The sequence below is a fragment of the Accipiter gentilis genome, chromosome 12, assembly GCF_929443795.1.
Source record: "Accipiter gentilis chromosome 12, bAccGen1.1, whole genome shotgun sequence".
In the NCBI taxonomy this organism is placed as follows: domain Eukaryota; kingdom Metazoa; phylum Chordata; class Aves; order Accipitriformes; family Accipitridae; genus Astur; species Astur gentilis.
Genome location: NC_064891.1, coordinates 31,561,866 through 31,633,954, shown reverse-complemented (window position 1 = coordinate 31,633,954; position 72,089 = coordinate 31,561,866). Strand labels below are relative to the sequence as shown.

Genomic DNA, 72,089 nt, shown 5'->3' with positions numbered 1-72,089 from the left:
TTTGATCTGATCTCACCATTCCCTCCGTATTTCTTAGTGTTGCAATAGTAGAGGCTATTCCTGAGCTGAACTTTCTGAACTTAGGTTAAAGTTTTTATGGCTGCCTTTAAGTTTTGTCAGACTAACCTGTATCAGCAATAATACCAATCTTTAATGCAAGGATATCCAAGAAGCAGGACTTACTCTGACTAAATTAAACATTATTGCATCCTTTAAACTAGACTACATCTCTTTAAAGTATGGAAGAAGTAAATGGAATTTTCTGATACAAATCTGTACTATATGAATATTACTTAGTTTAGACAGTACAGAAAAATTGATGCTCTGAGTATATATCTTACTTTGCAACATGTAGGAAATATGCTTCTGCATCTGTAAATATCTTTGTATTCATTGTGCTGTAAGAGCGTCTAAAGAATCTAACAATAAGCATCAGAGCTTTAGCGTGGCAACAATGGTACAATTTCAGGCTTCTGCCTCCAGAAGGTTTTCTTGTACCCTTGCATTTGGATTCAGAGTTAACATATCCCTCAGCTAGTTGACAGCATAGGAGAGAGGGCAGTATTCGAGAGGCACATAAAATACAGACACGGGTAATGGGGTGCCCTGATCTCTTGAGGGAGCCCCCTCTTTCACCTTTTACAAAGGAGCACATTCAATGCTAGTCCACAGCAGTAGTAATAAACAGCAATTCTCAGCTTTGTTAGCAGGAGGCAAACAGCCCCCGTACCTCTCTGGCGTTCACCTCTGCTCAGACATCTTTCTTACCTTTGGACAGTGACCTGCACCAGCAAGGACTCTGCCCCAGCCCCACATCAGCCACAACAAGCAAACAGTACCCAGTGCTCATCTTCTCCCCAAAATCAGATTGCCAGCTGCAGCACATGAAACCATATCATCCCACCATAAGTGGGATGTCCTCCAGTTAAGTCCTTCTCCAGCCAAAGGAGAGCTGACAGCTGAATGAAAAAGGACGATTTCTTGTGATTCTGCTGCATCACATTATGACACTTTGGAAATGAAAAGAGGAAGGCACTGCAGTTAAATGAGTAATTAAGACTTTAAATAATAGAGACCATCATATGAAAATAGATATTGTCAATACACAGATATCTACCTAAGAACTTACTATTCAAAATCCAAGAATTGAAAGGTGAGGGCTATGTAAAGCTAACATAATTTTTCCTTAGATATGGACCAGGAGGCACAGTCTTGCAATAATTTTCCCAATGACTAAGGCACTAGTGTCATATCCCAGCACAATTCCAAGGTAGCTGAGCAGTAATAACAGTGATCGAGTCTTTGCTGTCAAATGCATTGCAAAGAGAGGACCTGGTAATAAGTTAGCAGAGCAGTTTAAATGAAGAGACATGCTCTCATGCACACAGAAGCTTATGTGTGCAAACGTGGAATAAATAGCATTTTCTTTGTTCAAACAAGCTTGCATACACCATGCAATTAACTGCACTTATTTGCTACCAAAAAAAGTGTATAGAAAGAGCAATATCTTAACCAATTGTCTGTCGTATCAGCCTGATTACTGGCATCCAAGCCACAAATCTATAATATGACAAAACATCACATTACTTCAGTCACACTTGTAGGTCCCAGTCCAGTTTCTCCATGTATGTTTATCCATGGAAACTTTAGACATTGTTGAAGCCCTGAAAAGTTGAGGTGTTCTGCAATTTGTCCAAGCTCAAAGGAGATCTATGACTGAGCAGCTCATATAACCAAGACCTTTTGTGGGTTCATCTATCACTTTAGCCTTAAGAATGGACAATGCTCTCCATAACCATCGGATTTTCCCAGTCACTGGGACTTTCTGTAAGTTCAGCAATAGAGGGTATCAATTATGTGTTAAGGTGCATAAGGTTGATATCTAAATCTTGAGGCCGTAGAGATATTGCCATTTATTAGATTTTGAACATAGGCATGCCTAATATAGTGGTGCTGTAACACATTTGTCACTGCAGTATCTAAGAGACTAAGATGGCAGTCATTAAGTTTGCATGGTTATATATTGTAACTTTCACATAGAAGTCAGAAACCTATAAGCATGCTTTCAGGCAAAGTGGAGCAAACTTGAGGTATACTGGCATGTAAGAGCTGCTGCTTCCAGAGGGTAGATGGTAAATAGAACATTCTGTTGGAGGCAGATGAGGATCCCATTAAATCAGTTTCAGTGAAGAACGTACACCTCTTCTTTTGAAATCAAGTATCTGTGTTAGCTTCTGTTCTCATTGACAGTTCTGCAATTCAACAGGAACTTCAGGCTTAGTGTTTACATCATTATTCTACTTCCTTGGTATCTCAAGTGGTGTAACAGTGACAGAATCTGACCCGTCTTTACTACAGTCATGAGTCTGAGAAAATGCTCACTTGTAAATGCCTGTGAAGTAATCATATGCACGCCATACAGGTGCCTTTTGATCAAAAATAATTGGCATTGGTAGATTTTATAGCATATAACACATTTATCTATTTTGCAGTGCTGCTGTGCTTTAGAAGAAAGGGAATTAGTCTCAGGAAAGATCATTAAAATCTTGCAATCAGATAACTAATTAAACGGAAGCTTCATTTTCTTTCCTGCAAACATCTTCAAGGTTAGAATGAGAGGAAGGCGCAGGTAGAAAATGACGGCTTCTGTCCACACTGTAAGAAAAGGACTTTGCCTCCAGGAACATATGGCAGGCATCTCTTGATACCAACACTTTCAGAATAACAAATCCTGCTCCCACTGATGTGACAGAACCCCACTGTTGTTAAAACTTTTTGCTCAGAAGCCCTGAAACCAAAGCAGAGCATCAGCTTTTGACTGCCAATACATCCCTGCCCTTTCAGTAGGAGAGGAACAGGTGCTGAAACAAAAGCATTCGTTGCAGACAATGAAACTGGGCTTGATTATTGCAGCTTATAAAATAGTTCTGATGAGGAAAAATAAAAAGCAGGAAAGAAGGGAGAACAAGCACTAAAGACTATAGAAGGGACTGTATAAACATCTGACTGCGTAGATTACGAATAATCCAAAAAACAATTTGGAAGTTTGGAGTCCAGTACTGGAACAAGGGAAATTTTAGTGACATGAATAATAAAATGGGACCAAAGAGTCTGAAGAATGCAAAAAGTGAAGGAAGTCTAGTGTCCTTGGAAACCAGCTATTGCACTTATTTAATTTCTAATAGTGGCAGCGATGTGAGCAGCCAGGCTCCTTTGGAAGAGCTATCTAACAATGGAAAACACGTCCCATTTTTTTATTAAGGTTAGAGTTGACCTAGCTTGTATTCATGCTCGCTGTAAGTACTGGTACTGTCTATTAAGGAGCAGCAGACAGATATCAAAGGCCAAGCTATTCCCAGCTGCCACGTGAGCAAGGAAGTGAGGATGCACAGGAAGACTCTTACCTCCCTTGCTGCTTCTGTTCCAATGTCCATTTAGCTAGTCCCATCACTGAACTCTTTGGAACACCCTTTGGAAGATGCAGGATCTGTTTTCTTCCTCTTCCTGCAGCTGCTGCATTTGAGTGTCAGAAACACATCCCCCACAGAGCTCCTTCGAAAGGAACGATCCATGCAGTCCTTACCTCCCTCCTCTCCAGGCCATGTTGCCAATACAGTGCATGCCATTCGGATTCCCCCAAAGGTGTGTCCCACATGTGGAATATAACAGGTATGCAGTCCAACAGCACCTGTGCATATTTTCTTCCTGTGGCCCTGAAGTCTTAACACACTCTAGAACTTGAGATTTTCTTCCCCAGAGCAGGTGTCTTAAGTCACTATTTATGTGGCGCACTCACAGAAGCTCTGTGGTGCCTGTGTCTTCCACATGCTTTCAACATCCTTGCAAATTCCAGGGCTCCGTGACGAGGCATACCCTGCGAGCAGCTATTCTTTTCAGCCAGCCCAGACACTTCTGCAGCCCAAAGAAATTGCAACGTGCATCCGCACACTCTTTCGGATCCACTGATAGTCTTGATTTCTCAGCTGTTGTACCCACCTTATAGCTGTTGTACCTACTTATCCTGCAGTACCAAAGCAAAAGCATACTTTGCGGTCATTTCTAGATATTCAAAGACCGAAAGGCTCCTAAGGAGGAATCCTGAATTCTTACACCCACTCTGACACACGTCTCTCAGCGGCCACACAGGATAATCAAGGTAGTTAATTTGAAACAGGAACAGGTGACTTGCCCACCAGGTCATTCAGAACTTGCTTGAGGATCCCTGTGCAGCTCTGTTCAGTGCTGTATAGTCCAACCCACCACAAATTATCACTAAAATGGGAATGCTAGGTTTCCAATTCACTGTGTCATTACAAAGTTGAATCCTTTTGTAATGCTGTTCCACATATACAGTAGCGATGCAGAAATTGCTACGACTATCATACATTTTTCAAATAGTTATCAAAGTCATTTGCGCATCATGCCTTTCACTAGCCTTGCTTTTTCTTAACTCTGGTGCGTGTCTCATCTGTAACTTAGATCCTGGCAGGTGCTGCCTGGCTAAAGGTACTATGAGTTTCTTAAGGGAGTCTCCTGCTAAGCACTTTCCTATTTGCTGCTAAACAAGCAATTTCATTTTTTCCTTCCTTATTTTGAAGTCATCGCTGCTGATCATGGTAATCAACATTTTGGCAAAGCTTCCCTTTTTATTCCTCATCAAAAAAAGTCCTCATCAAAGTCATTGTTCAAGATCTCTTGGCACTGTTAGAAACATTGAATCTCACCCCTACTCCCCTGCCCCAACACACACTAGCCATTTCAATACTTTACAAGAAACAAAAGCCATTTTTGCACCTCTGTGTCAGGCCTGAGTGCGCTAACAGGCCTTTATGGCCCTGACCAGCGTCACCTGGGACCCACACCCCTACCTATTGAGGCCCTATTTGGGATCAGATTGGGCTTTTACTCCCTTCTTCAAGCTCTGTCGCAGCCTGTGCCTGGCCAAGGACTCTCAGACTGTAGACTGACTTCCCAACTAGACCCCAGCCCTGCCTCATCACAGTAGTCACCCATGTGGTGACCTAGCACTCTGTCAGAAGTCTCACTTTTAAGGGTGGGCACTTTCCTCAAGGGATGCTGAGGTTTTGGTGCTATGATCAGGAAGCCTGTGGCTTTTGCTTGAGGAAAGACAGCTTCTTCCTTGACACCAAAAGCACCCTACTCTGAAGTCCAAAATTTGAGCCAAGGAAATAATTAGTGTTTGAGGAAAAACTGTCACTCCTGAAACATGCCAATTATCTGTTTTGTGGCCATACAAAGTTTTGCAAACCTTCTATTAGAGATGGAGTAGGGAGGGAGAAAGGATTTCAATCTTAAAATCTAAGATGCTTCCGGGTTGAAGAAATATTTTCAGCAATATTTACCTGTAGTCAAAATCCAAGGCTATGCTATTATGTTCCATTTTATTTATAATGTAACAATTTATTGTTTTGTCTTCAGTTAACACTACTTAACAATTTGGAGCTGTCATTGGTTTGCTTGTTTTTAAGTACCTTGCATAAAAATATCAAATCTCAGCAGAAGCCTTCATATGCTGAGCTATAAGCTACCAGTAATGGGGGTGACATCTCATGATGCTGCCACACATACGCTGTGGAAAGAAGTATTAATTCAAAAGTTACATCATTGTACCAATTTTACAAGTGGCTCCAAGGATGTTGGCTCCTCTGTTTATAATGTTAATGGGAGCTCTTGTACACTTCTTTCTGACAAAAAGTTAGGCAGTGAAGGGGCTGGGCAGAAGTTAAATACTAATCCAGAAACTTTCTGATCATGGAAACTGAAGTCTTGTAACAGCTGTCTTGTACCCAGACATAGTAATAACAGGAGAATATCTTATAGGACCACTGGGTTTGTTTTTTATTAAGAGGTTACTGTATTCAGGTCTCCTGAATTGTGAAAGTTTCTTTGATAACTGTCAACATACTTATGGTAAACTGATTTCTTCTTTTTGCACTGAAACTTCCAGAACATGAAAAGTAAGCACTGTACTCATCATCATTAGCATAACTTGAGAAAAAATGGTATGTCAGGTAACTTCATTATTCTTTAAAGCAGTGCAATACAAGAGGTCTCATGTTGCTCCTATGAAATGCACATTGCCTTTGTTCACGGCACTTTCCTTCTACTCATTGCTCAGATTATACTCTCAGTTTCATGTCAGTCGGTCAATGTGAACATGAATCTTTCTTAATTAGACATCCTTCTTCCCCCAGTAAAAATTTAATCTACTTATGATATTTCTGATTTGCTAATCCAGAGTACCAGCATGCTTTTCCAGCTTGGAGCCCCACATTTCATGGCAGGACAAGCTGTACTACCTGCTGTGCAGTCTGATACGAAAAGCCTGCAGGCTTTTGCTGATAACTCTTCCCTAAAGAATATGAGTTTTACCATTTTACTGTACAGCATGCAAGAACTGCCACTAGAGATAGTACTTCAGCCCTGTGCATGCAGAAAGGCTTCTAAGCATCTCCACTAAACACCTCTCTTCTGCAAGCGCTCCCTCCTGAAAGCTCTTTGAGAGAAATGTTAGCATTGCCTACTGGAAAATACCAAGACAGACAAAATTAAGACCTTGACAAGAAGTACTATACAGGTATATTGTTGACCAGGACTCAAAGATTGAACAAAGACAGTCATGGCATAACAGAGTTGAGGAGGACATCTTCAGAAGAGATGAGAAAGCAACTGAGGCGACTGTACCTCTCACTGCTTTGAAAAAATGACAACAGAAATAGTGTCAGCAAAGTATGAACTGGGACCTCACAGTCATATTCTAGAAAGTACAGCACTTCTCTTGGATCAGAATAAGCATGAAGGATCTGAACAGCTAAACTTTTGGGTGCCTACATATTGTCTTGCAGATGAATCCTGTGTATGTCAGTACTTTGGGCATTTTAATAGAGTAGGTTCTTTTTTCATTCCAGAGAAGTAACTTGGAGCTATCTAAGCTAAGCACAGCCAGTGGCACAGTTTAAGTTATGTAGCAATGAAATGTTGAAGTCTGGCTCTAAAAACAGCTAGGTTGTAAAAAGAAGTAGCACAGTTCACTTCAGAAAAAGTACATTTCAGAACCAGAATGACCAAGTACACCTTAAGTATTAGCAATATTAAAATTCTAACTTCAGAATGGAATGGCAGGGAAATGTTATCATTTTGCTGTTTACACGAATAGAGAGAGGTCATACAGATGCAGTTAAGAGCCTGTTGCTTCCTTTTTAACAAAAACAATCACTGAAAGATGCACCTAAAGCACAGAAGTTAGCAGTCATGTGCTGGGTAATCTCCCAAATAAAATAACATTTGAAAGTTAAGGCCTTGTTCATACAAGGTTATTATGCTGAAGGTCACTTTTTAAAAATCTTTCTGTGGTAATAAACATTCATATCAGTCTATTTTTTATACTTGTACCACTTCCCATACGCGAGAACACTAATGCTATTTCTGTGTAATTTGACAACCATTAAAGCCACTCCTGATGAAAGAATAAAGTCCAACTACATGTAATAAGATAGAACCATTTCTAGCATTTCAAAATATACTGGTGAATCCCGAGTAAACTATTAACCTGTTTTAACTAGAAGACTAATTGCAGTACTATAGTACAAGAATCCCTCTGAAAATGAATACCTGGTTTCCATTTAAGTAACATGCTGCTCTTAGAGTCAACAGCTGTGGCTACCTAGACTCAAAATACTGCAAATCTATCAGCACAAGTCTAAAACAGGACACTACCTTGACACCATTTGCATAACCAGGCATATTGATTCAGGTTCCCTCACTGCCACCTTCATACAGATGCAAAAAGTCAGCTGTTTCATACTTCTGGGCCTTGAAGAGAACAGGAGTGTTAAATCCAGATGTTCTCAGGGCAGCATGCATGGGAAGGAGCACAGCCCGGCTCTTCCACTCCAGCCTGAGTGGCTGGCCAACAGGGGAGTGGATTATCTTCACAGAGAAGCTAGTGTGAAAAAAGGGAAACAATACTAAATCAGGAGGAAATAATTTTATTCTCCACACCTGTTCTTCATTGGTATGTGAGTGAAACATCTGTTCCTATTTATCAATGAGCAATGAAGTTGCCCCAGAGTAAGACAATGGAAGCTTATCTATATGAGAACAGCCACCTTTTTAAAATAGGCAGCTCAGGAAAACAGCAAGGGTTTCCACTTGCTGGAACAGGAAAGTAAATCATAATCTGATACAAAAATCCCTCAGAGTCACATTTCTACCACTGCTGGGTCACTTGGCTCACAACTTTTGGAATTTGATCATCTAAAGTATTGGAGATAATCGCACAGCTTTGGGGACAGGCATAAACACAGGGCTGGTCCTGGCTGCTCTTATGTTGATGGGAGGTGGACATGAGAGGCTGTGTGTGTAAAGTTAGCACAAGGGAATTGAATGTGAAGTGTTATACATCTGTCATTGAATCACATAGGTGCCAAAAATAAACCAACCAAAACAAACCAGGTTGCCTCATTAACTGCCCATCCAGGGAAATATTTTTACATATATCCATTCTCCACAGCAGATACGCAGAAATTTCACTTGGCCATCAGGCCTCACCTTAAGAAGCAAGTTCCTTTAGCCACCACCTCCTTTGACCACTCTCTTCCCAGCCCTTTTATTCAGAGCAGTTGAGGCTGTTTCCTCTGCTTCCTGGTCATTGCCTGGCTTCACCTCTTGCTTTCTGGGTGAGGTCGTAAATCCCAGCAGATCAAGGGATTTGGAACTGTACTTAAGAGACTAGTTCATGCTGTTCCCAGAGAGGAGGCGGCTTTAGTGATTTGCTGCATAAAAGCACTTTCTTTCCCTTGTTTCAATGATTTCTGACACTCCTAAAGCTGCAAACGTGCTGGAAAACACCCGAGAAACTGAGTTTTAGAATTTTCCCCCAGCAGAAGGCATTGATGGGTGAGGGTCTTTACTGACCCCAAAAGAGAAATGCAAAGCATTTGAGGAGACACTGTATTTAGCATTGCAGAAATGAATCAGAGACAGTAGAAATGATGGTCTGTCTGAATTGAGCTAGTTCCCAAGGACTTGGCTAGCAGAGAGTATGAACAGACAGTATCCCTTGTTGGCACAGACAGTATCCCACTTAGCTACTCAGAGGGCCTGTGATACAGGGCTGAATGTGGGATCAGCACCGCTCAGGAGAATTGCTCTAATCCCTGCTATGCTGGGTGTTCTGCCCTGGGTGAGGCTGCGGGATTAGTGCTGAATTTTATTTCCTGGTGGAATGACAGAGCCAGATATCAGAGTTCTCCTCTGAGCCCTGCAGTTACAGTCATCAGATAAAAAGCACTAACAACCATAGAGAGAATTGGCTTGGATACCGCTGCTGGTCACATGCATGACCTGAAGCAACATAACAACTTTCCCCTCTGCAGGACTTTTTCAGTATATCACAGGAGACACAAGGTCCCGAGTCTTAACTGTACTGCAGGGAAGGGCTGGCACAACGTGAGCACAGACACCCAGCTCAGTGTGGCGATGGCAATAATCCAAATGATCAGACAAGCATAACCAGAACTCATCTTTCTGTTAAAATGAGGCTGTATTTCTGCCTGCAAGTCTAGATAGATATAGTCAGGGGTATAACACCATTTTTGATAGGATTGCAGGAGCACAAAGCATATAATACATGTAAGCTTTCAGGATAACCTTGGAAAGCAGGTGCTGACTTTTTTTATTTTTTAATACTTATCTTCTTTCTTGCTTTTTCTTCACAAAAACATTAAATTAAATTACAATTTTGGGTTTGGTTTTTTGGGTTTTGGTTTTTTGGGGTGGGGGGTGGGTTTTTTTTAAGATTTAGAATTAAATTAGATGCTTAAGTTCGCTAGGAAGCACTTGAAAAACTGGGCCTCTTGTTTAAATGCTTCATGTGAATCTGGGAGTCTCAGCTAAGTGTGTGCCAAAATATTGCCACAGGACAATAGGGAACAGCTTGTGCAGCATGTTAAACTGTAGTGAGTCTGTCTGAAGGCAAGGCTATGAACTCTGCTTTCTCTCCAGCACCAAATAGAGGAAGATAAGAGTTAAGAAAACCGAACCCCACTTTTGCAAAGAAGAAAAAGGCCTTTCTATTTCTCTATCTAGAACATTTAGGGGTTTTTTACCCGGTATTGTTAAGCCAGCGCTGTTAATATGTTCCACATAGTCAGAAGCATTCCTTTGCAATCTAGGCAAAATATACCCAGAATATCAACAATTCAGGTATCTGTCCTGGTCTGGGATAATGGACAATTAGAACAGTAAGCAGGAAGGACTGGGGGATGGAAATAGGTTTCAATGTCCTTTTAGATTAACAACTTTGTAGTTGACTACAAAGACATTATTGTTGTGAGCCTCTCCATAACCTGTGATTAGCTTCAGCTCCTTTTCCCACTTTTTCCCTCCTATGGACCATGTCTGAAGATTTGAACATCTCTGCCAATAACAGAGATATTACAGACCAAAGTAGGTGGAAAGAAGGTGGCATAGCTCTTGGAAAAAAACTGCTGACTCTCCAAGTGGAGTAGACAGACTCAGATCTTGTACAAAGATGCGCTTATGTCATAGTCAACTTGAGGCATAAATTTTTATATAAACTTAAGAAAATTATTGAAGTTCTGTCTCTGAGAGAGCTTTTTCTTGCTTTGTATCACTGTAGCAGTGTATCTTTCTCAAAAAAAATGTTATTTCCATTCTAAAAATCACATGGAACTTCGAGGTGTGAGGAGTGAAGCAGATTGCAACTTGCTTTCTTGTTACCCCAAGTATATGCTTCAGAAACAACTTTCTTTTCCTGGAAAAGTAAGATATGATTATTGTAAAACTGTGCTGAACAGTTTGTCCTTTGACTTTTTAATCTTTAGACTCATACATCAGAATTGAAAAACACTGTTGATTGCACCATAGATATGAGTTCTGATAATTCAGCTGGCGATTGCTTTGTCTGAGAGTCCAGTAAATGCTCTTCTCGGCTGAGCAGATATTTTAATGGAATTATTTAATTTAAAAGAACTTCATTTAAAGTCCTGTATCATTATAAGAAACAAACCAACAGAATGAGAGCCTATCATGTAATATGAATTACACATGTTGGATTACAAATAATCAAGATGAATAGCACATACCTACCTGCCTACATGGCTATGCCAATATAATTGTCCTATCACTTCATTTCATTCTCTGTTTCCAATTTTTAGTGCCCTACTTTTTTTCTTGTGTCTAATACCAGTAGATGCACTCTCTGGGCAAGGACCAAGACTCTACTCCATCTAAAACCATTGAGCTGCTCTTGAATGTAAGTATATAAATAGAAAAAAGTTCTGTGAGGAAGAAGCATTAAACATCCTATGTCTAAATATTCCCCTCACATATACTAATAAATGTAGGCCTGCACTTCTCTGCTCTACTTCCTGGTCTCTCTGCAGTGAATGGAAACATTATTACTGACTTCAGAAGGAACCAGAAATAGCCTGAAAACAGCATATGCAGGTAGTAGTATGTGTTTCTAAAAGACATTAGGACAGAGGCTGAAAAGTTGTCTTTTATACCCATTTTCATTTATTAGGTTTGTTGGTATTTTTTTGTGGCTTCTATTGCCAGAAGGTCTTGGAAAGAAGTTCTTAAGGTTTGAGGAAAAGGAAAAGAAAAACAAGTGAATTAAAGTAATAAGTGAAAGAAGGCCATGCAGGAAATACCTGGCTGTACAACAATATCCCATCCTGTAGGTTATTCTGTAAAACACCAGTGCTTAAACTTCTCCATGGACAGCAAAGGCAGTGATCCTAAAAACTTCAAAGTGAATTAGTGCATAACATCCAATCTCATTTGAGATCTGATTCTCGGTGCGGAAGGTTTTGGACAAGGGGTTAAAATCTTGAATTGGATCCAGATAACCCAAGACATTATTTGATTATTTCCCAACTCTAAGCTTCTTTGGCTCCATTTGGTATTGGATATAAAGGATGCTATTCCTTAGCTGGTTTTAAAAGGAAGAGGAAATATTGCTTTGATCACCGGTAAGATCTGAAATTCCTGGGTTTCTTTGATTTTGCTTGTGCTGCTTTTTCTTCAGTGCAATCTTTACCAAGTGCTAAATTTTTTTGCTGGTCTGTTTATTTATGCTCTTGGCAATGTGTAGTGCCGCATATGAGCTCAAAATAACAGGTTATATGCCTGAGTAATAAAGATGTCCTCATCCTTGTATAGAAACACCTACTATTTTGGTTGCTGCTGCTCATAATAAAAATTAATTTAGATGTGAGGACTTACTGTTGGCCAATAAAATTGGCCAACTCCCAGATCAGCTTAGGTTTGCTAAAATAGAACAAAATAATTTATAGCATTCTTTCTGTGTGAAAACATTTGACTAATTGTTGCTCTGAAGGCCATGAGTCCCAAATAACATCAAATAAACACTAGTTGTGTCAGAGCCCTCCTTCTAATGTGACACCTCCTTTCACACAAACTTGCTGACTGGTGTGCCAGTGCACATACCTCAGCACCCCTCACATACGTGCCTGTTTGTGAAAGAGTGTGCACGGTGAGTGATTTAGGAACTTGCCTGGGAATCAGTCAACTGATCCCTGTCTAGCTCCTGCTCTACCCAATCACTGCAGCAGCTGTTGGCAGTGGCTGTGGGGAGGTAAGGACTGATGAAAACAGAGCTAGTCTTTGAAAGAGAGAGATATTCCATGCAGGGCAAAATAGATGAAGTAAATGCAGTTGAAGTCCCAACGACATAGCTTGTTCTACTTCCATTTTGCAGGCAAATAGATTTAACTGGGGTGGAGGAAGGGAAGGAAGCCAGATCTATAATTGCCAACTTTCTCTCATCTCCCAATCTCTTGATTCATTTTCAAATGCCTTAATGTAACTACAATCCTGTTTACAAACGGGGAGGGGGAGAGGATTTTTTTATATATATAATAGTAAATGAAACAGTTTATGCTGCTGCAATTGTTTTCTCTTTTATCAGCCCCATCACCCTGGCCAAGAAAATGAAACAGGTAACAGACTTGGAAGTAACCTAAATGCATGTTGACAGACAATTCCGCTGAGATTACATCTCCAAATGAACAAAAATGTTTAACTGTTTTCTCCTCTTCCATTAACTTGGCTTCATTTATGAGACTTTTCTGGTACTAAAATCATGCAAGCAATTATTTCTCTGTGACTTGCACCTTCAGCAGCAAAAGACTGCATAAGTTTACATAGCAGAACAGATCAGAAATCTTCTCAGTCCACTGTTGTGCTTCTCAGTGGCTTGCATCAGATGCTTCATACACAGCACCTATGGCCCCTCACTACGAATGCCACTATGAATGAGATGTATGTGAGATTAACATGAAAGGTTTTCTTCTAGTCTGTGTAAAATTTACTGCCTTTGAAAGCTCTATGAATTTCCTTGCTATTATATTATGGCTTAGGTAAACTATCTTAATCTAAGCTACCCATTATTTTTACAGTGTTGTCATATCCTATTGCTCTTTTTTCAGATTCTCAAGCACTGTGCTATTGACTGTTAGGGAATTGCTCCCAGTGCACACAGTTGCAAGAGAGCAAGATTCAGTGTCTTAATCTCTTTTAGTGATTAAAAGGATGATTGATCCTTCCATTCTGTTTGTCTTGCCAGTTAGTTTGATGCCTTCTTTTATTTCCACTATATCTTTTCTGGTAAGATGAGAAACCCACAATTTACTGTAAGTGAAAACATGCCTTCAACTGAAAATACTGTTTTCCACCGTAATCTCCATTACCTGCAAAATGAAGTTAGTATCATACTTGGATTTAGTACTATCACTGCATGCTGAGCAGACATCATTACTGGGCTGACTAATGCTTCGTTTCCATTTATTTGGCCTCTGAACTCCCCCCTGCTTCTAAAGGAGAAAGCAGTACAAATAAGCCTGCCCTGAAGGTTAACAGTTTCAGGCTGGGGCCAGTCAAGGTAGGAAGGAAATTTTACACCTCTCCTCCATCAAAATGCTTTTCTTCTCATGCCCTGCTATCTAGACATAGAAACGGATCAATACAACTGCATATTGAATGACACAGCAGTGCTCAAGGGCAGAGGTGGCACCTCAGGGAACTGTAACTCATATCAGACAGATTAAAAGTAGTGCTCTGAATTGCAAGTGGAGAGAGGTGGTCTTCTAAGGTATCACCCTCACGCACAAAAAAAAGTGAAGAGTGAAAAGCAAGTTTTTCATTCTAAGAGGAGAAAATGCTTCCAGAAGTTCTCAGGGAATTTCCCACTGAATTTCTAAACTGCAGTATTTGGTTTTCCTGTGGGCCTGCTGGTGTCCCAATATGTAGAATGATAGAATCAGAGAATCATTTAGGTTGGAAAAGACCTTCAAGATCATCGAGTCCAACCATCATCCATGCCCACTAAACCATGTCCTGAAGTGGCTTGTCTACGCGCTTTTTGAGTACCTTCAGAGGCGGTGACGCCACCACTTCCCTGGGCAGCCTGTTCCAATGTCTGACAACCCTTTCAGTAAAGAATTTTTTCCTAATATCCATCCTAAACCTCCCTTGCCGTAACTTGAGACCATTTCCTCTCATCCTATCTCCAGCCACCTGACAGAAGAGACCAGCACCCACCTCACTACAACCTCCTTTCAGGCAGTTGTAGAGAGCGATAAGGTCTCCCCTCAGCCTCCTTTTCTCAGGACTAAACAATCCTGTTCCCTCAGCTGCTCCTCATAAGACCTGTGCTCCAGGTCCTTCACCAACTTGGTTGCCCTTCTCTGGACACGCTTCAGCACCTCAGTGTCTTTCCTGTAGTGAGGGACCCAATATTGAGCGAGTTTGACAAAATGTCCATGTAAGTTAAATTGTATTTTGTTGATACAGTAGAACTCTCCTCAGGCATGTTTTTAAAGACAAAAAGGAAATTTCATATTGGAAGCTAGACTTTGAAATGCAGATCCATAAACTGTAACTATTGTAATGACCAGCGTTGACAAGAAATAGGATACTAAAATGTAAAAATAATAAAACACATTAGAATTGGAAAGTTGGAACTGTATTCACCAGCATCAAGACTATTCTGGTTTTGTATCAAAGGTTAATAATTAGAATGATGGAACCCAAGCAAGCTCATCTTGGTAGCAATGCAGTGGCAGATCAAATGATAAGATAAGATGAGATAAGATAAGATATGACTTGATACAATATAGCAAAGCAAATGGACTTGCTTTGTTTACACAAATATGAGATTATATTCACATTTTGAGGCACAGAATCTACATCCAGGAATTTGAAACAGGAAAAAAAGAAAGGAAGGAAATAAAGTCTCTGCTAAAGGTAACTCACAGTACTTCCTTGTGAAGAAGCTTTGAGGTAACTACCTTCAGCCTTGACCCTAGTGATGAACAAAACATCCAGCACTGACCTCCTGGGGGAGCACAGCAGAACCCAGAATAAGTGGTGGGACTGCACTGCGCTTCAACCAGCGTGTTATATACAGAGCTCATCAGTCTGCTGCAGGAAATAACGCAGTCCTCCCAGGGCACAGCAGCCAACAGTGGCCCACAGCTGGGGCCAGATTTCAAAGATCCAAATGGGGAAGCAATTATGACTGAAGAAAACCTGACTGTCTTTCTCAAATCAGTCTAACACATTTGCATTTCCAAACAACACAAACCCAAAAGGACTTGGTTTGTAGTTAAAAACTGTCATAGAAAAGATTGTGAGTGGAACAAGGACCAGTGCAAGCCAGTAATTAGTGAGACTCGTGAACTCTAGGGGATTAAGGATTGCTAGAGGGTGTTCAAAGCCAAAGATAGAGACAAAATCAGTCATTACAGACATAGGAAAACACTGGACAAAGGAATTAGTTCTGACACAGTTAATTTGTGACCTGGTGGAACACCACAATCAGTTTCACATTTCTCAAATTAATGTCCTAAACTTTTTTTTGGTAGAGGGCCACAGGGGAGAAGTCTACAATTGCAGTTCTGCCAGAAAGCAGTCACTATAGCAGATTGCTTCATGCCTTCTTTTTTTTGCAACAACAAATCTAACAAGGAGTGTTAGTTAAGCATAAAAAGAGCCAAATTCCTCCTGATGGAGGCTGAGAGGCTCAATTTATTATCCCTAAATGTCATAGCAGGGGCAGCTCAGAGAACAGAAGGAAATCAGAGGTCCTTAGACCCTGCTGCCCTCATGTTGCCTTAATGTCCCTGGACACAGGGAGCCAAAGACCACGTTGGCATAGGCCCGGTAAGTGTTTCATGTTATTCCAAGGATGGACTTGGCTTGGAGGAATTTCATTTGTTGAATTGCATGGGGCGGGGGGGGTGTCCGTTTTTTGTTTTGTTTTTTTTAATAGACTTCGTTTATTTCCATGTCTTTGATGCTTTCTAGAGCAGCTCTTTATTCATTGTCAGCTTCAGTTAAGGATTTCCTGGGACTATGTGACTTCTCCCCGAATGCCTACAGCAGGTCTGTGCTAGCACTGATCCTGACTGTTACTTGCAGAAATTTTATTCCATTTTCTGATCTTAAAATTGGAAATTATATGGGAAATGAATGGCTGGCAGTTCAGGGATAAAAATTAGGATTCATTATATTCCTGGTAGTTGTCTGAAAAGATATCTGGATATTACTCCTACAGGCACACACATGTCCCCACCAGCAATGTCATAACAGAACAGGGTGACTTCATATGCCCCTCCATTTTAGGTAGCCAAAGGGGCAGGGTTAAGCTAGTGTGGTAATTCTGGTGCAGACAGAACTAAATCCTAACTTAAGGTGAAATTGCTTCAATTAAAAATCAACACCAAACAAATGATAGCAGGTGTTAGCATTGTCCAGGTGACTGATAAGATTGTTTTAATCTCTTTTCAGTTTTCTAGAAACTAAGCTAAAGCAATTTAAATCCCTCCACGCTTGGTCAGCACTTGCCTGCAGTCATGCTTGTGGTTTATGCTAGAGCAGGTTGGGGTGAGCTTTCTTCCACTTTCCGTATGGGGATTCATCATCTTATGCCCGTGGGGAGAGGGTAGACAAAGCATATATACCTTGTTGATGAAAGCCATAGTGCTTTCCTCTCTAGGGAGGCAGATCGTGTTCCCTGCCCCTTTCTACCTGCATACAGCCAAGCAGGGAGAGTACTGGCATTGCCTTTGGGAGCTCTGCCCTCCTTTATTGCTCCTGTGTAGAGGAATTAACAATTTGAGCCCTGTCTTATCCTTGGACATGTATATTGGGTCATTGGCAGTTAGGGATCTTCTTAGTGCTGCTAGCTGACCCCAGTGGTGTCAGCTAGGAACAACACATATTTCTGATACGGGAGGGATAAGTCTGCTCATAACTACCACTATCAGAAATATATTATAGCTATTTTTGGCAGCAACTAGGCTTGAAACTCAGTTTTTATAAAGAGAAGATCCATGCTAGAGCTTGCATATAACTGCACTACTGCTCTTGACTAGCAGAAGACACCAATAATCTCTGCTACTTGTTGAGTTGATTCATTTGTTGCTCCTCATTAGCTTGTAATGGCTTTTACTACTAGTGTTGTTTTTAAAGCTTAGGATAAGAAATATATATATTTTTGCTGTTTAGGACCACTTCATCCACATATGTTTTCTAGCTCTTCCTGAAGAACATAACTGTTACCAGTAAAGAAATCTGCAAGTCTCTTCATAATTAAATAATCTGCTCTGAAGTCTATAAACTCAAAGACCATTTTTCACCTTCAGATTAAAAATGTAACAGAAAACCTCATCGCTAAGGAGAATGAAAATGGGAGTGATGTAAAAAGCATGCCTGAAATCAAGATATATTTACTATCTCATCACTTATGGCCTGCTCTGGCTTCAGATGTCTTATTTAAAATCTACTCTCACTCTTTTTCCTTGTCCTGTTCAATAAAAACAAAAGAGCTGAAATGATTTTAAATATGATCTTCAATGCTGGCTCTGTTGCTAGAAGTTAAATTCTTATCCAATCCATTAAAAGGCACTGGTTTTCCACGTCATATCTAGTTTTGATCACAGCAGAGAAATGGGAAACAATAAAAAGAGACATAATGTGAAACAGATTTTTAGCTTTCTGCTTAATTTTTTTTCTCCATTGGTTTTTCACTTTGAAAATATCTGAGTAAGAGTTAACTTGACGCTCTGCAAAAAAGACCTTTTCTTTTCTCAATTCCTGTTGGAAAACCTTGCCTTTAAAACAAGTTGCTATATAAATAGTAGTGTGCTGTAAGGGTGCTGATGCAAACTGGGTGGCTAAAGTTCCCCGTGGTGGCTGGCGATATTTTAAAGGGAGGCGTACAAACCTTGTGAGCAGATCCATTTCTAAATAGACTGTCCTGGAAAAGGTCCCTTTTTGATTCAGTGCATCTCACTCAGAACATGTGTTAACTGATTCTAGGGCATAAGTCAACCCATCCAGGTGAAACTTCATCCACCACCAAAAAAAAAAAAAGGCTAAGTCATCAGAGAGTTGTAACTGATGTGAAGAGTGATGTTAATCTGTCACCTGATAAACTAAAACAGGAGGCATGAAGCCAAACTGATGTGCCTGATTAAAAACCCAATCCACTCAAGTGGGATCCATAAGTAGAGAAAAAGGGTTAAGAGATCCAGGGACTGAAGTTTCTGTTCTACAGTGTTCCTTTAGTTCAGCATCAAACGAGGTCAAGACTACCGCTGTACTCGGTTTCATACTGCATTAGCAACATCTCGCTTGCAGGCTAGCAAGGCCTTACTTACACCAAGTTCCCCCAAGCAGAATCAGACTCTATTAAATTAATTTGTTTTGATGAAGTGCCACATCGTGATGACATACAGTAAATGCTAAATTAGATCTTTAGTACATAAATCATATAACTGCATATTTAGAAGTGTCCCTCGCAGCAAGGGTTCACAGGCAGTGCTGTAATTGTGCTGACCAACACGGCAATGTTATCCCAGGCTACCAGCTTGCATGCATGGTTATGAGCAATCTCCTGGAAAACTGGCCTTATGAGGGGGAGAGGAATTGGACATGGTTTAAAGTTCGAAGTCAGTCATCAAAATTTATTGCTCCATTGTGCATTCTTCTGCCCGTGACTGCCTCAAATTACTCAGCAAAGGTAAATGAGCCTGGAAAAGAGGGGAAACAGTTGAAGAGGCCTTGAAAGATGTATATGATTTTTGCTGGATTTTTGAGACTTTGGAGATGTCATTTCACAAACTATAGGGTGGGAGTTCAAGGAAACCTTTGCTAGTAAGAGCAAAGAGTAAAAAAAACCCAAACCTCAAAAACCTAAACAAGACACAGCAGGGGAAGAAAAGGAAGAGGTAGTGGCAAAGGTTGAGGGTTTGGAGCAGTTACATCTCTATCTGCAAACTCTTTCTGACCACTGCTGACAGGGCTTTGGCATCTGATCATCTCCTAACTGCTGATTAACATAGCACTGTTTTATATTTAACTCAGGCTAGAGCAGGAGGGGCTGGGGGTGGGGCTGTGCTGCTTATAAGGGGAGCGCGGCAGGAACAATGTTCTTCTGTGTCAGTTCCCTCCGTCTCCCAGCCCAGCTGCACTCCTTTTGATCATTCACATTTCCTCCAAATGCATGTTGTCTTTAATTAATTGACTGTCTCGTGGAAAGCGAGGTGGGGGAGACGGGCAGAGAACAGCTATAGCTACACAATTAAAATACAAACCGTCTGCTGAGTTTACTGAATGCAAGTGCTGAAGTACTAACGAGCTTTTTTACAGTTAATGTTTTGCTCTGAGAACAGACCCGGGAGCAGAGATGGAGGGCATGGATTTTGAGGATGAGAAGTCCAAGAGGTACTGCATGAAGACAAAGCACGTGGCTGTCATCTGTGGTGTTGTGGTCATTGTAGGTCTTGCAGTGGGGCTTGGCGTGGGATTGAGCAGACCTAAATCTCAGCAACCTTCAGGGGGAACAGATCAGCCAACAAACCCTCCTCCCCCAGTGGATTTGGGTCCCTGTCCTCCTAAAAATGATGAGACTGGAGACTGGAGACATTTTAGGCTACCCACTTATGTCAAGCCTGTGCACTATGATCTGGAAATGAAGCCTGAAATGGAGACAGACATTTACACTGGGACAGTCAGTATTTCTATTGCTTTGGAAAAATCTACCAGCTACCTATGGCTCCACCTGCGAGAGACCAAGATTACAGAAATGCCTACACTCCGGAAATCCTCAGGACAGCAGATTGCTCTGAACGACTGCTTTGGGTACAAGCCTCAAGAGTACATAGTGATGAAGGCAGAAGCAGAGCTCTCTGTCACTGATGAAAGTGATCCCTATATACTCACTCTGAAGTTTCAAGGCTGGCTGAATGGTTCCCTGGTTGGGTTTTATAGGACCACCTACACTGAGAACGGACAGATCAAGTAAAGCAGGTTTTTTTTCATTTATTAAAACTTCTTCTCTATTTCTACTTGCTCAGGCCTGCTTTATTTCTGTTTCAGGTTCTCAGTCTTGTCTCTCACCAACTTGCTGACATTCTGGGCTGTTCTTTAATTTTCTCATTCCCCTAAGGAAGATGCTGTATTCAAAACCCTTTGGCTGTTGACAAGTGAATGTGGGCAGGAGAGATGAGGGGTTTGTTATTATTATTATTCTGAAAAACTTTTTCAAACTCTACTGATCCCAGGTTATCTTTGAGCTTTATGAATGGCTCCCTCAGAGAGCTGGAGGGATCGAGGCCTGTTTTTATCTCTGTAGCACAATAAATAGCATACAGCTCTCACCACTCTCTCCTGTCACTCCCCAAGCTAACAGTTTTGGTGTAAAATGCTCTTATGATAGTTTTCCTGACATCATGCCTCCTTGATGTTGTAAGCCTGAGGAATATCCAAACCAGCACTTCCCTGTCCCTCCTGCAGCTGGTTTAAATTATGGGTAGGAAGTCCAAACAATGAAGTTATCTTTGACTTGGGTTTTTTGTGCTACAGCTCTTCCTTTTTAATATATCACTAGTTATTGAAAGATTACAAAGCCTCTGCCAGTTCAGTTAACCCATTCCATTTCCCAGGTTTGCACTACTTCAAGGTGGAAGCTTGAAAAAGCCATTGCCCACTGCTCAGAAGCATTTCTTTGCAGTTAACCTATGGAGAGGACACTCATCCATTTTCCAATATTTACGTTTCTGAAGTGACTCATTCCAGCCTTTACAGCTGGAAGATAAACTTGGCTAGACTTTTCCAAGGCCCTGTAGCAGGAGCATGGAGACAAACACTAGTATGTTTTCACGGCACTTGTTTGCCCTCCTGGGACAATGGTGTCATGAGTGAGAGTCGTATCAGCTCCATTCAGCTGCTGACAGGCAATGCCAGGAGTAGCAGCAGCGACAGGCACCAGCAGCAGCAAATCCAAGAGGCAGAGAAAAAAGCAAGCATTGATTTTTCATACTTAAACATAGTTACCTGATCTGGGAAGAAGCCATGTAGAGAACAGCTTTAACCCCAGCCAGGTCTTTCCCTCTTGTTTTCCTCCATCTACAATCTCAGTATTGCTCTGACTTGGAAGGTGCTTTGGTTTGACACTTTGAGCATCTGACATCCCCACAGCAGTTTTAAAGTGTAACCTGTTAACATCTTTCTAAGTTGAGGTGTGTTACTTCCTTTTTATTGGTGAAGGCTACCTAGATATTAAATTAACAGATCTGTCATAACACCAGAACAGCAGGACCAGAATGCAGGTCTCCTGAGTCACAGAGCAGGAAAGGTGAGTGCCCATCCCTCGGATCCAGACAAGGACCAAGCATCTGACATCAGGAAGGAAAGAGAACTTCATAAGCTAAAGAAAGCATAAAATGTGAGCTCACTTTAAGAAGGTTCTTACTTCTTGATTTGGATGCTGGAAGGTATAATTGCAAGGATGGTCCCAGCCAGCAGTCTGAAGACACTCAATACAGAGAGGAACTTGAGTGTGTAAATTTGTTTGTTAGGCTTGAGAAAGGCTTTAATAAGAATGAGTGAATGGTGATTTCTGAAATGCTTTTCATGTGGTTAGGTTTGGGCAGATTGTTTGTGGGGGTGGAAGAGGCGATGTACATGATAGTGATACGTACAGCTTTGACATGAAAACCACCACCAGCCAAGTGGTGCTGCAACCGCCAGCCAAGTTGCTGCTATGTGGCATGAGGGTAGATGATAGGATGGGGTGAGGAAGGATGGCAAGGGAAGGGTTTTATTACTTATTAAAACTGCATTTTGCCCTGGCTTTCTACTCAAAAACAATGCTGACCAGAATTAGCTTTTTTATTTCACCTTTGTCTGAGGCAGACATCACCCTTGGAAAATTTCAACCCAAATAGTTCCTTTTTTTGTCATGTTGTAAGTAAATACAAATCGGATCAGCAAATAGCAAAAGTCAAGCAAGTCAATTAATAGCAGAAGAAGGGGGCTGAGGTGAAAATGAGAGCCAACATGTAATTAACCTACTCCCCCATCCCTTCTGGGCAGTGTTAGAAGCAGTGGGACCTTTTGAGAAAATTAGTAACGCTGGAAAGTCAGCTCCCAGGGCTGAGGTTCTCCCCAGCTGTCTATCTGTGAAGCCAAAGGTTTGCCAAAGCATTGCTATAATGCCTTTTGTTTACAAACTGGGCACATGTCCAGGCTCTGATGTTGCTTAGAATGAAATCTCCCACTACATTTTGTAGAAAACAGGTAAACACGTGCTGAACATGCCTGCAAGTCTGGGATACGTGGGAGGCTTAGGGAGAAGAACACCTCATTTGCAAATCCTGTTCAGACAGATCAAACAGTCCCCATCAGGACAAAGGTGCTGTTGGACATGCCCAGGAGCGGATCTTAAGATACTTTGGGAGCACAACTATTTAAATTGACGTGCATGTGAGGGTGGGGAGCGGGAAAGCAGGGACTTTGAGAACGCAGATTTTATACATAGACCTGCCTAGATCCTCCTGTGGGTGCCTGAATCCAGCTGTACGCACCGAGGTACTTAGGTAAAGCTATTCCTCTGTCTGCGCATTTCATTTCCCCATTTATGAAAGGGGAATAGCAGTCCTTCCCTACTTTGCATGATGCAGTGAGCATAAATATGTTACAACAGTGTTATTTTCAGGTATTAGGGAAAGGAGCACAACAAGAGTCCTTGCATGCTGTAATGGGTTCTTTTAACTCATTAGTGCCTCTCAAGGAGTGTGCTAAAATCCACTTTTATTTTCTCCTTAATATTACAGATGATAAAAACATGTCACAGCAGCTGGTTTTGATTTTGCATTACTGTTAGTGACAAGGTATAGCTTCCCTTTTATAGGAATTCTCTCTGTCCTCTGTAAGAGGAGAACAAGAAACTTATAAAAGATATTTGTCTGGGCACATCTCTAACAAGGAGACTGGCATTTAGGATTTTATTGATTTGGGAAAGGCAAAATATTCTTTAGTGTACAGAAGTAGCACTGTTGGATTTCTTCCTCAAGGAGAAAATTTTCTCAGAAGAAGCAATGAACCTGAATTTAGGGAAAGACTAGGAGAAAAATGCTTTAATTAGCTCAAGAGGAGGGGTTTTTCCACTAACCCCCTGTGCTTTGGGAAAAAATAAAAGGGAGGGCGGGAAATTCATCATGGTTCTAAATGCAGTGCTGTTTTATTTTGGGAACAACAGCTGGATGCAGCTCCAGCCAGATCTTCAATTCGATGATATTTACAATTGTCACCTCTAGTTCATATTTAAAGATCTGGACATCAACAGCAAAGAGAAGTGCAGGAGCCACCACGCAGTGAAGAAAATCTTATCTAAAAAACTACATTATACAGTTTGAAAGGAAGTTACAACCTTTCATGTTTCTAGTGGCACTTCTATGCATGCCATAGCCTGGAGCTCTCATCATCTACCCCATAGGAATGGTAGTACTAAGGTTTTGCACTGCTGATGTCTATATGCATCCACAAATATATGAGGATAGATGGATTATCACCTTATAAAACAACAGAAATATCACAGTGTTATCAGTCTGTAGGAACAAGATACAAATATGTCAAAATAGATAGCCAATTTTTTAAGCAATAGCTGTGAAGCATTGCCCTGGGGACTTGAAGTTAACTTAATTGTGCAATAGCTTTCAAATCCTACAAAAAGTAGAGAGCGACATCAAACAATTTACCAAGCAAAAGAAACTCTGTTGAGCCTGAAGTTATGTTAAGGTGAGTGTTCATTATGCTGTCTACCCATGAACTTTTGAGTTACTATTCCAATGAACATGAATGGTAAGAACCCAGACATATTACCTCCATCAGGCTTGTAAATGACCCTTGCTGCTACAAGTTCCTAATGACCAGTTTAGTATTTAACCGTCACAGGGAAATGCCAAGGGCAAGAGAAACATTGAAAAATTGGTTGTCAAGTGAGCTTGTAGGATTGCTGCAGATCTGTAATTTATGATGTACGCTCTTAATTACTTTTTGGAAAGAAAAGCTAGCTTAATATATAGTTGGAGCAGAGGCAAGCACGATATGAACGTTCACAACCTTCACCTTATTTTTTTACGTGACCCCTATTGTCTAGCTCCTCCAGCTGTTTTTGCGTAACTCAGATGACTTTCTAAACCCTCCAACACAGCTACCATAGCATCAGTTATGTACTAGGATATTCACCTGAACTTCCCATGCTTTCTCCAGCAGTTTCATTAATGGAATCAGGAGAGCATAACAGCACCAGCAGAAAACTGTACATGGTAACTGCAGAAAAAGAAACACACAAGCAGGATGAGATTTTACGGGCACTTACACAATTTCGAGGTGTCTTCTCAGGAGATGTTGAAGACTCCAATCCCAAGATACGCTCTAGTGGGTAAACAACACATGCAGTGACTTAAGTAAGCGTCTCCATATCAGGATCTTAATACTCCTTTCAGACGATACCATCAGTAGTTTATTTTAGGCACAAAAATCAATGGGAAAGCTCATCAGGAAAGTGAGCAAAATTTTTGCTATCCATGAGGGGTCATTCTTATCACATTGGCTGGCTTCTAAAAATGTTTGATGATAAGCAATTTGCTTTAGCTTTTTGCTCTGAAACCTAGAGGATGCTGATGGCAAACTTTGAGGTATATGTGTTACAAATACCTGTATGATGTCAGCCTGTGCATTTCTGATGGCATCTACTTTTGTAAATGGACAAGTACACACAAATATTTGTAGTTGACTTTAGTTTGTGAAACTGCTAAAAAATTATGCTTAGAAATTGCAGACAAGGTTTAAAAGGTATATAATGAAGGCTTGTCAATGTGTTGTTTGTTTAAGGAGCATTGCAGCTACTGATCATGAGCCAACAGATGCACGGAAATCATTTCCTTGCTTTGACGAGCCCAACAAAAAGGCGACTTACAACATATCGATTGTACATCAAGATGCGTACCAAGCACTTTCAAACATGCCAGTACAGGTATGTACTTCCCAACTCTGCTGCCTAAGTGGAATGGCTCTGTAAAGCCACTGGAAGGGTAGCATGGATCGCAAGTTCCCTGAGCGTTCACAGACTCTACCACACAGACACTGTAAAGCTAAAGGTTAATAAGATTCCGTAAAACAGGACTGGTTGGCTGGTTAGGACTCCCAGTGGTCCACCAGCACAAAACATGGCAATACAGAGCCAAATCCAAAGCAGAAATGAAACATCTCTTCTGTCTTTAGGTAGCTGGTCCTCTATTAAAATATTCTAGGTGAGCATCCCCTACTAACTATAAATAGGTATATGCAGGTTCTTCAGTGAAACCAGGTGGACTCTGAGAAGAAATTCTCTGGAATACAGCTGCTTCCCAGATGGGAAGTCTAAAATAATCATTGAAACTACATAATGGTCCAAAGCAAGGGTCTGCTGATCACAATCTAATGGCAAAGGTTCCTGCTAGCAAGAAAGCCTAGGATTATTATTTTTAATAATACAGGATCTGAAATCCCATCTGTCAGCTCATGGGTGTGGACACTTGTCAGTTCACCATGAGTGTAATTTCCTAAATAATCTATTTCTGGATCTGGTGGATCAAATTCCAAGTTTTGTACAAGATTCAATGGCATCAATTATCTACCTCTGGGCCCTCTGGAAGAAGATTGAATGGCTTTCAGCTGAGAGAGTTTCTAATGAATAGTTTAACTGAATATGTAGTCCAATGTATAATTTCTAATGAATATGTTCTGAATGGGAGATAAAATGCCAAGTTTAAAAAAAAAAAAAAAAAAAAAAAAAGGAAAGAAAAAAAGAGCTTCCAGCCTCCAGGCTGTTGATGTTTGCATCTTCCCAATCACTCCCCCACCCAGAAAACAAAGGTCTGCTTTACTGTGTACTGTTTTATTTAAAGAGTCCCCCAAACCTTAACTATCCCCTAGCAATGCAGCTGAGAGAACTATTACCAATCCAATACAGCTGCCTCCCAGACCCTTTGCAAATGTAAAGCTCTAACCCATTGTTATTAAAAATACTTCTATGATACCTAGAAAAGCACCAGGCAGTTTGATGAAAAACACGGGAAAGGAGAGTGTTTGCTGTACCTTTCTTCACAGACCTCAAATAAGCAAGGGTACTGGCAAGAAAGATGAGGGGATGAGACTAGATCTTATCAAGATTTAGTGGGTTTGGGGATTTACTTTACACCTTTACATGTGGACCTTGCCTCTAGTATGAACAGACAAAAATAAGCTTTCAAAGAGCTAGCTACTGCTTGTTAATTAATTTGCTAAAATCCAAGTGCAGGGAGGGAAATGTAGGTTATACTGGGTTCATACTCAGGTTTGACTAATGGATGATAGCAGGGCACTTTTTCATCTGGTGCACTCACAAGGTCAGTAGCTCTGTTCTTAGTAGTGAAAGATCTTTGGGAAATCTTTTCAACAGATGGAAATGTAATAGTTTGTAAATGCAAAGCACGTTGTGTGTTACATTTACATGTCCTGTAGTAGTTTTGGTGGTGTGGAACTTTATAATCTACATAGCAAAATCAGAAACTTGAACATTTCATTTGCATTTTTCACTGATTTTTTTTAAACTTTTTTCCCACTGAAGTCCTGAATTTGTTGAAAGAAAAAGATATCAAAATAGAGTCAAAATGAATCAAATAATGGAAAAGTAGATTGCAATTATCTCTATGAAAAAGGGTTTGTGAATATCCATGAAAAGTGGTTTTTTGCTCATGGAATCATATTACCCATAAGATTCATTTTCTGTGCTTTATTTATATGGTATTTATAACAAACAAATCTCATGAAGTATTATATCTCTAGAAGAAGGTTAATGTCTTTTATATGCTGTTTGCTTTTGTCCTATTTAAGTCAGTCATCCAGTCAGAAGCACAAAATAATTATCAGACAGGCAATAGCAGATAAAGAATAGCAGAAATAAGTATTTAGAGGATGAATCACATACAACAGGTTGCAGGTTTGGTCATATAGTTCAGCTGAGAGTTAAGGACATTTGGGAAAATCAGGAATGGTTTTTAACTGATTTACAAAATAAAAACTATAAGCAGTACTAAACCTTATGTAGGATTAAACAATCCACCAATTAGCAGTGCTAATTTGTATCTGAATGAGTTCAGGAGAGATTCATTAGACTGGCCTTTATTCTAAGTAGCATCCCAGCAATCGCTGGCTCCTACATGACACATGTACTTAAGAGAGGAGAGAATCCAGTCTCTTCTCTGATCTGTCCAAAGTGATGTTATTTAGTGCAACTATTTCAAGAACAAAACACACTAGCATACACTGGAAAACTCCCGTTGGCAAAATTCCTGTGCATGTGAATGATTTCAAATCCTTGATTAAAATTAGAACCAGGTAGACTTATTTAGTGCAGAAAAACAAAGTCCCATTTTGTGTATTGCAGAAAAAACGTGTTGTCTGTTCTCATGCCATTGGCAATGGGTTGCCAGAAGAGGTGATTTATCATTCCTATGTAGTTGCAGCCTTCATAGAAATATTGTATCCTCTTCTGCATATGTTTGCAATTCCAAAAATCAAATTAATTATTTTTCCATTTCTGCAGAAAACTGTACAGCTGGGCAGTGGCTGGACTCAGACAACTTTTGAGAAGTCAGTTCCCATGAGCACTTACTTGGTATGCTTTGCAGTGCACCAGTTCCAGTGGACAGAGAGAATATCCGCTAGTGGAAAACGTGTAAGTTCTGTTGCAGCCTGAACATGGTTCAGATGACAGATGTACTGTGAATTGCATTTAAAAAAAAAAAAAAAAAAGAAACATCTCCTTTTATAATGCAAACAGGAACATACTTTTCCCTTTCCTATAGCCTATTTGATGCAGCCTATTTTATCAGATTGGGTGTTCACAGTGGTCCCTCTGACCTTGACTACACACAGTGTTTTGCAGTCCTTCCCTGTCTCCCATCTTGGTGAGATCCCAGTCAGTACCTCCCATACAGGCACATGGGTGAGGAAGGAGCACTATTTCTCCAACCTCATCCCTGAGTTGAAGCCCAGAGTCTGAGGGAATGTACAAATCCAGGAGTACAAGAGATTCACAGGCCATGGATACAGCTACTTTACAGTTTTCTGTGGGTTAAAAGGTGTGAATCTATGCACTTGATGTCTTCCTATTTATAGTCATGGAGACATAGGACTACAATGCTATCTGCCATTATGTATTGCTCTAATATTATTTATTTTACAACAGTGGCTAAAGGCAACTGCCCAGTGTAAGTTCTTTACAAATAAGTATAGAAGTGATAGTGCCTGCCTAAACAGCTGAATATTTGGTAGATGCCCTAATGAAGTACATGTGTTTGAATCTGAATCCATAAAATTAAAATAGCTCCTTTATTTAGATGCAGCAGGCAGTCCAATCCAGTTCTCGCTTAGATTCAAATCTCCTGAAGGTGCAGCTGATCAGGCATAAAGACATCACAAGACATCATGCTGAATCACAACCTGAAAGCTTAAATACAATTTGCCCCTCAACATATACTCCCCATTTATCCTAAACCTAGTCTGGGGTGCTCAACCCACTGTTAATTATTTATTTCATGCAAGACGGAGGGTGATTCCAGGGCTGTATGCTCTTGCTGCTTCCCCTTCTTTTCCTCTTAGGGGTGTAACACATGGTCTTGAGGTTCAGCCGAGCCGGCAGCCCTTTCCTCCTCTTCTGGAGGCAGTGACGCCAATGGACAGGGAATCTAGAGCAAAGCCCCAGCCAGACCACTGTTCCCCTAGCAAGTAAGCTCTTCCTGAGTTTCTCTATCCGAAAAACCTCAGCAAATCCTTCCGTACTTAAGGCTGTCCACTGATGTGAAAATCTGCCTCGTATAAATATCCAAAGTGCTGATCCAGTTCTTAGCAAAGACTTCCTGGCACAGTGCTGTGCTAAGGCACCCCTCCTCTACACCCCTCTCTAGCACCATGCTGTACACATATATTATTTCTTGACAGGTAACTAAGGCTAAATTACACTTACCCAAGCAATTGGAGCCTGGTTTGAGATAGTGATGCAATATTCTTAGATCCCTATTGTTTGGCTAAGTAATTTGCAAAACAGGAGAATGTTTTAAGCCAGCCAGCCACACAATTTTGTCAACCAGATGCTCTTCAGCACAGCTGTCCCATTCACTACCAGAGAAAGGACTTTGGTTATTTGGCCTCGATAGATATTCTCTAGAGTTTAGTTCTTTTAAGAATCAGAATTTGTGCAGCTTTTGTAGAACATAGTGCGGTAGGAAAAAAAAAAAGTGCTGAAGACATATGTAAAACTCTTTATTTTCTAGATGCAAAAGTTAACATTCTCTGCTTATCCATGCCATGCTCCAGAATATGGCTCTGAGGTCAATATTTGGGTTATTTCCGCAAGCAAAACAGTAAAGCCCACAATGTTCCTGACTGGTTGTAGCTTTTCTAAATAGAAGGGAGTGTTCACTGAAACATGGTAATTAAAGTGTGTGTGTGTGTAGAAGCAGAGGTATTCATGTCAGTACAGAGGTTGCCTGAAGAAACATCTAATTCAGGCCTTGGTTACTACATATTTTATTAATGCTATTCACTAAACAATGTCTGAGGACTTGCCTGCACTAGAAAACTTGGGTTTTAAGTGAAGTTAAAATCATAACCGTTTCCTTTCTCTTAGCGTGGATATGTATGTAAAGTATATGTGTAAGATTGTTTTTTAATTAAGGGAGCCACATAAACTCCATCACTAAAAATTACCTTTTCTCCAGGAAAACCAGGCTATCTTTAGAGTTTTCAGTCAGATGTTTAGAAAGTCCTTCTCCTAACCAAACAGTTCATTTCCAAAAACTTTGAAGCCCAGCTGAGCAATGAGGTATTTAGATTCACTGACTGCTGAAAAGAACATTCCATAGTTTGCTGTATAAATTGCTAGCAATAAATCCCTCATCCAACCCAAAGTATACATGTGATCCATATATTGCTTTCACAAGCAGCAACAGCGTACAGCTCACATGACACAGAAAATTATTTAAAAACTCTGTTGTTTGCTCTGCAAGCTGCTGCCCTAACAAAGACATTAATGGAATCAATGGTGGGAAATGTGCCTACAGCTGGAAACGATGCTCCTGAGCTGATTACCTGTCAGGTGCCAAATGCCTGGTTTGGAAAATCACAGAGGAGATTATACAAATGAAACCCAAAGTCAGTTCTAGTGCATGCTGAAGGTTTTGGAAACCATTAATATGGATCAGCTAGGGGACCAAAGACTGCTAAATTGGGTAAAGAGCTTACTGAAGTGGAAATTGCAGATAGTAATTGCAAACTGATCCTGAGGGAAATCCCCTGGCTGGAATGGATTCCTGATTGAATTTCATAAGCTTTTTTTGGTTTTGTTTTTTCATTCCACAGCTTTATTTCTGACCACTTTCCCATCCTCCCCTCTTGTTGGAGGAAGTGTAATTTTATGGTATTGAAATCAATGTGTTGTCAGGCTCCAAGAGGGCTCCTAGAGTAGGCCAGCTTCATTGCTCAGTTTGGACCCTAAACTCCTGGCTGTAAGACAGCATTGAGGAGTAAACAAGCCACACCAACTCAGCCAGAAGAATGTGGCCCATTCATAAGAGATGCAGAGCCTGCAAAATGAGATGGATCGGTTTTCCTAAAGTCAGAAACTTTACTCCATATAAAGATCTCTTACTTTCCACACTGGAGATTTTGGGCGACAGTGAAAAGAATAGCCTACAGCTCCTGCCAGTGGACAGTCCAGTGCTATGGCTCTGCTCTGGGGCAGACATCTGTATGAACTTTGGGACAAAGAGAATAAGGGAAAGACCCCCAGAAGATCAGCACTCAACACACCATTAATTGTGTTCAGGAAAAAAAGCGTGCACAGATATTCCAGAGGAGCAGAGAAATGGTCACTCATCACACACAGGGCTACCAAACATGCCAGTTTTCTTGGACCTACCTGGTGGGAAGAGAGAGCTGATTTTTGTCTGGGATTTCCAGAGGCTCAACACCCCAGCAGGGTCCATAGCTGTGACTGGGTGGCTGTATGACCTGAGGTCCTGGGCAAACAGCCATTTGGACCTCCATGGGCCAGCATGTCTAGGAAAAGTTACAGACCTGGTAGACACACTGTCTTCAAAGGGTCTGAGATCTTCAAACATACAAGGACAAGAGGAAATTATGATGATAATAGGTAGGAAGAAATTGAAGAAAAGGTGTTATGGGCTTCAGACACATTTCAGGACAGACGTGCTCCTAAAGATTGGTCTGATGGGATTAGTCCAGATCAACGAACTGCTCAGAACAAGTGGATTCCCTTCGATTGTGCTCGTCCAGGCTTCCTTCTTGAGAAAACCAGGCCTTGGGGAAGGAGAGACTGGTATGCACCCAGGCCCTGCTCCAAGCTTGGCCACTGTTTGCTTCTAGACATGGGTATTGCCAGTTTTACAGTTTAGGCATACTGTGGAAAGCATGCACAGGTTATGTCGACCTGGTTTCTTTTATGTACAACATTTGAAAAACTTTATTGAATAAAAGTGTTAGGGAACAGAATTCAGTGTTCAGGCCAGTCTCTTAGAGAAAACCTGCAGTGTTACAGCTGTGTATGTTAAACAACTTTTCAATGCTTGCCACCTTCTAATTTATTTCAACTGAAGATTGCTCTAATTGTCTCTCTGTATTTTACAGCTGAGAGTTTACGCCCAGCCACTCCAAATACACACAGCAGAATATGCAGCAAATGTAACAAAAATTGTATTCGACTTCTTTGAAGAGTACTTTAATTTGAGCTATTCTCTTCCAAAACTAGGTGATTATTAATACTTTTATTTTTCATTCTGTTAATTCACTGTCATGGTCACGTTTCTCCTACAGGTCTCTGTGCTTTGGTGGAAAACATCATGAAAGCATTTGGTTGCTAACTGCTGATATGATGTCAGGATGTTTTAAAACTGTACCCATGTAGTTCAAGATGTTCTTAAATGTCATGATGGCAGGGTTGGTCTCAGTAACAGTTTAGTTACCAGTTCTCACAGTTCAGTTTGCTGAACTGAAGCACTGGTCCTGGCATGGTTATTTTAAAGTGTCCTGTGGAAAATCAGGGGAAGCATTCGTGTCATCAGCAAAGGAACATCATGAGCTAAAATAGAGCCAGAAGAAGTTTGAGAAAAATATGTACCACTTCCATGGGAACTTCTGGACAAAAGTCAGCAGTGAGATAAGTGAAGATGTAAACTGCCAAAGAGTATGTCATACTATTTATTAACCTTAGTGCAAAGTGGGTGTGCATCCACTTCTTAGAAAGATGAATGTGGTCCAGCATATAATTTGTAGTTTCTACTGCTGGGCTAAATAAAGACCCAGAGCTAAACAAGAGTGGGCACACTATCAAATTTTACCCATGGTTACAAAACAAGCAAAGAAAAAGTAATGCAGTTGGGCATCCTTTAACTTGGGCTATCTGGACTCTGGATCCGATTTGTGCAGTCTGAACTAACAAAGTTGGGAATGTAAACAGAGTTTTGGAAATGCCCCCTCCTATGACCTCCAAAGAGGTAATTCAGTTAGGTTCATGAACTTAAAAGGATGGAAAAATATTAACTACAAACAAGTTAAGGCAATGTAATGGGGAAAAAAAACCCCAAAACTTGGAAGAGGATTAACAATTCTATGCAGACCTTTTATTGGCTATTCATACATATACCTATTAGGCTAACCTGTATTACAGATTTTTACCTCCTCCTTTCAAAACATGATCTGAGTTTACTGTAAATATCTGTTTGCATTCAATGACAACTGAATTAGGGAAAACAGTACAATATGTTGTTCTTTTGCACGCTGGTCCCCAGTAATAACTAGGACTATATCTCAGCTATGCTTCATATTCAAACTTTCATTTCCATAAAAGCCTGATGACTTTGCCATGTCTGTGTATGGATAGGGGCCTGTCTGCACTACAGGGTGGACTGGTAACCCAAGGTCAGCAGTATCAGAGGATAGATGCTCTTGTAGATTTTACACTGTTTTTCTCAGAATGTCGATTTGGTGGATCACAAATCTTGACTTACTATGTTGTTTCTTCAGTATTAGAAGTCATCTAGATCAAACCTGATGAATCAAATACATGTCTGCATAATGTTTTATTTAAATATTGTATTTCACATTGATTTACGGCTTCTGGCATTGCCATTCTCCTTGAGATCCTCCTTTTGACTGTCAGTGAAGCCCTTGCCAGACTATCAGCTTTGATTCTGTAATCAAGTTGTTTAAATTAAAATAAGTAATTCCTATCTTCTCTTAGGGTGGAGTGAAGGTTGTTTGTTCTACTCAGTTTTAAATCCATCTGTACTTTTTCACTAACCCACATAGAACCGCTGTGGTCATTATTTGCAGAAGAAAATGCCAGTCCAATTGAGTCCGCAATTCTCATTTAAACCTGTATTGATTACTGACCATAAATGAGTGACCCCCACAAATTGCCAGGACTAGAAGCAGATGTTGTTCACTGCATGGAGGATTTACTTCAGTTAACGTGTCAATAAATATTTTTAATACAACAGTATGACAAACAATGACATGCCTCATTATGCTACAGATAGTTTCAGGAGGTTTACTGCCTACGGCACATCCCCAGACAATACTATTAATTTCTGGAGCCAAAATTAAGTAATGTGTGATACGCACGCTCCCAGGAGGTGGCATAGCATCACCTCGCAGGACAGATCCTCAGCTAGTGCAACTGATCCTAGCTCTATTAATCTCAGCAGAGCCAGTGTGCTTGCTATCAGCTGCTGCAGGCCAGTTCCCTGCCCCTTAAAGACAGGTTATAGACTGCAGTCCACAGCAATTGTGGTCCACAACCACAAATGGCAAGCAAAACAGGCTGTGAATACACAGAATGAGGACAAGCTAAGTGGCTTAAAGGATACAGTGGTAATTATATTCTCTTTCTTTCAATGTAGACAAAATAGCTATTCCAGATTTCGGGACAGGTGCTATGGAGAACTGGGGGCTGATCACATACAGAGAAACAAACCTACTGTATGATCCCAATGAGTCAGCCACTTCCAACAAACAGAGAGTAGCTGCTGTGATAGCCCATGAGCTCGTTCATCAGGTATGTTTTAGGACACAATTAATTTTTACAGTGCTTCAAATGTGTAGTCACAACATTTTAATCTTGAAAATACTGTCATTAACTCCGTCTCAGGATCTTCTCCATGTACTCACAATTTGATTGCAAAATACTATGCTAAACCAATTCCCCATTAGAGCTTTAAAGTACCGTAACTCCTGCCTTTGAATACTTCTCAGAAAGCTAGATGCTTGGGTCCAGACTGTGAGCCAGCTTACGAAAATCTGTCTGAAATGTCTTAAAGGAACTAATTTGCATGTGCAGATGTCTCTTTTGGGCAAGCAAATAAGGACAACTATATACCGTGGAGGCTGTCTGAAAACATATCCTTACAAGAGCAAATCATCAAATCAAGAGGAAGAAACTAAAAATATTTTCAGTGGCACATGAATCATTACCAATCTCCCCAGTAATATGTAATTTTATAATAAAACTGATGTTTTAACACCAGGCGAGGCCTAAATTCCTATTTAAACCCCAGAATTATGATAATTTTCATCTGGCAACAGGAAGAAAAGTGAACAAATGAATGTTCTATGTGGAGATGTGAGATACTGAAACATACATTTACCATTTAGCTAATACTGTATCTTTCAATGTTTATAATTGTAGTGGTTTGGAAATATTGTGACCATGGACTGGTGGGATGACTTGTGGTTAAATGAAGGATTTGCCAGTTATTTTGAGTTCCTGGGAGTAAATGCTGCAGAACCAGATTGGCAAATGGTAATTATTTCTGTCTTGGGGAGGGTTGGTGGGGCTGGGGGGAGCATTCTGAAAGGCAGTAAAAATTGGACAAGGACAATGAAGACTTAAAGTATGTTTATAGAAAAATAACATAGTGCAGTGCAACATAAAGAAAAAGTTGGTTTAAGCTTTTCCACCTACCTATGTTATGGTCTGAAACTAGTCAAAGTAAACTTTGCGAAGTTCTAGTCTGCAGGGAAGAGTCATTCTTTTTTAACAAGTCAGTCAAGTGTTTGGTTATTATTATGGCAAATAATACCTAGGTGGATTCTGGAAAGAGGCTGGAAGATGGAGATTCCCCTTTATTTATTTGGTTGGGCTGCAGTGTCTTATCAAGGGCTGTAGTGTCTTATCAACGACTTGTCAGGTTCGTTATCTGACCTGGTGAGGGTTGGGAACCTGGACTTGTCTTCTCCACGGTTTGGGCTATTCGTCAAGGAAAATATCAGATCCCTCATTCAGCTGCTGCCAGCATTTAAAGTGTCATTTCAAATGCTCCAACTCAGACAACCTCTACTCTGCACAGCACAAAAATAAGTAGTGATAGTGGATGGCCCACAGCACTAACTGTGCAGCAAAACCAACTCACAGCCACTTTAAGGGAGTTGCAGACAGAGTAGCCTTAAATATGCGTTATACTCTAAGGAATGATAACAGTGTGTGAATAAAGGGGGATTTCTTGCTCTCTTCTTCCTCTCCTCCCAAACAGATGTGATGGTGTATAGTATGCATATTTCCCCCAGCTGTCCAGGTGTAATGAGATTCTGGCTACTAGAAAATATATAACATATGCCAGTGGAAGGAAGCAGGGTAGGTTTTGCATAGGTTGAGCCCATTGTCAAAATCTACTAGCCCCTGAGCCTAGTGACTTTAGAAGCAGACAGTGCCTACTTGGTGCTTCCCCTGTCTCCCTCCCTGCTCCCTATAAATATCTCTTCTCATCCGTGTTATGTGAGGCTGAGAACAAAATCATTCCTGGGTCACTTGTTTTACCCTTTGAAGTAGAGGATCTGTTGTGCTAGCTATGTAAGAAAAATTTTAATTATTGAGCCTAAAATTTAAAAGACCTTTTGGTATCTAGACACCATGTTCATTTAAGATCTAGAACCATTTCCATGTTGCCATTCTAGTGAGTATTAGAAGAGGAAAACTAAACAGAAATTTAGTCTTTTTTGGTCAATATTGATTAGGAAGTAACGGGATTTTGACTGCAGGCCACTTAATCTTTTAAAAATATTATAATTACTTTAAAAAAATTATAAACCTTGGTGAACCTGCCTCCTTCCTCCCTCCTTCCCTTCCTCCCCAGCTCCTCTTTTTGCAAGAGGACCCCATAATGCTTTGCAGATATTGTCAACTGTTGAAATTGCTAATACAGGCCTCTTTTTTTGCCTACTGGGGGAGGTGGGTGTGTTATCATACACACAGGAAAACGGGATTTGTAAAAAGCTTTTTATCTTAGTTAAGGAAAAAATGTGTCCCTCCCCTCTTGGACATAAAGTCAGAGTTTGAAAGTCCTTCTTTAGAGGAGGTGAAATTTCATTCCATTTCCAACTCCCTCCCCCTAGAGAAGCTGCAGTTCAAGCTACTTATTTTGTGAAATTCGGCATATAGTCCTGCCTTTGATTCTATTCTAACATCTTCTCTTTTGCAGCTCGAACAGGTTTTAATTGATGATGTGCTTCCTGTCATGAAGGATGACTCTTTGCTCTCTTCCCACCCAATTGTGGTCAGTGTGTCATCTCCAGCTGAAATCACCTCTGTGTTTGACGGGATATCCTACAGTAAGGTAGGATATCCTCCTGTTGTGACTTTGGATGCAAAGAAAGTGGAGGCTTGGGAGAGGAGATAAAAGTCAGGGGAGCTCGTAATCATAACTCCTAACCCACTTGGGTTGTGTCTGTGCAGACCTTTTTTCTGGTACATTCCCGACTGTTGTCTGTTATGATTCAGGCAAAAGCAGCTGTGAGAGGAGCAGTGCAACCAGAGTCTCAATCTGCCACTGTGCACCACGCAAACCTGGTCATAGCATGCAGAGGTGCAGGGAAATCACAGTGTCAGCAGCTTCTGCCACTAAAGTTGTTGGTTTTAAAATTATCCTAAACCAAATACTAAGCACATCTCTCTCCCATCACCTCATGTGCTGATGCAGCCCAGTTATGTCAAGCCTCATAATCTAAATCAAGGCCAGATGATGCAAGGGCAGATGTCCAGGTGTCCTCTCTCACTTCCCCATCACACCTTCGGGGCAGTACAACTTCTATTTTGAGACAGCAAGGCAGGGAACCAATCAGTGAAAACAGGAAAGTAACTTTCTGTCTCAAGTTGCTCACAGTATCCCAGCCACCCAAGAAGCCATAGCAAAGATGGTCTACACCAGTCTCTAGGGCATTGGCCTTAAACTGGGAGATAAGTTAGCTCCACATTTCACTGAGAGTTGTGGAGCTCAGGACTGACTTGGAGTACAGTAGTCTGGAGCCCAGGAAGTGGTAGAGGACACACCATTAGGTATTTGACAAGATTTTGCCCATCCCGGGACTGTCCCTGTCAGTGGTGGTGGGGACCTGTGCCTATAAAGGCTCTCTCAGAAGCCAGCTGGAACTGACTGGAAGAATACCCTGGGTCTTTCTGAGCAGCAAGACACGAGGATGCTGGTGCCGTCCAACCGCTGTTGCCACCAGGGTGCACAGAGGCCTCCCTGAGCCCACAGCCTCTGGTAGCTGTGTGGGGCAGCAGCCAGGAGCTCAGCCCTTGTGGAAAAGCGCTTTGAGGTCCAGAGCACTGGAGAGGCCAGCAGCCATGCTGAGGGTCAACACTTTGATGTGGTCAGCAGGATCCAGGCTAGGAAGCTGAAGCTGGCTCGTCTCCCTCCATATCAGATATAGCCAAAGCCATTTTGTCCTTAGAGAACCCTTAGACACGGAACAAAGCAGGTCTCCCCCAGACTCCCTGGTATCTAACCAGGGAGTCCCTTGACTCAAGCGCTGCCCTGACAACACTGTTGCTTCTAGTTATTTTTTTCAGTGCATTAACAGACAAATCTGAAGAAGCACAGGAGGAAACACCCCTGTCCCTCTTCCCTCTCACCACCACATATGCCACCAAGGTGAGGAAGGAGCTGGGACTCTGCTCACTCTCTCCTCAACCAGCCATCTCCCGTGACCCTGTGTCGACAGCTTCTTGTATGACTCTGTCAGTGTTTCCTCTCTGATGCCATAACAAGTTTCCACTGAGCACACAAAATCCACCATTATTAAATCCTGCTTGTTGCTTTCCCTCCAAGCTCCCATTATCAGCTAAACATAAAGTATGTATTGCATTGACTTTAGCTTTAGCTGTGCAAGAGTCTGTAGCTGTAGATATTACTTTTATTAGCTAGACTTGATCCATCCATTTCCATCAGTTTTCTGTTTTCAATTGTTAAATCCTCTATCCAACAATACAACCAGTATTTATTGCATCATAAATGCCTCACAGTCAAATCATAAACCATGTGAAAACCTGCATTGTGTAACACCGTTCTTATATCAAACTAACAAAAGTCAAGAAACATACAGAGCTAAATGAAATACTCTGCACCAAAATGCATTTTAGTGGTGAGCTAAGCAAGAGACATACTTTTGCATGGTCTGAAAAAACAATGGAGAAAAAAAATCCTAGCTTTTAGTCATCTCTTTGTGCCTACATAATTGCTACATGGACTTATTTTTTTTTTAAGTGAAAACACTTGAGGACTCATGCATTGTTTGGGAACAGTCTGCTTGGGATATAATTTGGCTTGGGATATAATTTGGAATGAATGAGAAAGTCTTCACGTAGATTTAGCTCAAATTACTGTTGATATTTATATATAAATGCGTGACAAAATTAACTTGTTTCTTTTTGGCTTTATTTTGGCTTCTCTTTTGCATTTTTCTTATAAAAACAATCTCCTCATGATAATATTCATCACTAAACAAATAAAGCATAATTTGGAATGTTCTCTGTTAGTTCTACCAAAGCAATTACAGAGTTTCTGCAATCCTAAAACTCTAATGGTTAGGTCTAAAGCCTAAGGGTGTGTGGAGTCATCGCATTGTATTCTGTAAGGGAAACTCTAACTGCTGTATGATCAGCACGGCATTATGCACCTAGGAAAGCTGTATTAGAGTAGAGCTGGTGACTGCACAATTAATGTATATAATTCTTTTAATCTGCTCTTAAAAAGTAATTGCATCTCACCTCTTTTCCAGTTTAATCTTCTCTCTTAGTCTGAAAGATTCTATTAAAGTAACAATGAGATTTTTTTGTCTTTGGAGTTCAAACATTGATTACCTTTCCAGAAAACAGATACTTAAATAATTTCTGCTAGAAGTTTGGTCTTGGACCCCCACATTTTTGGAACCTCCCAGCTAAAGAAGTTTGGGATTAAACATTCCATATTTCTGCCACATACAATCTTGTCATATACTTGGCAATTACTACACCTCCCTAGGAGAAGTTATGTGGGTGTCGTTAAAAGGCTCCCCCTCACATCCCCATCAGACAAGGTCAGCTATTCAAATCAAGGTCACTTTCCTGAACCTCCCCAACAGCTGAAAGAAAGGAAAGTTATTAAAACACTGGAGTTCCTATAACCAGTTATAACCAGTTGTTAGGATGAGTTTTTCTCAAACACACTCCATCACAGACTATAGAGGAATGACAAGAGTAGGGGGAAGAGACTGAAAAGCAGTAGTAGAAGATGCAAGGGGCTAACTGTACATTGCAATTTAAAGCAAAAGAAATCTCTGCTGTTCCCAAATGCATGCACAAGTGCATATTTCTACTCTGGCTTTTAATATAAATGGGAGGGGATGGTCTATGAGAGGTGATATCAGATAAGAAGTGGCTGATAGACATAACTGAGGAGCTGAGGTACCCTAGTACATAAACATGGCCTTACAATTACCATTAATCATAAGCAGCCTTATGATTTCCACTAATGGAAATCTGTTCCAAATTTTACTGAATTGCTTTTGAACATATTTCATGGTAAACACCTTAAATTACTGTATCAGAAAAGAGTCATCTGCTGACTATCTCGACTCTGCAACAATAGTCTGGAAAGCAGTTTGAGGCATATCTGTTCAAACAGTCCCTCTGCTGTGACTCGTGCAGTCAAGTTGTTATTCCGAGACATGTAAATAGGGGAGACAGGATTTACTGAGAATTCAGATAACATTCTTGTTTTCACGGGACAACTGGATTTTTAAACCATTCATAGCATTAGGCTCTCAGCTGCCCTTTGATTTAGTTCAGAAAATGAAAACATGCTAATCCTAAAACTGTATTTTGCATTTTAGATTGGGTTTGCACTGCTTTTGTTTTTCATCATTTTGTGCCCACTCTGTTCTTTGTTCCACATGACTCTTCTACTCCTCTCTCCTGTCTTCCCTTTGTTTCTTTCTTCTTTCAAGATCCTAATTGTTTTTTTCTGTGACACCCAAGTAAGTAACTTCTCTGATCCCAGTTCTACCCTGCTTCAGAGGCCAAAGCTCTCACACCAGTCCTCAGCAAAGCTCATTCTGAACCTTGAGATGGCATCTCCAACACGTAATGCCCCAGACTTGCAGCATTTTTAGAGTTCCCTACCTGTTGAGTGTTCAACCAAAGTCACTTTCTCGATCAGGCTGTGCTGCTGGACAGGGCTAGTTCCCCAGCTGCCCTCACCCTTGTGCTGTTCAAAGTGAAACAGGGACCCCTGCTCACACAAATTGGTAGAGCAGCAGGACAGTAACCCCCAGCAGCAGGGCTTGGGCGCCCTTCCACTGGCACAGCTGACCTTGGAAATGGGCATCTGGTCACAGCTAAAGACCAACTCTCACATCTAGAATTAAGCTCTGGCAGGCAGGCATGCTGCGACATGAAGGAATTAGAAAAACCACTTCCTTAGTCAGATGGATGGTTTCTATTTTTGCCTAATAAAATATTCATTCTCATGTTGCTTTTTAGATGAATGGAAATCCAGTGTTAGAGCAGTGTAGAATGACATTCTCCCCTTTCCCTTTGTCCTCAGGGTGCATCGATCCTCAGAATGCTTCGAGACTGGATTACACCAGACCTCTTCCAGAAAGGCTGTCAGGTAAGCGTGGCACCAAACAGGCGAGAAATGCAGCCCATCCTTGTGTTACAGTAGCAAAGCCATTGTTCAAAAAGTGAATATCAGAGGTCCTGGTACTAGTACCAAAAGTATTCAGTGCATTTCAGTACTGAGTGGACAACATCAAGGGGAAGAAGTTCCACGCTCCCACAGAAGCAGGAATGTGAACTGCACTAAGATTTGATAGCCTGCCAGTGAGGACCTAAATTCATGACAGCTTTTAGCCGAGAAACCTCCTCTACCCCACTGTTATCCTATTGTCAGCTAGGTTCCCCTCATTCAGCTGTAAAGTATGTCTGCAGCTTCATACAGCCACGATCCTCCAACCCACCCAAGCCTGCTATGCAGGGACACTCTTGCAGGCATAAGCTCATCTGTACCCTGATGCAGGGGCACCCAGCCCTAGAGAGCTGAGGTAATAGGGAGCAGAAAAGGGAGATATTGCACACTTCATAGTCCTTTCTCATGGAGGAAAAAATATGATGCTACAAAATTATGGAAGAAAAAATGGGAGAAAGGACCCCTCCCAGAAAGAGGAAGGTTATCTGCCCTTTCCTCTGAACCAACATCTGTCATCTCTGAAGAGTTACAGCCCAGGTTTACCACATTTGTTCTCACCTCCCTCCCTCCTGGAGAGCACATTTATGGGCTGCTACAAGACAGTTGTGTTTTCCTTTCTTTTTCCTTTCATATATTCAATCAGGACAGTTCCACAAGATGGGAAAATACAGCCACCTTGTCCACAAGAGACTAATACTTCCCTTCTACTCAAAGCCTTCAAGAACATTAAAGTAGGTAGCGGTGGCTAACAGTGAAACAAACAGCACCATCTACTGACTAAATATCACGAGGATCCGGATAGCAGGGTAGGAAAACACTCGCTAAGCAGCCAGGTAAAATAAAGGATAGGAATAGTGTTTAGGGGGTGGAAACACTTAGCTGAATACCATTATTCCTTGTAATAGTCATTTTGATCACAACTTAGAGGTGACTAGGCTTCCCTACTTCCACTCCGAGTCCACAGCTAGTGAAATCTCTTGAAACAGCTTCCTCCTTCTAGGCAAGCTCCTAAATTAAACATGAATTTGCAACAGGGTATGCTGGTGTCCTTTCAAAAAAAATACAAAGAACTCTTCAAGTACAAATTTATTTCGTACTAACAAGTCACAGTGGAAAATGATGACTTTTAGTCTTACAGGATACATTGGAAAGCAAAGGAACTTCATCAGCTGAATATTGATCCTTTTAACCTCCTACTCACAATACTACCATCCACGCATAGATACTTTGTACAACTAATCTGTACTCTCTGCATCTCTGTACAACTGAATATGTGTATTGTTGTCATAGGCAAAGAAGAAAGACCTGGTAGTATTTTCACAGTCTTCTACCTCTCTCTAGGCATATTTGAAGAAACACCATTTCCAGAATGCCAAGACACAACAATTTTGGGAAGCTCTGGAAGCGGTATGTTTTGCAGCAACCCAAACCCTTGCTAATAAATGTTCCATATCTTACCCACTGATTTCAGTTTCCCAAACTTTTTATATTCTGTAGCTCTTCTGTCAATCAGAGATCACAAGCTAAGCAGCCTCCCAGCATAGTCCAACACATATTGTTTCTAGCAAATAAATATTATTTCCTCATTTTTTGGCATAAGACTGTGGAAGTGGAATCCGAAGCAAGAAAGGAGGCCTTGCTAACAAACAGCCTGCTACTGAAACATTCCCCCCGCAACTCAAACTCATTTCATGGGTGAAAACACCCCTCATCCACCACACACATACACCTCGTACTCTCCCTTATCTCGAACCAGATTTAGCTGTTTGAAAGTTCTCAACGGTATCCATTCCCAAGTAATTTTGGTGTTTATCTCTGTCTCTATCTTCTGAGTCCCAGTTGGGTCATTGTCTGTGCCACCGTTTTCTGATCTTTCCTTTTGCTTGAGACTGGGTTGTTTCTCTCCACCTATCTCATTACCCCCAAAAGCCCACCTGCATACTACCAGGTTCTTCGCCTGATGATATTTCCTTTCCTTCCACCACTGTGGACACCCACACAACCCAAGTTGCACTTTTGTCTCTCCTTCAAAGTTCCTATCTTCTCCTTGGTCCCAGACCTCTTCCTGCTCAACAGGACTTCTTCCTGCTTTGTCTCTCTGGTGCCCTGCATCTTCACATCATCTACCTCATCTGAAGAAGGGAACAATGACCCCAGCTCCCTTCACTCACAGGTGGCATCCTGGGGAGGCAGTGGCAGCTTTCTCCAGCTCCAGTCTCTAGGATAGAGGTTCACAGTCCACAGAATGGATCAAATTTTACATTAGTGCAGCTGCTGGTGGTTAATACTGGCTCCTCCTTTCCCTCTCAAAACAGGGCATACTGCAAAGAGACTTCTGGCTTTGAAAATTTTCTTTATGTCCCTTCTATCCTGTTCAGTTATTTCTTCAGAAAAAAATGGAGAGACCTTAGAGCATGCAAGGGGCCTCAAAGGTTCCCCAGTATTTCTTGTCCATGCTACTGGTCAGTCTCCTGCCCATATACTTCTCATTTCCTCTGTCCGTGCTCAAGTTTCCAGCTCATTCTTTCTTTCAATGACAGGCACCATAAAAGGATTTAACGGAGTACTTTTTGTACTGAACCTGCTCTTTCCTCTGCCACTTTCTGCTCTTGTTTCTCTCAATATCAGAGATACTTTTTTTTTTTTTTTTTTAACTCTTTGGACTGAATTTGCTGTTTCACTGCAACTTTCTCCCATCATCCATAGGCAAGTAATAAACCTGTGAAGGAAGTCATGGACACATGGACTAGGCAGATGGGCTACCCTGTTTTGGAGATGGGAAATAATTCAGTATTCACACAGAAACGTTTTCTCTTGGATCCCAGTGCAAATGCTTCTCATCCTCCTTCTGATCTTGGGTAAGTTCCTGCTGTGAATGTCTATCCAAAGTAGGTAGAAATACTGTACAGGTACTCTCTTCAGCTGACATACAGTAGGCAGTGTTATACCCATTCTTGCTACACTTAATCTCAGGATTTGTTTTTAAAAAGAAACCAGCAGGAAGTTGGATACAAATATTTCAAATTTAGGCCAGCATCAGCCCTTTGTCTCAGAGTTTCTTTCTCCAACACCGCAGAGTAGAATTTGACAAGGTCTCTCAGAAAATCTTATGTCCACACACAGACAGCTCAAATGATTGCAAGTCACCTGTTGAACCACTGCAAATTATAGTCTGCCAGACTAAGGAAAACTGACACAAAATTGTCTCTGTCCAGAAATCAGACACCATGTTCTAGGTATTTTATACCACAATATTTTATTCCTTTTCCCATATGGTATAGGATCTATAATACAACACAGGGTCTTCACATACAATACAGGGTCTTCTCTACATGTCTTAAAAACATGAGTTACTGTGAAATAACTAGTCATGTATTAATGTTATTAATCATCAAGAGCTATTTTTTCCCTATTTAACTCAGGATGGTATTGCTTAATTTTACCTATCTAAAACACAGTTATCTAGTCAAAGTTAGACATTTGGGGCTCTTACGTGGCCAGACAGACAGCTGCATTCATCTACCCTATTCAAGATGTGTGTGTGGGGGGGTAATCTATAGGAGCATATTTGTTAATTAACAGATGACTGACCTGGGAGGAGATGAACCCTACATGTGGGTTGGTGAACCTGCACAGAAAAATGTCTCAGCTGCACCATGGCATTAACCAGCTGAATAACTGTTCAGAACTGGCATTGTGTATATTCTTAGCCAGCCCCAATTTTGAGGCAAAATACAACTTTGCTACCATTTCAGTGAGAGAGATTCAAATCAACCCATATTAGGAAGCTTTCATTCCCTGAACTAGCCCAATCAATTAAACCAGTAAAACTTGCCTGTACAAACCAGAACTAAATCTACCCAAATGCAATTTTCCATTAGCTTCTACTAGTTATTTTAATACAAAAAGCAAGAAGGAGAAAATGAAGAAACAGTTGTGGCCACTTCATTTCCTTCTGTTTAAAAAGAAAAAAATTGACCAATGAGAAGACCCATGGTATTGGCAGTTTAGGACAGGTGTCAAAAGAGTTTGGATAATTACCTTTGTCTTTGAAACATTGTATTTCTCCCAATATAAGCAGAAAAGTTTGCAAGCTTTTGAAGTAACGCTAGCTGCAAACAGCAGTACTGTGCCATCTGAAGGCTGGTATTACAGACTATTCAGGCAAAAATACTTCTTTGTGTTAAAAATTTTGCCTTACTGCACTATGCTATGAGGTAGCAGAATCAGGAATCCTACTTTTGCTTGACTTCAAGACTTACAGTACATTGCCATTTGTCATTTCTTGAGCAGAAATCCCAGCACTGCTCCTACTCTAACCTGTCAAGAAGCTGAGCTGTGCACTGCCCCTACTATTCCCAAAGTGAGAGGGGAATTTGTTTCTGAATATGTAGGTTTTATCAATTACTTCAAAATAAAATGCAGTAATATAATGCTGACATTATCTATCCTGGGACAGACTTACTCTCTTACCTAGAAGTCAGTCCACTGAAAATCAATACCTCCTCCTTCCACCCTCACAGATGGGGTTGAGGAAGCTCCTGAAGAGATCCTATCCCAGATGGGACTGGCCTATTTCATGTCCAGCTGTGGGATTTTGATTTAAGCAGTGAAAACTCCAGGCCTGGTGTATGCTTTATTCTCTGAACCCTGTAGGGATAGTCTCCTCAGCTGCCTGCTTGTTTCAAGCTTGTTTGGCTTGAAAGAGTCCTCTCCTGCATGCTGACACTTAAAAGAAATGGAAGTTCAAAAACCTGTGCTCTTAAAATAGTGCTGCTGGGCAAATATGTAGCTACAGCATAGCATGTCAGGAACATGTCCTCAATATGCACAGTTAACAGGACACAGCTCTTGTACCTTATGCTCAGGAAAAGTAATTATGTATGTAAGCTCAGGCACATATAAAGAAAACTAAGTAAAATCCCCCCTGCCCCCCATTAAATGCATTTACAAAACCAGAGGGTTTTTTTAAAAAAATCATCTTTTATGGGCTTTCTCTTGGGGAACCACAATACTGGGGCTTCTAGCCAAACAATAACCTCTCTAAATTCCCATGGCAGTAAGCTCCATAAGAGAACTAGTAAAAACTAGAAGTATATAAATCTGGTAAGATATTTTTGTTTAGACGATACAAAACAATAACTGGTCTTTCTTCCTGGAAGCAGCAGGAGATACCATAGCCTTCATTTTGGTATTTTCTGGAAGTTAATGACCATCCACTTAATCCAGGGTTGTAAAGATGGCTCAGGTTTTCCTGTGGCGCTTGTCACCAGGGCATTTAAGACAGAAGAAAAATCTCCCTGGGATGGACTGTAATATGCTAACATGGAACAGCAGTTGACTGCTCAAAAGGGCTTAATAATTTTAGCAGCCCTATGCAGGTGGCTGTGCAGGTATGCTCATGGCACGCTCCGCCATCCTACTTCCCTGACTGCCTGGTCACAGTCTTGATCAGGCTGTGCCATGGCTCCCTCCCAGCCCAAATGTCTCAACTTCATCCTGGGCATGCCCCAGACTGGGGAGCCTGCACATACCCAATGAAGGTATTCAAGGAATTGAAAAGCAAGAGAAAAGGTCACATTTGGCTCCCAGTGCTTTATAATTAAGGAATTAGGGTTGTCTTGGAGAAGGAAAATAGGCTGGAAAAGGCAAAAGGTCCTACTGACTGTATCGCAATGGTTGCTTAAGCTCTTTCAGTTTTCACATCTGTAAAAAAGATTTCATAATACTTAACCACTTATTTCAAGTCAGCGTTGCAAAGATTAAGTGGTGTCTGCACAAAGACCTAGACACATCAATATTACCACTGGTACCAACCATCCACATATAATCATTTTTTGCTAAATTAATTGTTTTGTACCCTGCTAGGTTATTAACTGACATGACATGAAGATACAGCTTAGCAGGGCTGCATGTTCCAGAGCTGTGGTAATAAGCCACACAGGATAGCACAATGGAAATTCATTTATGTGATCTCTGTATGATTATGGGTGATTTTTACCCTTTCTAGCATACAGAGTCACCAAGAGGTGAAGATTGCATTCAGAAAATCACTGATTTAAAAAAAAAACCAACAACAAAACACCAAAAAAACCCCAAACCAAAACCAGATAAATTGTGCAGCTTTCAGACTTAACTTTTGGCACATCATTAACAGAGTATCATATGAACTATTAACTTGACTAATACATCAACATCGGAAGTTGGACAAAATCTTACTTTGCTCCCTTGCTCAGTCCACCAGATGCATTTTGAGAACTCTTCATAAATACAAAGTATTAAGACAAGCTACTGCTATTCCCTATCTCTAGAGCATGAACATGCTCAGATATTTCACGCCTTATATTTTGTTTTTCAGGGAATATAACTGCCCCACTCACACCACATCAATATCTTACATTTTGTTGCCTGAATAGAGTATCATAGCACAGAAACATCTGTACTACGTAAACAACAGCTATTGGTAAAACACTGTGTTTTGTTACAAGGGATATTTGGTAAACATATATGTACATAAGCACACAATTGGCTTCATAAAACAATATGTAAGCATTAAAACAAATAAAAAAGATACATTGGAGTTTTATTTTTAACATTTGGTTTCAAATGTCATTTGATTCTCTTTCCCTTTAAACAATTTCAGTTACAAATGGAATATACCAGTGAAATGGAGACTTGGGAGTTCAACAAATTATACTTTCTATAACACATCAGATCCTGCAGGTAAAATTCCCCTTCTCTTTTAAGAGTAATGAACAGATAAAGCTTTTCAATGTCCTTAACAAGAAATAAAATACAGAATTAACTTTCATGCTTTTCAGTTTTCAGATCCAGGAACCAGCACACAGCTTGGTTGTGGTGAAGTTAGTAGTCATTTCTACAATAAGATGATTATTTCCCCTATACACACATTATGTCAGTTTAGGCTCAATTCAGTAAAGTGCTTAAGCATGTGTTTAAATCCAGTCCTATTCAAGGAAGCATCTAAGCATACTCTTAATTAGGATGCACTAAAATCAATGGGACTTAGATATGCCCTTTGTCGAGTCTAAGAAAAGAGGTGAAGTGAGAGGCTGATGAACGCATCTGTGGCATGGTAAACTGGCAATCTAAGTTCAATCAAAGAAAAAGAGCTATGAATGATTACACACGTTTTCTGATGCTGGTTTCAGGAATGAGGAAAAACCTACACGGGTATTTTTTGTGATTGTTCTATTATGCGGTCAAATCTGGATTTCTCATTCTATAACTCTAGTGGCCAAAAATGGGGAAAAAGAGGGGGGGGGGGGGGGGGGAAGAAAAAAAGTATGGACTTCTGGAGTTTTAAAATTTCATCATGTTGGAATTTCAGAACTGTCACAATCAGCTCTTGTCTTCTTGTACTTGTTTGAATGTTACCTATTTTAAAAGTAATTTGTCTTTTGTTCTGGGGGGGGGGGGGTTTGTTGGTTTTTTTTTTACCTGGTTGCCTCTAGTATCCATGCAAAAGCAAACAAAAAAGTCTTATGTCATGCTACAAGTCAAAGATTAAGACAAAGAAATTTTCCTTCTCTAACTTCCATATGACATTATGGTGGGCTGCAAGGGGCTATTAACTTGACAAAGTCTCCAAATGCGTGATTAGGTGCTTACTTCTACATCCATAAAAATCTTGGCTAGTAGGGTAAACAGCAACTGTAGGGAAAAAATGCCTTTTGAAATACTTCGTATGGATAATGCAAAGAGAAAATTGCTTTTAACTCCAGCCACCCTCAAACTGCAGATTGAATACCACTGCTTTCAATGGGCAATAGATAAACTTTCATAACTAGCAGCACCAACTGGACCAGGCCAAGCTTCTGAGAAAGGAACATTTTTCAAGCATTCATTTTAAATGGGAAATTCCTTAAACATGAATGCTTGAGTAAAGTCTCAGCTGATTTTGTGATTCCTTTATTTATAGCTACAAAAATTGAATCAGGGAGGAGTACAGGGAAGAAAACCCTTAAAAAGTTAGTTGAAATAAACTGAAAAATGAAACAAATGGAGGAAAAATATGAGAACTTTTAAACTAATAGTAATCATGAGGGTGAAAAACCTTTTAAAAGAGATATTTGCAAGTACCGTTTCTTTGCAATTTTTTACTTTTTACAATGACGCTAATTTTCACCATCCTAACCCTAATCACAATGATCTCCATTTTAAATTTAACAAACTAGCTGGCCTAAGTAATTACCACAATTCATTATTGTAAGACAAGTGCTGGCGCTCCTTAAAGTCTATAATAACTCATCTTTACTCATGGCCCTTAAAAAATAAATAAATAAAATTAAGGTTTGGATCTTATTTTGAAATTCATTAAAAACACATATTACTTTTGGAGTCAAGGAATCTCCAGTGAGTTCTGTGTCATATAAAATGCACAAACTGATTACTGTTTGTTTGTTTTGCAGGAATTACAATAGCATCACCTCCTAATACTTTTGCGAACATTAATCCAGACCACATTGGGTTCTATCGGGTGAATTATGATAGTCAAAGCTGGGCCAGGTTAAGCATTCTTCTGGTCAGCAACCACAAAGTGAGTGTCATAACATTAACCCGTCTGGTGGGTCTCTTATAGAGGTTTGTATATATTCTTGATCACTCTTTTCCTCTTTTCACACAGGATTTTTCAGCTGCTGACCGTGCAGGGATTTTGGATGATGCCTTTTCTTTAGCAAGGTAAACTAATTCCCTGCAGATGTTTCAACACAAGTTTTTCACTTTCCATTGCCTGTTAACTACAATTAACTCAACTCAGGTGGTTGAAAGAAAATTTCTGAATTTGTTACAAGTCTTAATTGTTTATTGGCTTATACTGTCCTCCAAAAGGGTCAAATTCAAGCATGCATTGGCAACTTGCAGTACCAATGCAGTCAAGAATGATGCTGCCCTTCAGTTCAGTGGCAGAAAAAAAGAGGGTTTTAATTACACAGGTCTTAGAAAGGGGTAAGTAACTAAGAAACACCTAAGTAACATTAATAGAAGCACTCCAGAAGAAGTTAGGTGTCCAGAAAATCAGAGACATGCCCACAATGCATAGCATGGCATTAGGAAGTTACCACCTCAGCTATCTTGTTTAGAAACTTGCTTGGAAACTTCTAGCTCTTGTACCCGGCCATGCTGATACAGATAAACTTTAGGCGACCTCCTGTGACAGCCTGTAAGTCTAAATCACCCTAGCCTTTCAGGATGTCTCCGGGAATTAATGCAGTCAGTTGAGGGCTACCCACTTCTGGGCACACTGTGAGTAGCCTCCTCATGACAGTGAGAGCTCCTGTGGTTAGGCATTGATCAACAGTGATCTTCAGTGGTCTCTTTGAAAACACCTCCCAAGTTACATTCCAGACTATTTTCACCCTCTCAAAATTTATTATTTCAGACCTTCTAAAGTAAATAGCGTTCTAATCTCTTTAAAGAAGTATGTTCTTCAAATTCATTAAAATAACAGAAGTTATGTTTTCTCCTTCCACAGACCTGGACTCGTGAATTACACTGTTCCCCTGGAGCTCACAAAATACCTAACAAATGAAACAGACTATTTACCCTGGCATCGAGTTATATCATCTGTAACTTACCTCGCAAACATGCTTGAAGATGACACAAATCTCTATCCTCGGTTTCAGGTGATGAAGCAAAAAAAAACATTCCTGCACGGGACCACTGGATCTGACAGCTCAGGACCTGTAACAGCAATAATATTGAAGTTCAAGTGATTTTCAATGTTGCTGAGCTATCAGTATATACTTTTTGTTACAGTACTCTTAAAAAAAAGTGCTGAAAACTGCTTAGTACTGATCTCTGAATTACCTGGATTCTCAATTCAGGACTATGCACTTCGAGGAAAGAAATTGTGCCTAATTATTCTTATAATCCATCACCATAAGTCACAGTACAGACATTTGTTAGTCAAGGCTGTCCTGCATCCAGTAAAGCATGTATAGGGCAGCAAAATCTCTGACACCTGTCCTCAGCACGAAGGATGGCTATATCTCAATGTGGCAGGGAGCAGGTGTGTTAGTTGACCTACCATGCTGAACATGATTTAATGGTCACTGAAATAAGTATGTCCTGAACTCAGCATTATCTCTGGAAAACAGTTGTGGCAATGTGTCCTTGCTGTACCTCAACCTTCATTCAGGAGCACAGACAAGGCTGGAAAGAAGCAGATTGCCTTTGTCCTGTCTGCGCATCAGTATTGCAAGCATTCCGACTTAGCATGCTGTGGTGATCTGGAAAGATTGTGCATGTGCATGTGCATGTTGGTGTTCCTTGTTGTTTAAGAGATGCTAGTTCTGGGAAAAATTAAGGAGAATAAACTATGAACACAAATATTTTGTTATTTAAAGAAATCTACCAAAGTAACCAATCCTCTTTTTCTACCTCAGGAATATTTCCGCTACCTGGTAAAACCCATTGTGGATCAACTGCGCTGGAATGATTTTGGAAGCCATCTGGAGAGGTTGAACAATGGGGTTTTTTTTTCGTTCTCATATTACTGATAGATTCAAAGAACACTAAGCAGTAGGAAAATATCCCTCTCTCCATCTCTCTTTCTCTTTTAAAGGCTTCTTCGTGCATCTGTTCTAGACTTTGCCTGCAGTATGGATGACATAGAATCTCTGAACAATGCTTCTCAACTATTCGAGCAATGGCTACAAGGAAAAACGTGAGTGCTCATGGCTTTTGTGGCTGGTGAAGAACACGGCATGTGACTTGGCCATAGATCTCAAGCAGGAAAGGGGAAAGAACATTCAAGTACTGTTTCTTTATTTTAGCATTCCTGCAAATCTCCGACTCCTAGTATATCGCTATGGGATGCAGAACTCGGGCAATGAGTCATCGTGGAATTACATGTTCAAGAAATACCAAGAAACTTCATTAGCACAAGAAAAAGAAAAGCTCCTGTATGGCCTGGCATCAGTGAAGAACATCACCCTTTTGGACAGGTGATTTAAACACACAAAGATTTTTCTTTCGCCACAGAAGCAACTGGTCACCATTTGCTCATTCCCCTCTCCTTTCTCCTGTGCTGTCATTTTTGTCAGATTACAGCATGAGGAATGCAACACATTTTTCAAGACCATTTATCTAACACCCCCCCTCTGAGATTGTACTATAGTAGAAAAAAAGCCTTGCTCCTTTAGTGGAAAGATATCGAACACATGGTAGCTTCTGCACACAATCAACAGCCTTCAGCTTTTCCAACAGTGCTTCACCCTGTGTAATTTTAGCTGCCGAATAGTTAAGCATCAGGAGAAAATTAGTCATCTATGTTTCCTCTATAATCAGTGAAGGGAGGCAGGACCTCCAGAGCACTGTTTATTCCAGACCAGGAAAGGAACTTAAAATCAATGGGAAGAATTGCTTTTGGGTGTTGCCAGTCACCCTCCGTTGGCTACAGAGGGAGTTTGCCTAGACTAGGTGTCTGCCTTCCAAGTACCCAAAATTAGGCAAACAACCTTGAGCAATCATTACGAAGAGTGCTATGAAGGCATCCATGTGAGGACACAATGCTCCCTGAAGTGCAGAGGTACTTGGGCAGGAACCAGAAATGATGTATTCATGCCACCATGGCAGTGATGGGGAGTCTGGATACTGCCCCAGGCTGGTCCAGCTGTCAGACTGGGCAAGCATCTTTCCAGGCTGCCGCCCTGCATAGACACACCAGCTCCTTTAAGCTTATCTGATAACTTTGCATGCAATTATATCATGTAGAGGAGATGCAGGCAAATATCTTCACCAGGGCCATTCACCACTTTGTCGGAACCCTATCTAAATACCATAAGATGGAGCAGTCTCTGCCTGGAAGAGTTCCGAGTTGAAACAAGATGAAACAAGGAAGTATAGGAGATTCAGGAAGAGTAAACATAAGAGTTAGAGTAATTAAATTAGTAGCAGGAGGCAGCTGTATTCCTAAATTCTTGTGACCACAACAGCCATAATCTAAAGCCATTCAATGACTAATTGCTGACACGATTAAGACATGAATTAATTAGCTAGATCAGCCTATATTTGCAGAAAATAAAAAATTCCCCCTAAAGCAGGGAGAACTTGCCTCTTAATTTACTATTAAAATGACAAGGAAGAGGAAAAGAGCAAACAGATTGAGAAAATCGTCCCCTACATATAGGAAAAAAGAAGACAATACTTAATTGCAGCACACAACAGCTTAAGGGTGTCCTTCTGCAGCTGCTGCTGTGAAGCCATGACCACACTATTCATCTCCCTGAGAACATGCATGCTGAGGGATCCTCCACTCTGTCAGTCAAAACCATTTGTGCTGTAACTGGAATTATAACTGCAGCACTTACAGGCATGCTATGCCCAAATGAATTTTAATTTTGTATGGATAAGAGTTCCAAAGCAAACAGCACAGATTTCAGTGTGAGAAAGCCACCTGTGTGTGTAGTCATGGTCCCTATAAGATCTTTATAGCCTGGACTACTACTTTTTTGGCACTTGGCTACCCGAACAGGCTGGACTACTGACCCAGTCTTTTTTTCACTACTTGATTAAAATATAGGAATAATAATGGGGTTTGGACATTTTCAAGTAACTCAGAGACATAAAAGAGACATAAACCCCACTTACTTTCTAAAGAGATGCCTAACTGCTTAGATTTCTTTCAATACAATTATCTCTTGATACAGTTATCAAGAGATACTTATGTTTTAGATCAGTGTGCTCCACCTTTAAAATGCTGTAGACAAAAATAATATTCTGCTTGGAAATGGGCTGTAGACTGTGGTGGTAAATACTTGAGAAATATAGACATTAGCATTGCATTATTTCTCATCATCATCAGTTAAGTCTACACTGAAAGTGTTAACTTACTATTTGCTTTTCATGGTCTTTCATGAAAGTCTCTCACTGGCTCTTATGGCATTTCCCTTAGGTATCTGAAATATATTTACAACACCAGCCTCATCAAAAGCCAAGACGTGTTCACAGTCCTTAAATACATCTCGTATAACACCTATGGGAAAACAATGGCCTGGGACTGGATACGACTTAACTGGCAGTACTTAGTTGACAGGTACGCTAATGAACTCATTGGAAACTTTAGGTCTACATCGATTTGTATATCTTGTTATATGCCATGCTTTTCTGTATTTTCACTACACAGCTATAGTCACTGGACTTTGCATAATGAAAACTGAAAGTGTCTTCAACGCAATTATATCCAGCTACTGTGAAAAAGTACTTTGCTGCTGACTTGAAAATCATTCTTTCCCTAAATGATCACTACCAATAAACGGTGATTAAAAAGTATAGAAAGTTCTACCAAGGCTATAGAAATTTGGTTATTGCATGGAAATTAGTCAGTCGTGTATCCACTCTTTCTATTGATTTCATAACAAGAAGACAGCGTATAGAATTTTTTTCATTCCTTCTAGTGGTAACAGCAAGCAGCAGATGTACAGACAAGCAGTGGAAGTAATAGCAAACCTTTTAGGTTTGCTCCTCCCTATTTGAGTGACTTCTGTCTCCTTCCTTCTCCTTTCTAAGCGCTTGGTGAGGGCACAGAAGCAGAGCATACCTTGCAAGCCTTGAGCTGCGAACTGGACAGCATTTGTATTGCTGAGCAGCAATACACCCAATTTCCAGCATGAGACAATGAGTCACTAATTAAAAAAAACCCAAACCTCACCCAGAAGAGATCACTCCATTAGTAAACATATTTGAGAACAGCACAGATATTGTATAGGTGTATTATTTTTCAAGTATTTCTAAAAATGCTGAAATCCAAGTGCATCTGTTTTATTGCAGCACAGTTAGAAGTTTAAGCTTCAGATAATTACTTGTGCCTTTTCTTTTTTTTAACAGTATTGCATCAAACATAATTTATTAAATTGTTTTTCTAGATTCACTATCAATGACAGAAACCTTGGTCGATTAGTAACTATCACCCAAACATTCAACACTGAGCTCCAGCTTTGGCAGGTATGGTGACAGCACTTCTCCTGGTTTTAAGTCAATATATTTAACAATCTACTGGCCAGGAAACTTGACTTTTTATCCTCTAAATGTGTAAAGCAGTATGAGTGACTGTAGAACTATCCCAGTGCTACCAGCCTGAGCTTAAATATCACTCCCAGCCAAAACTGCCCTTGACCAGGTCCCTGTAAAAAGCCGCTTGCCCAATAGCAGCATTATTTGCTTCATGTCAATTCTTTTTCTCTCTCTTTTCCAGATGGAAAATTTCTTTGAGAAGTATCCTAATGCTGGGGCAGGAGAATTGCCCAGGAGTCAGTCAATTGAGCAGGTGAAGAACAACATTGAATGGCTAAAAGTAAACAAGGAGGAAATACGAACATGGCTAGAAGCACAGCCAGGCCCTTGAAGTCTTACTTTGTTAAAAATACCAGGCACTCATTCTAGGCACTCAGAACCTCAGAGATATTTAGCAACGTGGATTTCTTACCTAGGTATCTTAGAGGACCAAGGCCTAATATTTTTTTCTACAAACATTCAGGAGACCACTGCCAGAGCAATGTTTGTATAGTTGCTGATCCCAGATCCTGCCAGCACTTACGTGCAGGAATAGCTTTATATTTTGAGGGGTGAATTTGCCTGAATAAACAGGACAAATGTTTAAAGTTACTCAAGGCATAAGTGATGGCAGAACCGGGGTCCTTGCTGATCAAGCTGGTCTCACTTCTTCCACATACCACTCTGAAAAGCTACTTCTTGGTTCGCACAGAAGTGTATCTAGTACAGTCAGGGATTTCTTTCCAAGTGCACCTCACAGGAGCTTTCTCCTGAAGGAAAGAGAATTAAGCAGTAATTTTAACATTGTCTGAAAATTGTCCCCTATATTTACAGCTGTAAAAATTCTACATCTGGGATTTAGCTTTGCATTCTGATACTACAGAAAGGCCAGTTAAGCTTCCCTCTCCGTTGATTTTTGAAGTTTAACTACCAGTACAGAAGGGATCAATATTACCAGCTTCTTTTTCAATGTTATTAGTTGGGATTCTGTAGCTTGGGTTAGGGGTTGTCTTGGTTATTTTTGTCTTATTTCTAAATCTTCTCAAAAGAAGAACATGTGGCAGCCGTTACTGCAAACAAGACATACAGTACTTACTGTCTCTTTTCTTAGGGAAAAATAAAATTTAAAAAACCTACCTGGAAATCTCAGTCTCTTTCTAATAAAGTGGCAAAACTGCCTGGCATGTAGAAAGACACCTGTTACATAGACCAGCTATGCCATATATATAGCTTCAGTGACTTTTGAGGGGGAAAAATCTATTATCTCCTCTGACAAGATACAAAAAATAAAGGCAAATTCAGGCAGAGGGGGCAGATGAGTCCCACTGCTGTAATTCAGCCTACTGCAGGAGTACAGGCAGCACGGAAACAACTCTTGGTCCCAAGTCCCTCTGCCACCATGCTGGTGGAGAAAGGACTGGGGCCACTCTGCCTGCCCCTCCCAAGCTGGGAGCTGGGTGACTTAGAGCTCCCAGGTTTCCACGTGCTGTGTCTTGACACCGTACAGGCAACAGACATGGGCATCAGCCCCATCCTCCTTGCCTCCTCCCTCATCTCCTGAGTGGAAAGGCACAGTAGAAGGGAACCAGATAGAGCCAGTCCCTGTCTGGATGCCCTGGGAACAGGACCGCAGAGCATCTCACAGTAGGTAGCCCTGGGAGAGATTAGGCACAGCTGTCGAGAAACTCAGCAATGGGATGGGAGGACAGAAACATGGAAAAACATTTCTCCCTTCGTCCTGCAATGCTATTGAAAGGGAAAGCTAGAGGTGTTGAGGAGATGGCTCTAATGTACAGAAATCCTGGGGTACAGGCTCTGCCTGCCTCTAGTTCTTGGTATGGCACAGAGAGCTCCAGAGAAGCTTATACAGTCCTGGATGGAAACACTTTACCCTGCTCCCCCAGGAGATTCAGGACTGGTATGGATTTGGACCTCTCCCTAGATACCCAAATAGTGGTGACAAGCCCAGACAAATCTGGTGACCAAGTCAGTTGTTATGTCAAAGAAAAATGTCAGTCATTTGCCTCCCGCAAACAAAACATGACAGGATTTTGACTAACAGTGGTTACAACTTGCTACAGCTAGCAGCTGCTCTTTAAGGTAAAGAGGTAGCAAAAGGCGAGGCAATTTCTTCCAGTTTTTCTTCTTGCTCAGATTCACACAGAGAGGACAGTGACAGTGAAACAGCTGCCCACACCCAAACTACCAGCAGCTCAGGACACAGGCAGCAGGTTGTCCTTGGGCAGCTGCCTGCTTAGTAGGACACATGCCAACTTGCCTTCACAATTTTACAGTTCTGATGAGTGCATGGAAGGAGCAGAAGCCAAACAACGACTCTCTTGGTTTCAAGGTCACGAACTGGTTCGGTAGCACTACACTGTAATACTATCAGTATGTTGTATCACTGTGACTATACAACAGTATGATCAGCTCAGAAAAATTTTCTGTGCACTGCCAGTGCTGTATTTTTTAACTGAAAGATTTTAACTCCAGCTGGCCATGATGTGCAACAATGCAAAACAGGTATGAAGATGTTCAAGCACATAGCTCAGTTGTTTTCCCTTTCAGAGAAGATTGAATGAAATTTGGCAGAAAGAACCAATTCTCTGACTATTCATATGCTTCTGCCACAATTTGCTGTAGAAAGAAAGGCATGAGTACTATGGGGATGATAGAAGATTAAGTAGTTACTTTAAGAGATTTCTATCCTTTGTTTTATGTAGCCCCTACTACCACTAAGTGGGATCAGGCTGGCCAACATTGTCAGCTACAGTAGTAGGCTTTCATCAAGGAAAACACGACAAGTAATGAAGATTTTCTATGGTGCTGGAAAGCTATAGCATAAGCAGCCTACATCCAAATCACACAGACATATCGCTATTCAAGACAAGGCACATATTGGTAGGGTTGTGTATCGCTGTAGTAGAAAAAAATTTAAAAGGCCAATCAGAGAGACACAACAGACAAATACCACTAAGGCAGAGAGCAAGAAGCCAAGGACAAGCCTGAACAACTACTGGGCTCATGACCCTGACTGAATGGAGGAGAGAAGGGGATTTAAATAGTGATCCAAGCAATTGCCGCCTGTCATTTGATTCTCGCTCTGTTCAGGAAGATGAGACCATGTGCAGCTTTTGTGCCTGAACCACACTGGATCAGAGAGACGTTTAACTAGTGCTTGGATACTTTTGATGTTACAGAAAGGTTGGCTGGATTTCTACACTGATCTTAGGTGGGTAGATGAAGATGGAAGTAAATCCAAATGCCCTAGAAGAAGGCTGCTTTTATGGTAGGGTAAAGGTTCTGTCAATTTTAAATAATGTTCTCTAGATTATGCAGTGATCTTGCTACCTTTAAATGGCTCATGGAGAATGTACTGTATGGCATGTGCCTCTTTCAGACTGTTTGTCCTAAACGGATAACAAATCTGGTACATGCTAAATCTTTCGGTCAGGAACTAGTCATTTACAAATGGTCTGTGATAAGCTTAAGAATGCCAATTTGAAACTGAATCCCAAGAAATGTGAACTGTTTTAAAAAGAGATAATTTTCCCCCCGTCATTCGATCAGCGAGGAAGGAATTTCCACTGATAAAGCCAAGTGAGGGAGTGCAGAACCGGCTGGCCCCTTAGATCCACACAGCTTTTTGTGGCTCTGCTGTTCCTGTTGTACCACAGCAAAAGCTATCGCATGCAGTGAGGTAGAGAAACACTTTGAGTAGAAGTGCGATGTGGTGGAGTTAAAGAGGGGCCACTTGTGATTGTTGCAGTGTTGCCTTACGCTAGCTGTGCAAATCCTTCTCATATCAGCCACAGCTGTGCGTCCTATGGAGCATGAGCCCGTGGGCCCCAGGAGGCTGTAAGCCTGATAGGCACATGAAAATGCTTTATCTTGATGATTCAGGTAAAGAAACAACTGAAAATATTGTATTACTGCACAGAAAAATTGAATAGCACCAATGCAAATATTAAGGCGTCTACAGCTCCCCAACTGAGTCAGTTTCTAAAACAGCAGTTAAGATCGCTACAAAGTATGCAGACACAAAAAAAAATAATATATACATATGGTATATCTCACTGTTGAAATAGGACATGACTAGGAAGTATCCCTCCAGTCTTCCCACAATGACCAGTGCCATTTCTTGGTTACCATCATTTGGGGTGATGGCGTCTTCCAGCAACTTTTGGGACTCAAGTTGAGAGGGAAAAACCTAGCTTATAATGGGCACAGGAGAGACTAGCTAAACAGGGTCAGAAGGATAGGACCTTATCCGGTTGCTAGCAGCAGCAATACCATATGGCCAGATTAAAACTTCATCTTGTGTTATATGTATCCAATTATGAATGTTAGTCAAACAAGATTGTGTTTGCCTTCCCAACTGTTTAGGCAGAAGGCAGTTGACCTGGAGGCATTCCAACTTCACATCCACACCTATGGCAGCTGAATGTATGCCTTTATGTGGAAAACTGGTACAGAAAGATACAGCTATATGAGACTAAGGAAGTGTTCTCCAGCTGACAGGTACTACAGTGGTTCATATCGCTGCCCAGATATCTGAACTTTTGCAAGATGCACTTCTGAAAAAATTACAAATCTGTTTATAAAAGCATCTGAAATGTATTTGGTTCAGATAAGTCTGAGACTTTCTGACTTCCCAGTGTGTATTCTAAAGAGTTGTGAGGGAAGAGCAAAACCTGAAAAATATGACCGTGACATAGTATCTGAGAGACACCGTTCTCAAGTAGCACTCACTAGTTGTTTCAGTAATCCCTCACCCACAGAAAACCTTTCCATATCAACCCTCTCTTCTTCACAAACTGATGTCCAGAGACTGCTATGAAGCTGTCATCTGCTTGCTAGTAGTTTAATGATGCTGAAACAGTGTTTATGGATGGTCTCAAGAACCAGGCATTCGGGGAAAGGAAGAGATCGAAGCATGAGAGAGGACTGGAGCCTAACTCTTCAAAAGGCAGGCTGAGGATACAGGGTCATTATTCTTAGTAAGAATCAAAAGTTAATTTGAAATAGGTGTTGCAGTTTTATACATGATATCTACCATACAAACTTCACCCTAGCTTAAACCATCAATGTTAGTTTTCCTTTGGAGATGGAAGAAATGGCCAGGTGACTGCTAAATATCCTTTCCAACACTTTTGAATTTTTTAAATTCTTTGCAGTGAACAAGAGACTGGTCACTGATATGGTTTCTTCCAAGAAGTGCAAGGCCAAGCACAGACCATGAGGTTCTGCCATTCCAGAGTTCTCATTCTGTATTGCCTGCTGCCAAATGCATTCACACACCACAGGTCAGTGAAGAAGCCTCTCCAACCAGGAACTGCATACCACAGAGCTACAGAGCTCCTACCTGTAACAGGTCTCCAACTCAGTGGTATTTTTTACATCTTTTGCAAAGAGGGAGCCTGAAACCGAACAACTGCAGGATGCTCTCTGGAGGGTAGTTAATGTAACTATTAGCCAGAGCAAGAGTTGCACAAAGTTACGGCAAAAAAGGTGTTAAGCTGTAGGTCAAGTTCTTATGAGCCAAAAGAGTTGCTGTGGCAGTCTAAGAAGCAGATTTTTCCAGGTGTCTGGTGGGCAGCCAATAAATGATTTGATTCATTTATTTTAGCAAATAGTCACTTTCAGCAAACTGAAATTATGGCCCACCCAGGTTCGTTAAGCAACTTCAGCTGGAGAAAACACTATGGACCTGAAGTTATAAAATCACTGATGAAAAGTCATCATCCCCCCTTTTTCTTGGGCAGGAGCACTTGCAAAGAAAGCAAGCAGATCAAGGCTCAGTTCTGCCTCCTCCACAGAAATGCACGTGAACTCTTCCACATGAGTATACTGGGCCTGGTCTTCCAAATTCTCCCATGATACTTAAATAATAGCCAGGATCAAAAGCAAATTAGTAACTTTCTAGTCTGGTGCTTCGCATGAGCACCTGAGAACACAGGATAGACAGACCCTTATATTTTATTATCACTTTAAGTAAAGATGGATTTCTTCAGCAGAGGATGCTAATAAGCTCAGTTCTGCATTAATAGGCCCTAAGTAATTAGAAATGTAGAGGAGCATCGTTCCATAGTACAGTGGTTTGAACAATAGCCTGAAAGGGCAGACATGGTTTAAAATTCTGTCCAGCGGAAACAATAATTCACCAAGTCTTCCACATCCCGCACAAGGTCTCCAACCACTGCATGTAAGGGGTGTTCCTCTCTTCCAGTGCTCTTGTAAATGCAGCCCTTCTTCTGCTTTACCACCCCAAGGACTCCAAACCAAAAGTCTCAGTCCTGTGAAAGGGAACATTTCTGTATCAGGCGAGACAAGATTTCAGCTTTTCATTTCCTCAGCAGAAAACAAAGCTTCATTCAAGCTACACAGACTCACTCACCTCCTCCCTAGTTCAGGAGAAAAACAAACAAACAAAAATGTGCTCCCCCAGAGAATGCCCCAAAATAACACAACTGTTGGCTTCACTTAAGGGCTGCTGAGCTCCCCGGCCAGACTGCAACAGAGGAAAGACAAGCTCCAGGCACGAAAGTGCAAACTAGGAGGTGAACCAGAGCAAACTACACCCTCAGGTATCGCCCTAGCCACAGAACAGAAGCAAACATTTGTGCAATTTGAGAAAGGCTGATGCAAGCAGGGACTGGTTTTAATGAACATTGAGTCAGTAACCATGTATTACAAAAACGGAACAGGCAGCAGAGCCAACAACGCGTAATAGCGTTGAAACAACACAACCGAGGGGAAAGTCAGCTACAGCTAAGATGGGATTGCAGGAGGGGGAAATCAGGTACAACGCCAAACCGCCTATCTTAGTTGGCACTAGAGTGGCCCAGTCAGAAAAGTCAGGGCTAAGACAAAGGTCATTATTCATGCAAGCATGATGCTATGCTAACACGTTGATACGGCACCTTCTGCTCTGCTCTGCACCCCAGCCAGACCACTCCCCATGTCCCCTACTCATGTCTGCAGATGCACGGCTAGAAGAGAACAGAGCGGGGCAAGAAATGTTTGGTCACCTTTGCATTTTGAAAGAACAGAGAACACCTCATTTGGCCAAAAAACCCTGCTCATTCTGATCTAATGGATGAGTGGGTTTACCCAGGAAAAAGGCATTTTTGGTGTACCGTCTGGGCTGTGCAAATGAACAATATGCAGGACAGGGCAACAGGAAGGTAGTTAAATTGCCAAAGCAGGTTGACGTGCATGTCCTAGTACACAAACAGCCTGTGTTTTGTTTATTTAAACAGATCTGCACAAAATGTTTATGAGTTCCTTGCAAAATATTTAAGGGATTTTTATTATTTTAGCTAGGACTTCTTACATAGGAGATGAATGCAACCTGTCAAAGACAAATCAGATAGGGAAAATTAAGGACAGAAAACAGCAAGCATCAGAAAACTTATTAGTGAAGTATCATTAAGTTTTTACTATGGAAAATGTATTACTCCAAAAACATACGTTAAAGTAAAACATAAATTTTCTACTATAATTAGGAGCTATTGTTCAAATACTTCTTAAAGTGCAACTCAAAAATTTTGATCTATGTTCTGTGTGCACTAGAAAAAAATAAATATTGGTGGTCTGGGAAATGTGGTTTGTCCATGTGTTGCCTAATCTCACAGGTAATAGCTGTAATAGCTAGAACGATTTTATGGTTAAACGAATGGTTTAGCAATGGAAATAAATAGGATAACCATGCAGATACATCATGGCGATGAACTTTTTTTCATCTCGTAAAAGAAAGGGAAAAAATCTCCTTTATGGGAGATGGAGGACGTGCAGTGAAGTTTTTCCCCGTTTTTATTTCTCCACAGTGTATTAAGAGCAGCCTCTAGTGACAGTTGGTAGCCATTACATTTAATTATACCGGCTTTAACACAGCGTGCATGCTTACGGAAACACTTACTTGACTATTTGTAATTCATTTAAAAAAAAAAAAAAAAAAGTTGCCTTAGAACCAGTCATTAAGCACACAGGTGCTTCTAAGTAACATCACATAAGACAACTTAACCTACAATAAACGTCAATCACTAAGGTTAAAATTTGTAGGCTGGGGAAATAAAATAAAATAAAATAAAATAAAATAAAATAAAATAAAATAAAATAAAATAAAATAAAGTAAAATAAAATAAAATAAAATAAGCTTCTATGTCGCTTTTGAGGATTGCATTTAACCATTTGAGTCATCAGAAAATGCTGAAAATGCAAGTTATGTTTCTAAAAGCAGTGGACACTGCTACGAAGGACCAAGAAGCCAAACACTCAGAACTCGAGACAGCCGCGATGAGTTTGCATACGCCCCTGTAAGCAGCAGGGGCACTGGACTCTGGCATGATGGCTATTTTACTCAAGCAGTTGTCTGCAACTTAAAAAAAAAAAAGCTTCCTAGCAAAAACTGGCATGTGTAATTTGCAGCAATCATAAATGCCCGTAAACTCCCTTACACCATCCTGAGCCAGGTATTTGTTCGCTTTTTTCACCTATAGCAACTGAGGCATTAAAAAGATATTACCTTTCCTTGCAAACTCGACTTTCTTTACAAACACACACGCACTTGTGCTTCATGGGGTTGTGAAAACAAGCGTCTGCCCGTGATCATGCCAGAGAACTCGCTGCGCTCAGCAAAATGCTAAGGGACCATGGCAGGACCCATGCTGCAGTCAGGAACAAGCTCTCGCTGCCGGAGGTGTGGCAGGGAACGGCAGGACCGGTGCTGTAGAGCCGCTTCCCCGCAGAGGCGGTCTCCCCCTCAGGCCTGCCAGTAGCCCGCAACAAAGCCCTCAACATTTCCAAAATGGGCTTGTGTTTGTTTTTTTTAATCCATTGCTTTTGGGAGTCATATATTCTTTTATTCCTCGCTGAAAAGAAGTTAGGAAATATTTGTTTAAGAAATCTTACCACCTGCCTTTAAGTCATTACTTCATTTAGAGAAGAACGAATCATCCACTGCTGCCTGTGGCAGCTGCTCCTCCTGCAGACATGGGTCTGCTCAGACCTCTGGAGAACCGCTCCGGCCAGTCAAGCTTTGCTTCCGGAAAATGGACCCAGGCTCACAGTCATGACTGTGTCTGCAGCCTCAGTGACACACTCATGGCACTAAAAAGGGAGGCTGGAGAGCAAGAGCGAGGCTGGGAAATGGTGTCCCAGGCAGGACAGCAGCCAGGCGTCAGGCTCCTGTCCCCTCAGCACTGGAAAGGGAGCACGCAGTCCCTCTCCCTCAGGCAGCCGGGCAGGCAGGCCGGGAGGAGAAGCCACCGGAGGGAAGAGCGTCCCTTGAGCAGCTGACTTTCCACAGGCTATGGTGAACAAAGCCTTGCGGAGGGTTCACCCTGACCGAAACCACGGTTTGGAGCAGGACGTGCCTGTATTCAGGCATGTCTCCTGCCTCCCCTCACACCTACCTCCTCCAGTAGGGTGGCCTTGCTCTTACGCAGCCTGAGGGGGCCGAGGCCTCTTCCAGGCATTCATCGTACACCAGTCGAGCCACCGTTTTTCTCTTGTAAAGTAAAAAGCCTCTCCCTGAGGGCACGGGTGCGGGCTCGGCCCTGCCGCTGGGCTCTGGACAACAGCCGATTTAGGCCTCTGCAGCATGGCGGCCTCCTGCAGCTGCACCCCTGCGAGCACCCCGGGGTGGCTCTGGCTTCACCTCACGCCGGCCGTTGGGCAGTGAGGTCCCTCCACAACCTCCAAAGATGTCACTGCCTCAGGTCCCCTCATGGGCTCTCCCCAGCAGGATCACCCACGGCCCGCTCTGCCTCCTCACCGCGGTGGGAGATGGCGGCAGTGTTTGGGGATAAGCTCAGCCTGAGGGATGGGATAGCCCCTCCCGGCACAACACAACCAAAGGCCACCATCATGAGCCTGGCAAGCGTCTGTGTCTCCACGTAGCAGGCAGGGCCACGACAGGGAGAAAGAAAGGCCCTGCCGCCATACTGTGTGGTCTACGGCGCATCCCCCCCCCGGGCGTGAGGTTGGGCAGCACCCAAACCTTCCGCAGGTCGAGTCCCCCACACCGCTGGCGTGCGGGGCCAGGGCTGCTCTCGTTACAGCCACTCATCGGACGCTAATCCAATCATCCCGCTAATGAAATCAGGCTGCGCCGCTAATGAAATCACCCTGCGGCAGCCAGCATCGCTTCACGGCGCTGCTGCTGTCAGCACCGGGGTCGGCCCCGCTGGCAGGTAACCTCTGCCCAGAGCCCCCCACTCCCGCTCCCGCTGGTGGGGACAGGCAGCAGCTCCGCTGCCAGCCGCTCCGGCAGCACGGGCCTAAGCCCTCCGCCAGCCCCAGCCCCTGCTCCTGCCCTGCCCAGCGGGCAGCAGAGAGCGGGATGGCTGATAACAAGACACCGGTTACTGGTTTTCCACTTCTCCACCAGCACGGTTTCACTCGGGGGGCTGCCGCCCGCCGGTGCTGGGAGGGGAGGCCACAGCCAGGCCGGGGCCTTCGCGGGCGATGGCCTCCGCGGGCCGCGTGGTGCAGATGCTCGGGGAGGGAGATGGTGTCCGCAGCACTCGCAGTGACTGCAGAGCCAGCTTCAGGATAATGCTGCTAGTGAGTAGGTCATGGGAATGAGCAGAGAAGCATCCCAGCACCCTGGTCCTTGCCTCTCTGGGAGTTATTCCCCAGTGTTCCCAGAGTAGGTCTGTTAATCAAAAAGAGAAAGGGTACCCATTTCCTTATGAAACACCATGCCGACACGGTAGAAGGTGCTGAAAAGAATGCTAATGCTGTTCCTTTTTTGCTCAGGAGCCTTTTGAAGACACCACAAAATAGGCCTTTTTTTTTTTTTTTTTTTTTTTTTTTTAAACTTGAAAAGCTGCTGGATGTAGGGGAGCATCCTGAAGCATCCGGCTCATGTTTGGAGCGAGGTCTGCCTTTAATGAGATTTTTTTTTCCCCGAACATCTTGGAGCTGAAAGAAATGAAGGAGACGGTGATAACAGTATTGTTTGTATGAAACCTATTCATAGCAAAGGCTTTAGCATTCTGCAAGCTAGCGTGCTTCTCCAAAGGTCTGCTAGTTAATTGGCGCGTTGTTTAAGGGAAGGTTTTAATGGTGTAGGAGGCATAAGCCTTTGTAAATAATATTATCTTAAATGCAGAAGGCCTTATCATGCACTCCTTGCTCAAGCAAATCTCCTCTTGAGATCATCTGGAGTTTTGTCTGAGTAAGGAGCGCAGAATCAAATCCATAATGAGCCAACTGCTTAATCGAGTGGTACTGAAAAATACATTCAAGCAGTTTTCAGCCACATCTGCTAGACATCAGTACTGCTGCGATCTCACTAGAGGGAGCAATTTATTTTGAAATATTAGTCAATATTAGCTCAGCGCTTAGCCAGGCCACCAGTGGGTCAAAATTAAGAAGACTTTTCTGAAGCAAATACACATTTTAAGATAAAAAGACAAACAAGGGGAATAGAGAAATGAAAAGACAGCGCTAGTTAAAAATCCTAACTTCTGAAACAGTGAGTCGTAAACAGAAAAAGGAATCTATGCGACAGATGGAGGTGATTTTTTATGTTGTTTTTCCTGCTGAAACATCTACAGTAGAGGTTTTGTCCCTGTTTCCAGTAGAGATTCCTGTTTTCAGGGATTACAGGTCATTTTGGTTGGCCCTTGATGTGAAATCTTGCTTTTATTTTAAAACATGGATAGAGGTATTCTCTTTTTTATCATAGGCTGTAGAAGGAAATAAATTCCCAGATGCATCGAGATTCTTAGAAGTATTGCTAGCACTCAGCCTCTGTCAACATTTCCATCTTAAAACATTATTTAATGTTGAGTCATAAACACCTTTCTGTAAACATTTATTTAGTGCCTGACAAGGTCTCCCCTCTAAAGGGGTGGGGGTGGTGTTGCTCCAAAAAAACAGGGTTTTAAAATATTTTTAATGATAACTTTAAAGGCTGTGTTCTAAATCTGTCATGGTTCAATGCTGTCCTTATTCAAAGTCTATATTGGGGTAAGTTTGTTCTGGACTTGCACAGTGCCTGGCACAGTAAGGTTCTCAGAGACCCGAGGCACTGCAGCGAAAGCAAATAATACAGATTTAATACTGACTGTGTTTATGCAGTCTGACCCTGAGTACCGCTTAACTCCTGGGTCCTGCTGTCTGCCTCAGCTACATCTTGACTCTGTGTTGGGATGAAATGTGGGAATGCAATCCCTCTGCTTTGCCCCCTGCCCGGTCTGGAGGGAGGAAAGGGGGTCTGTGGGCTCGGAGGGAATCAGAGTGACCTCCACGAGGTGCGGTAATAATATGGAGCACCTTTGTCCCACAGGCGACACACAGCCACCAGGAATTAATCCCTCCTCACAAAGCTTTGTGCATCTACGTGAGTGCAGAAGATAGCTCTTTGTTTCATGTGCTCAGCAAAGAGTCGATGGGTGCAAAATGACTGAGTCTCTTTGCTCCGGTGGGTTTTGCATACAGACTTTAAAAGCCCTAAACCTGCCATCTCGTCAGCTACAGAGAAGCCTTCGCTCTATGGAGCACCAACTGTGTGATACAATTTGCAGGACGGGAGCTGAAAAGGTCTACATGTTAGTAAGCAAGATAACATCACTATCCCGCACGATATGTGTCAGACCGAAGTTATCATTATTAGCAGAAATGATCAGCATCACAGTTATGTTTGGTGATGACGTTGGCTCTATGCTTTATACAAATAAAAATCAGTTTTTACTTTCCAGATCTGATGGACACAGAGGACAGCTTATGCCCATATCCTCGCTGCATTTCAGGAAGCTGGGTGGAAGTATGCGCTCTGCACTACCCCGGGCTCTGGCCGCGTGCTGGTACAGCGAGCACGATGTTATGCTTAAGGAAGCTGTGCTTGCGATACAGCAGGATCTGCCTGGATCTAAGTGCCATTTATCACAGGGTAAGAAACTGAAACAGAGCCCGAGAACGGGGAGAGGAAAAGAAGGGCGGTGCAATCTTCCTCTCTATCACCGCCTGGAAGAACAGCCTCTCTTTTACTGCCGCTGACATTTTACTGTCAAGAAAATCAAATCTCAATTTTCACTGGAAGATTTTGAAAGAATGGCAAGCACAAGGGAGTACAGATTTAAGGCTACCCTCAAATGTGATTAAATAGTGGGAGAAAATAACTTTCTGTAGTTTTAATCTCTACTAATCCGCCAGGTTTTTTATTTTTGGTTCCAGACTGAGATTTTTCTCAGTACTTTATACAAAAAAATCAGGCCCTGGTTTATTCTACTTGTCTTACTCTACAGGTGAATGGAGATTTAGTAGATGTGGTGTCAGGCAAGGAGGAAGCTAAATCTGACAGACCGACAGAATGTGACTAATAACCAGTTCATATAGCAAGTCTTTTTCTTAACACCGACGTAACTCCTTTGCAGAGTGAGCAGGGAAAAATCTGTTTGGTTCTTTCAGCAAAGTATTGAAGCACAAGCCTGACTTTAACTATGTGAATAGTGTCACTGACTGAGTTCATATATGTATACCCAGTGTTAGAAATTTTAAAATATTTGCATCTTCATTTAATTGCTGAGGGATCTCCCACTGCTTTGAGAAAATTTCCAGAAAGAAAATTCTGAATACCAAAGGAGATTTTAAAAAATTAAACGAACATGGGTACAAATTGCCTTCATGTGGCTCTCCTCCAGCTTATGATCATTTCTGGTGACACCTGCTACTGTGTGTGTATATATATATATTTCTGTTCTTTTAAAATTATTGCAGCACCTATCCTTATCACATTTGGTCAAATAGTACTGATGTAACCAAATGGTAGGTCGTACATAGAAGACCATGTTGTATCTAAAAATTCCTTTAGCAGCTTAGCTCAACTGAGGCAGCAGCAATAGCCTGGATTCTGAATTGCTTGTTTTCTATTAGTAAAAATCCTGAGAGTGGCCTAAAAACCAATCTAAAGAAGTTAAGTATGTAAAGCGCACGTAATCCTTTAATATTTAATAAATCCATAATATTTAGTTGTCCATCTCATAAGAAACTTCTTTATGGACCAAGGCTCCTTTGGACTAGCAGTGACATTAACAGGACAAAGTTAGCCCTTAGCATAACAAATTTATGATTTTATTTGTTTCCCATTAAAATGTGTTGCCAGTTTAATGGAGACTGAGATTCTTAGCAGGACAAACATTTTAGCAAAACTTCAGAGGGCTCTGTATTTCTGTCATTTTAAAATGCTTGGTATTACAGGTAAAACCAAAACTGTTATGTGTTAAAAAAAAAAAAAAAAAAATTACAGCTGCTGTATTTTTTACAATCCTTAACTTAAACACAAATTCCTTCCTTCTCCACATATGGTTGGAGGAAGAGGGGTTAAGCTTTCACATTCACCAAACTATGCCTAATTCACACGAACAGAACGCTGTACAAAACCCACAAAGGCATCCAGTAATCAATTCTTTGGAGGAAAGGGGGTTCATCTATTTTTGCTACACGAAAAAGTTGTGCTTTGCAAAAAGCCCTTTGCCCTTTGCCATGTGAATTAGCAGTGCACTGCTGTTAATCTAAGTGGATTAAAAAAGGGTAAAGACTCCTGGTCCATGAAAGCCTGTTCTATAGCTAGATTTTGTACAAGTGTAACTGTGTCGGTTGTGTGGGAGACCTGGGGGAGAAGCACCAGGGGGGTCTTTTAACTGCATCTACAGCTCCTGGTATCAATTCACTTACAGTGGTAGGAAGGTGCTTGCAATTCATTCCTTTTCCTGGCAAGGAATAATAATATCGGTATGGGGTCTTTATATTGGTATAATGGCAGTCACGACGTGGGGGAGAGAGGAAAGGTTGTGCTGGTGCTCCTATGCCCGAGTGGTCGAAGCCAGACAACTTCTGTGTGCAGACCCGACCGAAATAATGTGTTTCCCAAGAAAGACAACAGTGCCATTCTGCAGTTAGAAAGCACTGGGCTTAAGAATTTTGCTTGTGAGCATATCTAGGAGCTTGGCATGCTGACTAGATAAATGTTTAAAAATAAGTCTAGTGCCCAAGCTGACAAGCCTGTGCCTTTTTGAATATATTCATCTGAAGAAGAAAATGGATTTCTCTGAAAGTCTGTTTCATTTGACTGAGGTTCTCGTCAGGGGTGTAACGCTTACTTGCCATTTTCCTTACTTACCTGAATATTTTTCGTATCTGGAGACAAAGAAGATAAAGAGGGTTGTACTCTATTAATCACCCTTCTCTTTGTTCTCAGGCTACCTCTCTTCCTTCTATCCCTCCTCCAAATACACCTCCCTTGCCAAATCTTTAGAAAAAAAATAATTGCTTCTATATTCTTTCAGGGACTCTAGCACTTACTGGTACAAGATGTGATACTTGTGTCCGATTTGTTTTGTTGGTATCTGAATGGGAGGCAGTAAAAAAAAATCACATAAAAATGGAATTTTATAAATAACAGATGTGAGCTTTTTTGCAAAAAAAGTGTTTGGTTTTTTAAATGTTCAAAGTTTTTAAGGGAAAAAAAAAATCTAATTCTGTTTGCTTATTTTGTTTTCCCTTTTTTTCTTTTGTTCCTGTCTCTATTTTCCTGAGGGTAGAGGGCAAATAAAATTTTACTGAGGAAGACAAAAAGGAAAAGTATTGTCTTTGTTTTTAACATGGAGAAATGAGCACAGAGAGGCTAAAGTCAAGAAATTTCCACAAAACTGGGATACCAGAGGTGACACTGTTCTTTGGGTACTCACCATTACATGGTGCAAATCCCACTGGCATTATTTACCTGCAGCATGTCTAGCAATTATCTCCATTGGACAAAACAGGGTTTGAAGAAAGGATTTTGCAGAAAACTCTGTTGTTCGGTGTTCCCTTAGAGCCAACACTTCTGACAGCCTCCTGCTCTGTCAGAGGAGGATCTGGGTGGCACTGATCACAAACCCCCTCAAACTCCAGCTCCCCTCATCTCCCTTCTCTAGCCATCATAAGAACAAGTAATAATCTCCACGCATAGGAATAAAACCGCTCATGTATAGATAAATATAAGCTACTAACTGCCAATGTTGACTTGCAGCAGAGCCACTGTGTGCCCTCAGGTCTCCATCCCGGGGCCTCTTGCAGCTCCATGCCAGATGTAAGGAATACCGCACAGCAAGGTCCTGACCCGACGTGGGCTGGGGACATGGCCGGGACACGTGCGTATGCTGTGGAAGTCTAAAGTGCTGCCAGTCTCGAGCACGTAGGCACAGTCCTGGGAGCTAAAGGCTGCACACCAGTACTGCTCTTTGGCCCCCTGTCCCCACCCATGGGTTTCAGCTTGAGGTTTCTCAGCTGTGTAGCCGACCACCGTTTTCCTCTCCCAGGATAAGAAGACAAAGGCAGAGACAGCCCACTTTGCCAGATGGAGGGAAGAGAAAATGGGATAGGCAGGCCAGAACTGGGTTCCTGTGTGCAAAATCCTGGGGATGGAGGCATGTCACTTCCAGTCTTGCTGACGGTGACAACTCCGCTTCCTTGCCAGCCACAGCTGCTGCCACCTCAGCCCGGAGCCCTTCCCGGGTGGAAGCAGCAGCCACCCGGCTTCCCACGGCCGTGGCAGAGGTGATGCAGGTAGCAGGGCCCAGCCGCTCGGGCTGAGCTGCTTTCCCTGGCGTGCTT

At 41.5% G+C, this 72,089-nt stretch overlaps 1 protein-coding gene across 1 annotated transcript; it reads left to right on the top strand.

Annotated features, from left to right (window-relative positions):
* Window positions 1-19,524: 19,524 nt before the first annotated feature.
* Window positions 19,525-56,588, top strand: ENPEP (glutamyl aminopeptidase). The gene is made up of 20 exons (XM_049815401.1): window positions 19,525-20,376; window positions 25,255-25,396; window positions 27,989-28,120; window positions 32,092-32,212; window positions 34,365-34,519; window positions 35,150-35,263; window positions 36,939-37,073; window positions 41,322-41,387; window positions 42,807-42,872; window positions 44,172-44,323; window positions 48,109-48,188; window positions 49,898-50,025; window positions 50,113-50,168; window positions 50,962-51,112; window positions 51,875-51,948; window positions 52,054-52,155; window positions 52,265-52,435; window positions 54,385-54,525; window positions 55,355-55,433; window positions 55,684-56,588. Exons 1-20 carry the CDS (start codon window positions 19,763-19,765, stop codon window positions 55,831-55,833), a joined length of 2,829 nt encoding a protein of 942 aa, XP_049671358.1. The 5' UTR covers window positions 19,525-19,762; the 3' UTR covers window positions 55,834-56,588.
* Window positions 56,589-72,089: the final 15,501 nt, after the last annotated feature.

What these genes read in the sequence shown, in the direction of transcription:
- ENPEP (XM_049815401.1), top strand. Translation starts at nt 19,763, where the DNA reads ATGGAGGGCATGGATTTTGAGGATGAGAAGTCCAAGAGGTACTGCATG. An exon ending in ACTGAGAACGGACAGATCAA is followed by an intron (nt 20,377 to 25,254) that starts GTAAAGCAGGTT and finishes TGTTTGTTTAAG; the next exon opens with GAGCATTGCAGCTACTGATC. An exon ending in CAGAACCAGATTGGCAAATG is followed by an intron (nt 35,264 to 36,938) that starts GTAATTATTTCT and finishes TCTCTTTTGCAG; the next exon opens with CTCGAACAGGTTTTAATTGA.